We start from the raw sequence: 72,089 nt of genomic DNA, 5'->3' as shown, positions 1-72,089 counted from the left end.
ATATATAAATAACTATAGCTACCAGAGGTGGAAAGAGTACTAAAAAATTGTAATTGAGTAAAAGTATCTTTACTTTGCCTAAATTCTACTCAGAGTAAAAGTAAAATTACCAATCTCAAAATTTACTCAAGTAAAAGTACAAAATTACTTCATCTAAAATGTAATTTGAGTAAAAGTTACTTAGTTACTTTGAGTTATTTAATGCAAAAAAAGGCTGAGTCATGAATCAAATTGAGCAGAAGGTGTTTTAATCAATTTCAAGGCGTATTTCAGTGGACATCTGTGGACAGACTTGCAAAAGATCAGCTGGGCTAAGGAAAATACTTCTTCATAGCACAAGGACAGTCAGAACATTTACCATAAAGTGCAAACAATTTTCAATCCTACTATCCAACAGACAACACCATGATAACTAACTTACCGCCACATTTTTACGTAAATTGGATGTTGATGTTTTAAAAGTCGAAAGCTCCGTTTTGCTGGGCAGGCACATGTTGCACTGCATTATCACATTGTTCCCTTTTGTGCATTTGAAAACAAATAATCCTTCCAAATATGGCCAAGGGTTTTTCTGGCTTTCGTCTCCAGAATATGTTTCCTCTTCAGGCCTTTCCTCATCCATACTCCCTAATTTGTGATTAGCAACTGCCATCTTCCGAAGCGCAGCACTGGATTATGAGACAATACAAAGGGTAAATGCAAGGCAGGGCCACATTTAATTTTTTTCACCATCAGTATTTTTTTATTTATTTTTTTTACTCAGTAACGTGAGGGGGTTTTAAATGTAGCAAAGTAAAACTACTTAGATTAAACTTTACTCGAGTAAAAGTAAAAATTACATATTTCAAAAACTACTCAGAAAAGTACTCAATTACAGTTACTTGAGTAAATGTAATTAATTACTCTCCACCCCTGATGGCTACTAACAGTTATCACCAATTATTAAAAGAAATTAAAAATCTGTTGAAAAGGAGGAGTCAAGTCATCATGTTAAGACTGGACTCACTTGATGAGATGACTGGAGTATGGTGTGCTACAGTATTAATTGGTTGGAAAGGAAACCTGCAGCCTAACGGCCCTTGCTGGAACCAGTCTGAGACCTCTGGGATAAGTTCTATTGCTGTATTCAGTAGAAAAAAATGGGTAATGAAATTCTGTTATTTAACTGAGACCTCAATGACCAGAATATGGACCTAGGTAGCCCTCCTTTTTGCCAATAGAGAAGTCAGTCCTTTCTGTTGGAGATGATGGGCAAATGAAGCTCAATGGGCGCTGGTATTGTATTTGTAGGTGTACAGAGTTAATGTTTATTCAGGACCCCTTCAAGGTTGTAGTTTTCCTCAGACATCTTGAAAAGATCCCGGTATGTGTCTTTGGTCTTCTCCAAGCAAGCTACAGGGAGAGGCTTCACAATGTAATGTGAACAAACTCAAGTGGTCCTCTTCCAACCATTGGTATGTTGCCTGTTAGATTCCAGCTAAGTGGTCCTTAATGAGACGAGTAATTCAGGTAAGTTAGAAAGTGAAAATATGATACCACTTGGTCTCATAAATACAGGTTTAGATTAATCACATGATCACCTACTCCATTACAAGAACCTTTTGAGCCTCTGACATTGACTGGTGATTCACTCCAAGGGTCTTAACCAACCCCTAAATTCCGGGTCAGCTCAAAAGTTTATTAAAACATACATTTTGCAAACCTACCCAAGTGTCTTGACATCCTCTGACATTGAAGTGGAGAAGATTTATTTGAAAAGGGATGACTCAGCTAGTCATCCAGCTAGTCAAGGTTTTGGTCTCCTACAGAGACTATACTTTTTAGTCAACACCTGTCAACCATGTGATGTTTAGCCTGACAATATAAACATAGGTTGTGTTTGATTTCAAAGGCTGCGTCCTTCAAGGACCCGGTCTATCGGGACTGGATCCGTATCCTGGTCCGTGAAAATAAGGAGACCGGAAGAATATTGGCTGTGAATTCACACAGGTCCAACCTTCTCCGGCATTCTATTGGTTACCTTCACTGTTGGAACCTAATGCAAAACAAAACAATGTCAATCAAAGCCTCATAACGTCACCAATTGTGAGATGCTATGATAAAAGTTGACAATGTAGTCAGACTCCATTGATAAGAGAAATCCCTCTTACTAGAAGAAAAGGATTTTTTTTGTTTTAAAAACTGATTCCAAATTCCTTGGACCACTCTGCAGTGCCTAATCATTTTGCCCAATAAGACAGAAAAGAAGTTGCATAAAATAATCGCAGCAAGTTTAAAATAATTACATTTTCTTTTACTGATGGCTTCTTGAAATGGTTGAGCAAATTATTTTGGTGAGGTTTTTCTCAAGGCTGATAGTGGAAAAAGTTTCACACTGTAAGTGACTATCATCCAAAAATTAGTCACGGAGAGGAGAGCAGGGATCTGAATCCATGGAGGACACATAAAGCTTTACTGCATTTAGGGATGTTTACTGTACCCTTTTTCTGTGAAGCATTGTAAAATAGATAGACTTGCAGGGTTAATAGCTTTAAACTAGCAGTCAACAGAAATATTGGCATCCTGCCTTAGCCTCTCTCTGTATCAAACAAACAAACAGAACCCCGAGGCGGATCCAGGTGATATTCATTAGATGATCATTCAGCTCCAGGAACATACCAACACCCACTTACAGCTCCACCCACACACATACATACATACATACATACCTCTAAACATGCACCCTACCCCCAGTGACAACAGAAAAATGCATCCTTGCCTCTACACACACCATACCACCATTCCTGTGCAGCTGTTGCGTCCATGATGGTCGGATTATACTTTAGGTCTCAGTTAAAGGACCTGAATAGAAAAACAAGCATAATATATATGTTATAAATTGTATAGCAAATAAACAAATCTTCGGATTTTTGCAATCCACAAAGCAGAGGAACCCAATACAAAAAGAAAATTTTTATTGCTGTCGGTTTCACAGAGGTGGATAGCAGAACAGTCCAGAGGATAACAGACAGAAGGTGAGAGTTGAGTCAGGTCTGGAAAAGAAAACCAGGAAACAAGATAAAGAGAATCCAAAAGGGGAGAGAGGCAATGATCCAAGGTGCAAAAAATGGTCAAGGATGGGAGATCAAGGGGGAGGAAGACTTTTTACACTCACTGTGGTGTTTTGTTATCTGACAGAGCACCTGTGGCCAAAAGAAGCTTAAACAGCAGGTGAAATGGGTGAGTGGCATAGTGGTGATTTGCAAGCCTAGGAAAGCTGAATATGCTTGATTGTTGGAGACATTGTTGATCATGGAAAGGGGAAAGCAGACAGGTAGGATCATTTCACTGTGGCTGCACTTCATCATATTTAAATAAATTCTTTCTGTAGTATTTTTTTTTATTCTGTTTACTGTTTGCTTAAAACAAAAGTGTGCTGATTTGCAATAAAGTCACTGCAGAATATGAAATATATACATGTTATACACCTTTCATGTTTATCCGACAGTTTTCTTTTGACAAAGTCAAATAATGCAGGGAAGATTTTGAAGTCTGCATACATGTTTTTGTTTTTTGGCTGGAAGTAGAAAGGAAGGTAAGAATCTCTTTTCCTTTAAACCTTTTAACAAGTGAACTGCCTTTAATGTTCAAGTAATACAATACAATTAAAGCAACAAACTTGCAAACATGTTCTGACTTAGTTGTATTTTTTTAACAAATCTATACAAATCAGTCTTTTTTTATACTAGATAAAAAAAAGATTTAGATTTTTTCTTTGTCTGTGTTCATTTTTGTAGGTGTGCTTGTGTGTGCTGCATAATATAAGGCTTATCTTTTACTCACTCACAAAGATATGCAGAAAGAAAAGGTCTATTCTCCACATATGAATAATTTAAATTCTAGGGCATGGACTAATATTTGGTTTGCATTTTCATGAAATCATGATTCTCCCAGCACTCAGAAGTGAGGGCCTGAGGCAAAAAAAATTTAATCTGTACTTTCCTAATTTACCTTATTTCCATAACAGGCTGTAGCATTATTTCCAAGTTGAGTTCATGGGCAGCCATGCTAAAACAGTACAAGACACTCCATCATCCTGTAGTTTTACATCTGACCTCTGAGCATGCTGTAGCTATTTGCTCCCAAACTAGACTTAACTGCTGACCCAAAAAGAATAATTTTCAAATATGGGAATAAATGGCAGAGAAAAGTCAGTAAAGCTTAAGGTAAAAAAAAAAAAAACAGCTCATTTACCTACACATGTAGCTCGATTAATGTGTTTTCTAACATTTTGAAATAAATAGGCATATCATTCAATGCATAAATAACACTGCAAATAAATAAATGTATGCAGTAATTTTAAAGTGAAACATACATGTTTACATCTGTTTTAATTAGCTTTTTGATTATTCACGTAATACTCACCTTGTCTATATGTATCTTTTAATTTTTTTTTTTTTTAAGTTACTTATTAATTAGATGTTAATATTTCTGTGCATGCTTTGATATTTTTTATTATTATTCTTTTGGAGGGGGGGTTCGCCTCATTTATTTCATGCTATTTACTTCTGCCTCTGTTTTGTACATTTCTGTAAGCATTTCTGCCTCATCATGCAAATAAGTAAGGAATGGTCTTAGGGGCCCTAATAGTTGACTAGACTACTAGGAATTGATCGCATTCACGACAAAGATGGCTACCTATCATTAAGGTTATAATCGAGCTGAACTGAGGCATTTAGCAACTTAAAGGTATAGTGAAGGATGTTGTTTTTTCAGGTGGATCATCAAAATAAGTGGTCCTCTTAATTTTTAATATTTCCGGTGACATATTGTAAGGCCATCCTATGTGCTCATCCCCATTTTTACTTACGGTGGTGAGTCTGACATAGTGGAAAAATTACAAATCTTCTTTTGGAAATTAAGTTTGTATGAGCAATACAGACAGCAACTTTTCACCATCTTTGATTTTTCTGAGGACTTTCACAGTCTGTTGCGCTGTGCAGAGTAACGGTCTTATATATGAAAGAGCCAATAAACGTATCTGAAGAATATTTCATTGTTTTGATCCCCAGCTGTTTAGAGTTAGAGAGACTGCATCAACCCCCACAGAGCCAAGAGGCAACCAGTAGGAAGTCTGTCTGTCCGAGTCATGCTGCAGGCAGAGAGCAGAGGGCAACACACTGCTACAAAGTTCTGCGATGAATACTGATACCTCTCCAACCTATGACTGGTAGAGGATCCATTTTCTGTCTCTGGGAATGACTTAGGTGAAGGTCAGAGATGAAAAAATCTTAGATTACATCTTAGACTCTCTTTGGGTTGGATTTGGTTACTCCTAATTGAACTAAAGAACAAAATTGCACCAAGACCTCATCTAATCATGGTCCATTTGATGTACCAAGAGGTTTGGCATTGAGTTCTTTGCCTTCAAGTACATAATAACAACCAGATATATATAATTTTGACATTTAGCAGGAATGTACAGGCAAATTAAAAAAAGACTTACTACAAACTCTTTAAACCAATTTTGAAAAATACAGGCAGCTTTAAAAAAACAAAAAAAACATGACCTTGAGACATGTCACATTTGAAACAGAAGTGCTGCACTTTTATTTATTTTATTTTTTTCAGTTGATGCATGTGTGAAAGAAGATAACTTTGGCCGTTGAAATTATAAAAGTGCCTCTTTGATTCTTTTTGTGATTCGTCACTGATAAACCACACAATATTGCACAGCATGGTTGAAGCAACAACCAACTCAAAGTCAGACTTTCCACTTTCATTTCAACTTAGATTGGGTAAATTTGTTCCATTAAGGAACAGAAAATCACTGAAATGTTTGTTACTAACACATAGAACTAATTTACATGGAAATATTAAGCTGATCATGGATACTTTATATATTTATTCCAAGTTTATATTTTGCCTCTAAACAGAAGCATGCAGAAATCTAAATTAGTCCGAAAGATTAAGTATCCATTTAACAAAAGTTTTTTATTCATTTCAATTTATTTTCTTAAGTGGCTATTTATTCAAATGAAGTAAATCATTGAACATCTCATTAGAGAAATGTGACTCAAGGGACACTGTGTCATGCAGACTTAAATTAAATATCCTTTTTTTAACCACAGAAAACGCTGGGCATTTGTCAGAAGAATTTCTTTATATCGTTTTTGATTTATAAAGTAAGTAAACTTTTGCTGTTTTTTCAGTAGAAACAGGTTTAAATAGTCAATAAAACTTAATCAAATGTCCATCAAAAGAAATTGGTTCTTTATTTTACTGTTTGTTTGTTGTTGTTTTGCTTTCAATCAAGTTTTGACAATATCCGTATGTTTTCAAGTTAAAATAATAGTTCTTTACATCTGTAAGGGTCAAATTTTTTGATGCAATTAGCTTTTTGTTGGCAGTCCTTTTTGTTCTTGGCCAGAGTCATAAAATCAGCACCAAGAAAGCAGCTGGGAGACGTTCGAATTGATAAAGCAACAGTGCCTCTTGCTGGTGGAATTGGCAAAACACATCCCAGCCTCCACATAGATAGTGTAAAAAGGGTTTTTATAAATAAATATATATATATATATATATATATATATATATATATATATATATATATATATATATATATATATATATATATATATATATATATATATATATATATATATATATATATATATACTGTATATATTCGTCAGTATATATACAGTTATCCGATATGTTCAGAGAAGTGTGTTGGATGTGAAACCTGAATTATGTATGTCTGATTGTAGGTAACTCTGCTTTGAATGATCGAATGCTATGATTGATATGAATCATTTTCCAGAACGACTTCTGGAAGCCACAAGAGAATATCTACCTTATAACAATACTATGATTTGGGTTAAAAGAACGTTTTTCACTCCTTGCAATTATGAGGACCAACTATTTCTACAGTAATTATAAAACATATATATTCTAAATCAGGCAATGTCTTTGTTATTCACTTGAGAGGATCAGAGTAAGAGGTGTCCAGGTTGGCTCTCTGAATCCAAAAGGACTTTGTCAAACCTGACGGACAGAGTTTTTTTTCCTCAGAGCCAAAGTAGTTTTTTTTTATTTTTATATTCTTCACATTTTTAGCCCAGATCTCCCTCTGTGAGTGGTATGGCTAAACTAGATTTCAGGAGTGAGGCATTTGGATATTGTGAAGTTCTAGACTTTCAGGCAGATTTGGCTGCCTGCTGAGATTAATGGCATACTGGTCTGAGATCTTTGCAGTAGTCTGTGAGTGAATAGCCAAAGAAAAATTAATGAAATAAAGTTTTTCCTCCCTATTTAACCCTATTTTACAAACTTATCGGCAACCTTTGACTTAGCCAGATATTTTGTCATTTTGTACACACAAGTGTATACCAAAAACAAATTTTGTTTAGTACAGCTCTCTAGATTTTTTCATTTTTTAAAGTGCAGCCTTGATAGGTAAGCAAATGAATAGGTAAACAGCAGTAATAAAAACACTGTGATAAAAAAAAAAAACTGTGGTGAAAAAAAGTGATGTATACATATGACTGTACAGAAACTGTTCTGGAATCTGCTGGACCTGCATCGGATGCTTCCAAGTCTCTTCCCAGAGGGCAGCAGGGAGAACAGTATATGTTAGGGGTAATTTCTAATATTACGGGCTCGGGACACGGAGCACTGGGATGAAATGTCTTTAATGTAGGGAAGAGGAGCCCCAATGATCTTCTCTGCAGTTCTTACCACTCTTCTCACCTTCCTGCAGTCTGAGGAGCTGCAGCCTCCACATCACACAGTGAGAGAGCTGATCAGAACGCTCTCTATAGTGCCTCTGTAGAAGGTGGTGAGGATGGGAGGGGGCAGGTAGGCTCTCCTCATCCTCTGCAAGAAGTACATGCGGTTTTGTGCCCTTCTGATTAGTGAGGTGATGTTTACATTCCAGTTGAGGGTGTCTATGATGTGCACCCCCAGGAATTTGGTGCTGCTGACCACCTCTACAGCTGAGCTGTTGATGACCAATGCAGCGTGGGTAGGTACAGCACCTGCTCCACCTCCTCTCTGTAGTCCTGGTTGTTGTCCTCTCTGATGAGGCCCACCACCGTGGTGTTGTCTGCAAACTTCACGATGTTATAGGTGATGAACCCGCGGACATAGTCATGTGTCATCAGGATGAACAGTAGGGGGCTCAGAATGCAGCCCCGAGGGGAGCCTGTGTTTAGACTGATGACATCAGAGGTGTTCTGTCCAACCCAGACTGACTGAGGTCTGTTTGTGAGGAAGTCTAGCAGCTAATTGTGAAGGTTTGCATTGAAGCCCAGCTGTTCCAGTTTGCCCATCAGATGATGTTGGATGATGGTGTTGAAAGCCAGGAACAGCATCCGCACGTGGGTGTTCTTCTCTTTCAGGTGTGCCAGGCTCAGGTGGAGAGCAGTAGAGATGGCGTCCTCAGTGGAGCGGTTCCGTCAGTAGGCAAACTGGAGCAGGTGGAATGTTGGCGGCAGATTGGAGACGATGTGTTCTTTAACCAGCCTTTTGAATCACTTCATCATGATTGGAGTCAGTCCAATAGGCCGGTTATCATTGAGTGAGGTGACCTCAGGCTTCTTTGGGACCAGAATGATGGTGGCAGACTTGAAGCATGCTGGCACTACAGACTGGTCCAGCGAGGTGTTAAAAATGTCTGTTAGGACACTAGCCAGCTGATCTGCACACTCCTTGTAGACCCATCCTGGTATGTTATCAGGCCCTGGGGCATTCCTGGGGATGACTCTCCACAGAGTTTTCCTCATTTCAGCTACGTCCAGGTTGTTAGGATTATTCAATGATGATTATAAAATTAATGTGTGCGTATGAAACATTTTTGCAAGGGGATGCTCCACTCCTGTCTCATGATTCAGTCAGGAGACCATCCTGCCTTGTCATTCTGATGGAGCATTCTGTCTTCATGAACTGATCAATTGTTCTGTCAGAACAATACTCTTTTTGTAACCATGTGTCATGTTCTGTTAATAAACGCTCTGCAGAGGAGGTCCAGTGGGAGACAGTATGTTCGAGTCTGGGGTTCAACTGTCTCTGATCTGACGGCACTGTTTAAGTTGGCATACGCTGTTCTAAGTGCCTCTCTATCACTAGACTTGAAACCTGAGTTTCATGCTTTTAGCGATTTCCAAACCACTCCATTCATCCGGGGTCGTTGGTTGGCCCGGGTGGTGATGTACTTTTTGATGATGATGTCCTCAATGCATTTGTTTGTGTAGGCTGACACAGTCATGGCATAATCATCAATATTTAATTAGTTGACATTAGGGTTGTCAAAAGTATCGATATTCAAAAAAGTATCGATACTGAAACGTTGTATCCGGATACAACACTCATTTTCAAAAGTATCGATACAGCCATCTAAAGTGCAGAATAGTGGAAAATGCACTTTCTGAACACTGTGTGATTGAATAATTCTGTGCGTTTTTCAGTTTCAGACTTTTTTTGTAAGAGGTGCAGCTGCTGAGAATTATTTTTGTTTAACTGGTTTGGCTAGTGTCATTGTTATGTCTGCAAAATATAGCCAATGAAGGAACACTTAATTTTAATTTTGTAAGTTTTTTATCAAGCTTGCTTTATATTGTGCACAGCATACAACCTCAAACTATTATTCTTATTGGGTTTTTTTTATTTATTTATTCTATTTTTTTAGTAATTAAAATATTTCTGTTGAATTTTAGAGTCTTTGTTTTTATTGTGGTATCGAAAATGCTATCGAGTATCCAATATTTTACTTAGTATCGGTATCGAGTTGAAAAGTTTAGTATTGTGACAACCCTAGTTGACATATGTTGCTGTCACCTTGAAGATGTTCCAGTCAGAGCATTCAAAACAGTCTTGGAGTTTCTCCATGGCGCCCTCAGACCACACTCAGACCTCTTTAACTGTCGGTTTAGCCTTGATCGGCTGGGGCTTATATGCAGGGATAAACATGACCAAGAGATGAACTGAGGTGGGGGCTACTCTGAATGCATTTTTGACGTTAGAGAAAACCAGGTCTAAAATATTTTCACCCCGAGTTGCAAAGTCCACATATTGGTGAGAAAGAGTCTTCAAGTTAGCCTGGTTAAAATCCCCAGCAATGAAGGAAACACCCTCTTTGTATGCAGATTGGAGCTCAGAGATAGCCTGGTATAGAGTCTTCATGGCCTCTTTTGTGTTAGCAGTGGTCAGAAATTCAATGTCTGAACAGCAAAAGCTGGTGACCGATCTAGCATTCTTGCACCAGCAGTTGTTGATGTACACATAAAGCCCACCATCTCGAGTCTTACCACTTAGTTCTTTGTTTCTATCGGTGCAGTATAGCGTTAGCCCCTCCAGGTTAATAGCATTGTCAGGTATTGCTGGATGCAGCCAAGACTCCATCAGGTCTAATAAGTAAAACAACTGGTTTGACTAAAAATCATCATCATTTTGAACTCTCTTATTACATATTAGCCTAATTATCCTTACCTTTTTCCAGTAGATTGTATGGGGCTTTTCAACCCTCAGCTGATCTGCTGTCTGCATCTCCTGAACCAATGTTTTATTAATGGAAGCAACATGTGGGCAAAGAGGAAGGTTAGAAGAACTTATCCCGACCCTTCTTTCCAAGCAAGTGCTGCCAGGCTGATGGTGGAGACGCTTCATTTGGCAAAGCTGCTCGTTGAAAATATGGACGCTCTGTTGCTAGAGATGCTGCCTGGAGACAGAGCTGGAACAGGTCACGTCAGAAACACTCCACCACATTGTGAGCATCAAAATTAACGTTTGCCAAAGGAGCAGCAGTTTTCATTTATGGTTAGGCTTCTCTTTTCCCAAATATGTCCTACTTCTTCCAGGGACCTGAACTCTGGTCACCAGAATAACCTCCAATCTTCTCCTGCTACCTTGACTTCAGTAATCTCTCGTTTCAGCCAGTATGTACCAGAGCAAGGCAACAATTTCCCCCCAGCTGATGATTTTATTTTTTCTCCACCAATGTAGTCAAATTAATTCTTCTAATACTAATTTAACAACTACTGCTCTATGTTATATTTATATTAATAAATATTTGTCTTAATTAAATTTAAGCTGCAATAGTTATATCACATTAAACTTTTAATAAAACAGTGTCTCTTTCAGTCATTTACATTTACAAGTAATCGCTTTGATGCCAACATAGACTGACACTGAGGTGCACAGACATGAAGATGCTGACATCTTCATGAATTGGAGAAGCAGCATTTAGTTCCTATGCTCCACTTATCTGGAAAAAAACTTCCAGAAAACTGTAAAAGTGCAGAAAAACCTGAGTTCCTTTAAATCAAGACTAAAAGCACATTTGTTTAGGTTCGCCTTTGACTGTTCTAGTTAAACAGTTCAACTGAAACCTCATTAGTTCAACTTTTTTATTTTCTTTAGTCCAACTGTTTTTAATGTTTGTTTTTTTTGTTTCTGCATTTTTTATTTTATTTAATTTTATTTATGTATTTATTTTTTCCTACTTGCATAAATTCTGTTTTATTTTCTTATATTTTAATTATGTAAAGCACTTTGCATTGTCTTTGTACTGAATTGTGCTATACAAATAAATTTGCCTTACCTTGCCTTGCCTTGCCTTGCCTTGCCTTGCCAGTTAGTTCACACTGTACCTGTGGTGTCTACCCTCTACTAATAAACATCTCAGCAACGATTTGAGTAAGGAGGAGTGGTGTTTTACAAAGCGAGCTCATAGAGACTCAATCATGTTTTTAATACTGGTTATAAACATCTGAAAATAGATAATCTAGTTACTACATAAAGCTATTATTTATTTAGGTTATATTTTCATTGAATAATGTTTTTTGTTTGACAAATTTAAACCTGGCATTTTAAACAACCCTGTAACAACCGAACTGACAGCATTCAGCCTGTTATCTCCTAAAATGGTAAAAGGTAGATCTAACATAGGTGTGCCTGTACTTAAGTGTGTAAATCTATATGGTGGCCAGCAGAGGACACCATAATCTTTTTTCTTTTTTTTATGAGACAGTTTTCATGAATTAAAGGCATTAAAAATATATATAACTATTTGTTAATCTTCCTTACTTGTAATGACTCCTTTATTAAAACAAACTAATAACAATATATCCATATATTCAGATGTGATTACCTTGTTCCAGAAATTAAGAATGTTCTTTTTACCACATTTTTGAGTATGAGATCTTAGTTATATTTGTGATGTTAAGCTTATTTTCGCTAAAACTTATTCTCATGAAAAATATTGTCACATAATCCTAACCTGGTTAAATCATATTATTTAATTCACTATTTTTCTAAGGAGTTTAGACTCTGTTGATACTTTTATGGACTTTGTTTTTCCAAGCTTTTAGAAAATGTATCTATGGCTACATTGTATTTTGTTTTCTCTATTAAACATGATTGATATACTTAGGATTACCCTCTTTGTGAAATTTGTAACAAGTCCTCTTACAGCAGTTCTCTATCTCATTCTGGTGTTTCAAAAACATGGTGGATGATGAATATATATTTTCTCCAGGAAGTCCATGTCTTTCTTAAGGTATCCTCCTAGATGTGTGATGTGCCTAGAGGACCTCCAAAGGGAGGAACCCATTAGACATTACGCCCGATGACTTCAGCTGACTCCTTTCAATGCAGAGGAGTAGTGATTCTACTCCAATTTCCCCCTGAGATGATAAAGTTAATTTGTAAGGAGAAAGTGTGGCACTAACAGGGTATTTGTTCATGATGCTTATCTTCTGACTATGTGTGATGGTTGGCGGATCAAATCATGGTCACAGCTTTAAGGAGAAGCTTTCTTTCGAAACTGAAAAAAATACAAGAATCTTTCTGTTGCTGGACATTAACCCCTAATCTATCTGTGGGTGATGTTTTCTTTAAGAATGAACTTTTTTGAGGGTAGCATCGTACATAATTTCATGTTTTGTTTTTTTCCTGTAAGATAATCTGTCAAGTACCTCTGTTTAAATGGAAATAAAAGTACATGCATCTTATTGCTCTCTTTAAGCTCCACAAAAAGAAAAATTCATCACATCTGGTTAACTGTTGGACAGCATCCCGATCTATAATTCTGCAGTAAATGTTTTTAAAAGCATATTTTCTCATCAACACTTCAGTTTAAAGGGGTGGGATAGATCCCATGAATTATTCAGGAAATGATTGTGATTATATTAGAGCTGTAACTCTCAAAGGTAGTTCACCAAATCCCCAATAACAGCTGGAGATAGGCACCACTCATCCAATGGACAAGTAGTATTGATATAAGTATCAACATTGGATGGATGGGAAGCATTACAAGTGAAGAGATTACATTATTCAGGGTTTGCTGACTACAGCACAAAGTGGGTCTTAAGAGTTATATGATAGAGAAAAAGAGCTTGGTAAAGTAGCTTTAAACCCTTCCAACTATGCAAGAGGTAATATCACTTAAACATAAGCAAATTGTTGTGAATTGTTATCATCGTTATCAGATTTCTCTGCCTGTCATTCTGAATGTAAAATGCTCAGTTGTGATGTAAAATCAAATCACCTGCCAAGCAAAATGCAATGATCCTTCAATAAATATATGTAACCAGAAGCACCAAACTTCCCACTTCATTTCTACATGGAATGTTTTCTGCCTGCTTTACCTGAAAGAACTTGGAAGCAGTTTTGGTTTTTTTACCATTTGACAGAACATACATTTTCAACTGTTGAAAATATGTTTTTGTTGCCCTGTGAGAAACATTAATGACTCAGCTTTGTCACATTTTAATTATCATACTTTGAGCATACATTTGTGGGAAGACAGAGAGAGCAGAGTGGAAAAAAGCAGAAATTCAAATGTATTGTTCTATTAATAACAAACCAAAAAGCCTATTCTACATAGAGTGCAGTCGATTAAATTAAATTGAACCTTATTGATCTCACAATGGAGAAATTAACTCTCTGCATATAACCCATTGCCTTGGGGATCATTGGGCTGCCACTGTGCTGCGCCCAGGGTTTAAGGGTCTTGTTCAGAGAGCCAGAGTGGCATTCTGTGGGACCGCATTTCAAACTCACAACCTCAGGATTCCAAGCCATAAGCCCTTACCACTAGGCTACCACTAGGATTGGATTATTTTAAACTGAGCATTGTGATCTGCTAATTATTCTGATTTTGTTTTTTGTTTTTCTTTTTTTGCATCTCTCAAGCTGCTCATTTTAGTGAGAAATATAAATACCGGTATAGACCTTGTGAAGTGGTCTTTATATGTTATAAATTGTGACTTCAAAGAATAAGAAGACAGTTTAACCCACAATATTTATCACAGAAAAAGGGCCAACATATGTTTGGACTTTGTGACGAATAACCCAAACATTTTTTCAATGTTTGGGCATAATAATGAGATTTTTGAATGATTTGAAGATCAATTTTAAGGATTTTCTTTTTGAATTTTTACCACTATTGCATCTACCTACCTTTCGTGTGAATTTAAACAGTCTTGATGCAATGTTCTCTTGTACTCTGGTTCATCATAAAGAGCTACTCTTCGGTTTAGTTATCTCTTGTAAGTGAAGGGCAGCACTTAAAGTCTGGCGGTATCTAGATGAAAAGAAACGTAACAGACATATTGTGTAAGATAATGTCTGTAATATAGCAGCAAATATGCTTTCAGAGCGTAGGTTTTGGGATTTGATTTACCTTTTTATCTTACGGAAAGCTGCACAAAAAGACGGAGCAATAAATCCTAGTCATTAGTGTCTCATGGTGTGCCATTTGAAGAAGACAAGAACAAACCACATGTCTATTTTAGGAATACTTGAAGTGCTTTACTGTATAATAAATATTGTACTACTTAACTAGTAAAGGTAAGGAAAAGCAAAAAATGGGATGTCACTAAAAGTTCAAGACAGTGAATTTTTTCTCAATGTTAATGGAAGTTTGTTCTGTTAAAATGTTTGTTTGTTCCTCTGGCATTCTAAAGATAGTAATAAAAGTTTAAAGCTGTCATGATTTTAGCACTGATGCTTGGTCTGATTACTAATTTCACACACCCGCTTAGCTCCGCCCAGTTCTCATTACCCACTTATCTGCTTTAGTCACCACATCACCAGCCTTCAGACAAGTCATCAGTGCCAGGTTATTTCGAGCAATTGGTGAGACTTATTCAAGCATTCAACTTATCTGATTACCTGATCCTAACCTGTTCCGCCTCCTGACCTCTTGCCTGCCTGTTCCTGTTCAAACCGTTTGCCTGACCTGTCTTCTGACTCCTGCCTGATCTCTGCCTGTTTAATTTTAGAAAAAATTTTATTTAGAAAAATATTTTCTAAATTACATTTTTGTAGCAGAAACTGAATTTTAGAAAGTAAAAATTAACAAAATTATACTAGTAAGAATTTTTATATATCTAGAAATATTTACACATTTTATTTGGCTATTCTGACATTTATCAGCTTGAATGAAAATGTATTTATGGTATAATTTTTTTATAGTTAAAATAACACAAATGCTGACCAGATATATTAGGAATATGGGGATCTGAAATTAATTTATAGACATCTAGAATGTATTCCAGATGTGGAAACTGACATTTAAGGCCTGCCATAGTTGAAAATATTACAGGATTATTTCTTGAATGGTAGTAGATCAATGATCTATTTAGATGAAATCTTCTGGCAGCAGATGAGGATGAAAAATAAAAAAGTTGTTCTATTATATGGAACCTGTTGATCATCTCATGCTTCCCTCCTCATGTTGATTCAGTCTTCTTTTACACAGTACAGTGGGTGCTTGCAGCTGCGCTTTGAATATTATCATCCCAATAAATGGCCGTTATAAGCAGCTATCAGTCCCATAGAATGGCTTCAAATTGTGCCAGTTGGCTCATTCGGTTATAATCATGAATCTTAATCCTAACCCTAAATTAATTCTTTTTCCCCCGTGGAAATTAATTGAATCTATTTAAATGTAATCTGAAAATAATTCCAGTAGTTCTTCATGTACTGTAAATATAATTGAATAAAAATAAAATGATCAACAACTCGCTCACGTCAAACAAACCAAAAACAAGTAATAGATATTTAATTCTCTGTGAAAAAGAGCTGAACATTCTTTAATTAGATCCTTGTCAAAAAAAACATGCAATGTTTGTTTTTAAAACGGACCTAGTGAATTATATATATATATATATATATATATATATATATATATATATATATATATATATATATATATATATATATATATATATATATATATATATATATATATATATATATATATATATATATATATATATATATATATATATATATAATGTAATGAGAGCGGAGACAGAGGAAACTCCGAGTTTACTGAGGAAAACCTGCTACCGACCAGGTTAGCTCTGGGGAGAATGTTACTACAGTGACTGAAAGACAGGTTAAATAAACTCCCTTTGTAAAACCGGAAAAGTCAGTTTCCCTGTTTTCAGGTTTATTTATTCATTTATAATTATAATTTTTTTTTAACAGTGTCCTGTCTGGCAATGTGGCAATAAGAATCATTGTCTTGATGCCAAAAAGAGCCCAACAGATTTTACTTTCACAAGTGGAGCAGTAGGGCTATTGTCATAGTGTCCCGCTTGTTTCATGCATATAAATTGCTTTATTATAATTATGAAGGGAGTATTAGAGATTATATGGACACTGCAATGTAAGTAGAACAGGAAAGGAAAAACAGGAAAAAAGGAGAAACGATTAAAGAAAGAGGAGGTGAAAGGGAGACAATGATCATGTGTATTTTTTTCTTATGCATTTACAGGCAGGGAAGTCTGATTGAGATACATCAGCCACAGAAAAATAGTCACCAGTTCACACTAGAGCAGCGTTTGAGCTCCACATTAGTGCTTGCATAGCAGAGTTAACATAAACTGACCACTGCACTGAACTGCTGGGTTTGTTTGACCAAGAGAGTTCAGACAGAGAGGGGTGATGTAGGCACGATGAAACAGCTGTGTTTGCTTAAACAAGGCAGAGATGTGTGTTGGTTTTCTTCTCTGTGGTCTTCAAAGAGTTCCACAATACAGAATCTGGGTCAGAATCCAGACATTATGATTACTTGTTAGAGCAGAGAGTATAAGGATGGACAGATCTAATGAGACAAAACAGAAACCCAAACTTTCAGGGTTTTACTTTTACAGATAAGCATAATGAAAAAAGCTAAGCTTGCATAACTAATAAAGTAATTAACTGGAGCAAGGGCTGGATCCTTTACAACACGTGTTTTAGGGTGCATATCTTTTGCATTAGTTACCTCCTATGAATTTATTCCAGAAATGTTTGGTTTTCATTTTGAAGATCATTTTGTAGATTTCCTCAATAAAACAAAAGACAGGGTGATAGTTTAAGTGTCCCAGTCTGAGCCCCTCCAGAACACTGAGTGGGAAAACAGGCAGCAAGCCAAACCGGTTGCTGTTGTTTTTTCATCAAAATCACACAGAGGATCACTGAACCCGTAGAGACAACAGAAAACAGCATCAACAATATTTTCTATATCAAAATTAAGCAAAATTTGTTATAGGGCTGTAATATTTTGGTTCTTCTTCAAACCTCTGTGTGAGTTAAGACTTTAGTTAAACCTTTTTAATATTGTCCTTAAACAAACATGCACAGGGGACTTCTGACTGCCAGACCCCTTTTAACATGATACCAATATTAAATGACTACCAAGAGCTCTTTGATATGAATCAAGAACAATGAAAGAAAATACTGCATTTTGTAAAAAAAAATAAAAATAGAAATTCACTTCAGTTTAAACATCCAAATAAACAGAACAGAAAGAAAAAGAAAGAAAGAAGAGGTTTCACAAAAACCCTGCTGTAATAAAGAAGTGTCCATTCACCATATGTGCAATATCTTACTCAATATATTACTATTACTGTAAAACAAAATAACTTTGTTAGATTTATCAGAGCCTACGTTGCAGATGGTAAAGCTGCTTTCTGAAGAGCATCTGTCTTGTATATAAGCTGATTGCAAACTTGGCCTACATTGGGGGAAATAAAAACTTTTCCACCAGCTTGACTCTTTGTCAATTAGACATTTTTCCATGAGAGACCAAAAGCTACAGGGAGGATCCCAGGGCTTTAGTCGTAGACATTAGTCTTCCTCCATGTCACATGGTTCAACTGAATGCATGTGTTGAAATTATTTTGTTTGAGGCTTACAACGTTGAACTTTCACATTAAAATCATAAAAGTTGTTTTCTTATGTTTCTGGTCAAATTACCAAATTACAAGTAATGAAATTGGTCAAAAAGAGTGTATGTATTCATATACAAAAAATATGTCACAGTAGATCAAAAACAAAGTTTGTCTCCTTTACAAATTTCATATTATGTGTGCAAAAACCATACATTTTGGGCAAATCATATACTGTACTATGGCATAAAATAAATATTTAGTTAAAAAAGAATGTTAAAATCCTTGGCATGCTACAACTAAATGCATGAATAAAGGCTAATACATGTTTGCAAGAACCTGTTTCCTCTGCAATTTGGGTTATGTACAGTTTAATCTTGGTTCTTTTCGCAGTGCATTGAACAATTGTTCATTTTAGTTACTCGAATATTAAAATAGTGTGTTATATCCCCTTTTAGTAACTCTGCTTTTGAGTTCATGTACTAGTGATCACTGTTTCCACCTGTGTCTCGTCAGTTTTACTGTGTTTACATAATCTTGTCTCTCCCTCTCTTTTTCCACCTACAAACCTCAACTTTTAGTTTCTTCTCTGGTGATGTTATTTTGGCTGTTTCAAAAGGTTTTGAGTGCACTAAACTTTTTCTAATATTTGCCTTGGTTCTGTAGCACATTCAGTTCCCCTAAATTTATAGAAGTGATTCTAATACATCACTCACTTGGTTCCCAATTTTGATTTTTTTTTTTTTTTTTTTTTTTTTATGATCTTCCCAAGCACTATTCTCACAACTCATGACTAAACCCTGCCAGTAACAGATAAACTGCTTGAGAAACTGCATGCATAAGGGAATGTAAGAGGAGCAATATAGAAATAATGAATATAGAAAGGTGTGCCTTTCCTAATCCAGTCTCCTTGATTTTCAACAGCTAGACTCAATTAAAGTGGGGGTTTTTTTTCTTTTGTTTTTTTTAAAGGATATGAATAATAAGGGGAATGTGTTTTCTCAGTTTTCTTTTTGTAATATCTTTGCAACAATATCAAGTAAGTATTTTCACATTCTCATAATGGGATGTGGTATGTAGAATTTTAAGAAAACAGTTTAATACCAAAAGATTTTAATACCATTGGGAATGAAGATGTGGCATAGCTAAATACTTTACAGATGTGCTGTATATTGCCATGTTATATAAGAAACTGAGAGCAGGTTATAGACTGTACCATGTCAAAGCATATTTGCACAGAAAAACCCACAAAAGCCGAATAGCTGTCTGTGTAAAACAAAGCTTATGGTCTTCATCCCGCAAGATCAAACAGCTGAGGAGAAATTGACGGGCAGGAAGAACAGCCAGGCACAAAGAAACAGACATAAGTATATTTGTTTTTGACAATTAAAAATAAATAATTTATTTGATCAAATATATATTTTTTTCTGATAAAAGACATTTTAAGATTCTGTAATTTAGCAGTTGTGCAATCATAATAAAAATGCATCTCACTTGGGGAGTGTGGTTAGAGCAGTGCACTTGTGCTATGAGAAGGTTGCAAATACCCGGTTCCATCCATACAGCCTGCACTCTGGGTTTCTGAGCAAGACCCTTAACCCCACACTGCTCCTGGGGCGCCGTACAGTGGCAGCCCACTACTCCCCAAGGGGATCGATTAAATGCAGAGGGGCATTTCTCCAGTGTGAGATCAATAAACTTCAATTATTTTTATTATTAAAACTTTAATTTCTATATAATTGTTTCCATTTATGAACTTATACTTATTCAAATTATCTTTTGTGTGATGTGCAAGTCGTGGCATGTCTACTTTTCTTCAAAGTGCAAATATTCTTCATTGGACATTTTTTTTTTCTTTGTTTTATATTTTTTGTAAAAGTTCATAGTGCAACAATTGCAATATTTTTTTCAAAGAGAAAGTTTACATAAAGATGATTGAGGTAGTCTTTTAAAGTTGTTAAAGATTGGCTCTGTGTATGCACCTTGACACTCTGTCTCTCCGGTTCATATCCCTGAAAAGAGATCACTCGGGACAAACTCTTTAGATAACACCTTATGACTTACCGTAGATGTATTAAATAACCAGGAGACATGACAACAGATTTTGATAGAAATTAAAATCTTAGTGAGATCAGAGAAGTTGCTTAGAGTTTACAGATGGCAGCTGCTCACCTTTGGACTCACCTGAGGTGAGCCCAGAGGTGAGTTAAAAAGGCATTTCATAAATCTCCAGTCTTCCACATCATCTTATTTTACATCATACACATTAGCAGATGATTAGACATCCATGGCTCCAGCCTTATCAAAATATCACACTTCGTTTTTAGCTGAAGGGAACCGCTCTCATTCCATTTACAAATCTTTGCCACATAAAGAATGAAGATTATAACTGTATATCTAGACAGAGGAATTGTCTTAATTAGATTAAAACATCAGTTCTGACACACAACAGGCAGCCACTACCAAGGTGTAATAAACTCACATATCTTCAATCATAATTATCCTAACAAAGTTTATAAGCCTGTCCATCAATATATTGAGTAACCATCCATCCCTCCATCTATCTTCTCCCACTTAGTCCCCATCAGGGTCGTGGTGGGGCCTGTGCCTCTCTCCAACAGTATATGGGTGAGAGTCAGAGTACAACCTGTACAGGTCACTGGTCAGTCTATCGCAGGGCAACTCAGAGACACACAACCACACACACACACACACACACACACATAAGGATAATGTAGAGAAGCCAGTCATGTTTTGGAGGAAGCCGGAGAACCCAAGCATGCACAGGGAGAGTAGGCAAACTCCATGCCGAAAGAATCGATTTAGAACTTTCCCACTGCAGCACAGTGCAGCACATACTGATTCAATATTATTTAAAAATGTTTACAAGATGGAGAAGAGATTACAAACAGTTATGACTTTCTGTTTAGACTAAAATCTATTTGCCTTCTTTAATATTGTAGCATTAATGGGTTGCTATAGCAATAACTATCCAGAGATGACTTCAGTTTAGCGGTAGCTTCCGTGCCCCGTACACCGCACGACTCCGGAAGGCTTCCTCTTTTATTGAACACACCCACTTTCTGTACAACCAGGAAAGGTCATTAATGGACATATCTTCCAGACTCATGGTGGGACAAAGAATACTTCAAATTATAACAGCAACTAATGATACAACAGACACAAGAACAGTAACAAATAAACATGTAACTTAATAACCTGGAAAGAGTGAAATAACATTAACTGGCAGCTTCTAAAACTGAACATGCTGCCCAGTGCATGCTGGGAAAACTAGCCTCTGCTGCCCCAACACACTACATAGCCCCCACCTAGGTGGTTAGCTGTCCCCAGCAACCCACGTGTCCACAACAAAGTCTCTGAGGTGTTGGGGAAGTCGGCGTTGCCGACCTGGCCTAACAGTTTCTTTGCTAGTTCCAGGTGGTGGAGTAAGGACATGGGACTGGTCCTGAGCCCCTGACCCTCCCATCGGCTTTGACAAAGGGTGATAAGGTGCTAGTCGGTCCCTATGGAGCACCACCACCCGACTTCGCTTGATCAGTCGTACTCGGTAGACAACGTCCGACAGTCTCTCGAGCACAGTGCAGGGGCCAATCCATTGACTCATCAGCTTGGGGGACAATCCCTTTTTGCGTTCTGGGCTGTAAACCCAGACCTGTGCACCAGGTGCAAAGTCCTCCCCTTTACAGCGAGAATCGTAAGCCCGCTTCTGTCGAGACCCAGCAGCTGACAGGGCCTCCCTTGTCAGTTCATGCACCAAGCGAAGCCGTTCCTTCAAGTTGATGAGGTAATCCAAGCCTGGCCCTCCCCCAACCTCTGGTTCTGGGGGCGCGCCAAACACTAAATCCACAGGAGTGCGGAGCTCATGTCCAAACATAAGAGCCGCGGGGGTGCACTTAGTGGACTCCTGGACCGCCGTTCGATACGCCCACAACACCAAGGGCAAGTGCAGGTCCCAGTCTCGCTGCTGGCAACTGGTCAGGATAGCAAGCTGGGTGGCCAAGGTGCGGTTGAAGCGTTCCACCAACCCGTCACTTTGTGGGTGTAATGGTGTAGTGCGAGTCTTCTTGATGCCCAACCGTTGGCAAACTGCTTTAAACACTTCAGCCTCAAAGTTCCGTCCTTGGTCACTGTGTAACTCCTCTGGCACCCCGAACCGGCAGAACATCTCATTGACCAGGCACTCAGCAGTGGTGGCAGCACTCTGGTACGGAACAGCATATGCCTCAGGCCACTTTGTGAAGTAGTCCATGACCACAATTACGTAGCGGTTCCCTTTGTCGGTGGTGGGAAAGGAACCAAGGATGTCGACCCCCACACGCTCCATTGGAGCTCCCACTTGGTACTGCTGCATGGGGGCATGTGAGCACCGAGTTGGACCCTTCCGGGCAGTGCAGGAGTCACACTGATGAACATACAGTTCTACATCCTGCCGACACCCTGGCCAGTAAAAGCGGGCCCGGAGCCGGTGCAAGGTCTTAGCAACCCCAAAGTGGCCTGCCCCCACCGAGCCATGGACCAGTCGGAGGACCTTGGGGCGAAGCTGGCATGGCACCAGGAGCTGGAAGATGTCACGGGCACCCCTGGGGGCTTGCCAATGGCGGTAGAAAAGACCATCCTTAATGGTAAGGCTATGCCACTGGCCGTAGAGAGACTTTGTCTCAGGATCTAATGCAGAGACTGCTGCCCATGTTGGTCGTTGACCAGCCCCTACCCAGTCCAGGACTCGGGAGAGTACTGGGTCTCGGCTCTGGGCATCTTGGAGCTGCTGCGGGTCTATTGTTGCCAAGCAGTCGTCTGTTATAGTTTGCAAGGAGACTGGAGGGCTAGCATTGTTGTTACTCACAGAGGTGGTCTGCAAAGCTGCCACCCTCGGGGTCGCTGTTTCTCGGTTCTCGACGCGTTGACAATGCTGACATTCACCCTTCTCACAGGGACGCCGTGACAAAGCATCTGCGTTGGCATGAAGGCGACCCGCCCGATGACAGATCTCAAAGTTGTAGTCCTGTAATGCCTCCAACCACCTTGCCATCTGCCCTTCAGGTTCTTTGAAGTTAAGGAGCCAGGTGAGGGAAGCATGGTCAGTGCGCAGGAGAAACTTCTGCCCATACAGGTAGGTCCGAAAGTGGTGAAGGCCTTGGACGACAGCCAGCAGCTCTCGACGGGTGACACAATAGGTCCTCTCCGGTCGGCTGAGAGAGCGGCTGTAGTAGGCAATGACTTGTTCTCCATGCTCTCCTTCCTGGGACAGCACTGCGCCAAGTCCAACCCTGCTGGCATCAGTGTCCACGATGAATGGCCGTTCAGGATCTGGGTAAGCCAGCACAGGGGCGGTAACAAGTGCTGACCGGAGCTGCACAAAAGCAATTGCACAGTCCTTGTCCCACTGGAATGCCTGACCCTTCTGAGTCAGCCTATGCAGAGGGCTAGCGATGGTGGCAAAGTTCTTGACAAACCGCCGATAATAGGAGGCCAGGCCCAAGAAGCTACGCAGCTCACCAATGTTATGAGGCACAGGCCAGTCCCTCACTGCAGTCACCTTCGCTGGGTCTGTGGACACCCCTGCTTTGCTGACAATGTGACCCAAGAAAGATGTCTCTTGCCGAAACAGGCGACACTTTCTGGGGTGAAGACGCAGACCTGCCTGGCGGATGGCTTGGAAGACGTCCCTCAGGTTGGACAAGGCACCCTCAAAGTCTGGAGCATGGGCGAAGAGGTCATCCAGATAAACAACACAGCGGCTTGGGGGAATATTGGACAGGACCCTCTCCATCAGGCGCTCAAAAGTGGCCGGAGCATTGCAGAGGCCAAAAGGCATGACCTTGAACTGCCACAGGCCTTGACCAATTGAGAAGGCGGTCTTGGGACGTGCCTCAGGTGCCAATTCCACCTGCCAGTAGCCACTGCGGAGGTCGAGAGAGCTGAACCAGCAGTACCCTCCTATGTGGTCAAGCGCGTCGTCAATCCGTGGCAGAGGGTATGAGTCTTTGCGAGTGACTCGGTTAAGGAGGCGATAATCAACACAGAACCGCCAGGTGCCATCCTTTTTCTTCACTAAAACAACTGGGGCCGCCCAGGGACTATTGGATGGTTCGATGATGCCTGCCTCCAGCATCTCTTTGATTTTCAGTCCTGCTGCAGCCCGCTTAGCAAAGGGCATACGACGTGGTCGGAGGCGGATTGGGTGCGCCTCACCTGTGTCGATGTCGTGCTGTACCAGGCTGGTGTGGGTACAGTCCTCATCTCTGGCTGCGAAGATGTCAACAAACAGTTCTAGCAGTTCCTGCAGCTGGAGCCGTTGCTCTTCATCCAACCCCTCGCAGCTCCTTTGGTACAAGTCTTCTAGAGCCTGTTTAGTTTCAATTGATGTACTTTTATGTGGCTGCAATGGTGTGGCGCCTCCTTCAGTTGGTAGCAGGGTACAGGACCCTCCACCTGGTGGTGGCGATGGTGCAGCTCGGGTTGATGATGATGATGTAGACTCATTGGATGAGGCAGATGTTGGTGGAGTCCTGGCTGGGGGTTGTGTTGAAGAACCTCTGACTTGTGACGATGTAGAAGAGGCAAGTCTGAGTCCTTCTTTACCAGTGGTGTGAAGTCCTACTGCCTTGGTACCCAGATAGAGTGTGGCCCTGGGTATGTCAACAGTGGCTTCCCACTTACTTAGGAGGTCAAGTCCAATGATGCAGGGATCTTGTATGTTGGCTAGCCAGAACTGGTGATTGGCGCTGTGGCTTGCAACACTCACATGAAGGGATCTTTTACCCCGCATCTTGGCACGTTCGCCGGTGACTGTGGTGATGTGCAGCTTTGTGTGTCTCCACCCTTTTGGTCTTTGGCCCCCAGTGTCCGGTAAGGTTCCTGGGCGAACCAATGAAATGGTTGACCCCGTGTCCACCAGAGCACTGACTGGTGTGCCATTAAGGCGGCAGTTCAGATAGAGTCCATGTGTCTTTCCCAGGCGGCCAAGTCGCAGTGGTGAATCAATGGTAGGGGAGGTGCTGGTGATGGGTAGCAGTTTCCCCGCTGTGCTACCCCACTCTAGTTTGACAATGGCTGGGGCGCTGGAGTTCGAGGAGTTGGTGCTGGACAGTAGCGTGCAATGTGGCCAGGTTCTCCACAACGGTAACATCCCTCCACCCGGTCAGCTGTTCTCCTGGATTCCCGTCGCCGTCGTGGTAGAGGTGCTTTGTTGACCTGGCATATTACCTCCTCATCATCACTCCCCTCCAGATCAGTCTGGCGTGCCTGATGCCTTATTGTAGATTGGCGGCTGTCCGTTTTCAGTACATGCTCAACCCTCTCTGCTTCAGTTAGAGCCACTGTCAGAGTCTTTGGTGCACACAGGCATAGGTACTCACGTAGTCGTTCAGGTCGGAGTCCTCGAAGAAATGCTTGGAGAGCAAGCTCTTCCTGGGTTGCAGCATCAAAGGTTGGATATCCATGTCGTGTGTAGAGACTGAGATCTGCAGCAAAGGCACCCAAACTTTCTCCCTCCCTGCGCTGACGACTGAACAGCTTGTCTCTAGCATCGTCTGCATAGATGTGCTGACCAAAACGATGTTTCAGGGCTCTTTCGATGGCCGGCCAGTTGGATCGCTCCTCGGGCTGCAGGTCTGTGAAGATCTGAAGTGCTTTACCTTCAAGGGCCAGGGCAACGTGGACAGCTGTTTCCTCTGCTGACCATGCATTCAGCTGGGCAGCTAGCTGTACCTGGATGAGGTAAGTCTCTGGTGGGTCTTCCCCATTGTAGCGTGGTAGCTTCATCGCTCCACGTCGTGGACCTTCTGTTGACACCGACACCGCAGGGTTCCCCAGTGTGGTAGGTAGGTGAGTGTCATGTCCAGCTGCAGTTGCTGGTGGTGCCATTCCGGGTTGAAACCGTGCAGCAGTCATGCTTTGCTGGGTCCTTTGATGATTACGCACAATCGGCCAGGTAACACTGGCCCCATCTGGAACGTCAGCTGTATACACTCCACAATGCCTTTTCACTGCTAGTGAAACAGCACTCCTCTTTGGCCGTGTTCCTTCCATGTCTTTTATCTGCTGAATGAGCTCATCAATCTCTCTCACAGTGGCAGCCATCTTGAATCCCACTTCTGACACCAATGTAGCATTAATGGGTTGCTATAGCAATAACTATCCAGAGATGACTTCAGTTTAGCGGTAGCTTCCGTGCCCCGTACACCGCACGACTCCGGAAGGCTTCCTCTTTTATTGAACACACCCACTTTCTGTACAACCAGGAAAGGTCATTAATGGACATATCTTCCAGACTCATGGTGGGACAAAGAATACTTCAAATTATAACAGCAACTAATGATACAACAGACACAAGAACAGTAACAAATAAACATGTAACTTAATAACCTGGAAAGAGTGAAATAACATTAACTGGCAGCTTCTAAAACTGAACATGCTGCCCAGTGCATGCTGGGAAAACTAGCCTCTGCTGCCCCAACACACTACAATATAATTATAAATGGGTTTTGAACAATGTTTATTTTTAATTCATAATGCCCATCAATACTTACGTTTATGTGCATTTAGACATCGGCAATTGGTAATTTAAAGTAAAGATCTTGAGAATTTAGAAACAGGATTTTTTTTCTTCAAAACTTGTAGTGATTTTTATTGAAATCTTTCAATTCAGAAAAAATATTGCTCCATGTTACTACTTCATAGAAACGTCATTCTGTCTTTCTAGACTACTGGTAGTCTGACACAATTATTGTTTCGGCCTTTTCTTTTAAAAGGAAATTTTGGCTTTAGTGTTTATTTTTTAAGAATCTTTAATGTCATCTTGACACATATCAAAATGTTGTACAGACCTGTTTAGGATGCTCACATAATGTTCAGACAGAGTTAAAAAAAATGTGTAGAAAATATAAACAACCTTTATAGGAAAAACATAGAATATTAAACACTCTTGGAAAAAACATTAGAGGGAAAAAAATAAGAAGACTTACAAACACTTGAAGAAGATATATAGCAGCCTTTGAGGAAAAAAAGTACATAGAAATGTATTTTGAAGATTGTACATAAACTGCAGCTACTGTATGGCTAGTCCAGTCCATGGGCCTGACGCCTATCTGTCGGTAGTTATGTTTGGTTTTATAGATGATTGTAGGGAGTGGGGCTTGAACTGGGAACCTCAGGATTTCAGGCTCTATGCCCTAACCACTAGGTCGCCACTCCCGATCAAGATTATGATGAGATTATTTCAAACTAATAATCTCTGGTCACACTGTTGTGCACTTACCTTATTTTTCATATCAATAGACATGGTTTTAATTTAATAATACTCCAAGACCACCTTTTTAACTCTCCAATACTCTAGAATTTGATTATTTAAGCCTCAGCCTGTCTGCCACTTTTGTTTTTGGATATGTCAGAACATTTGAGATTAATATTGCCATCTTCACAACTGGTAATCCCTGATGACGCATATTTTGTATGCATAATTCAATATAATGTATAAATCATGTAATATCAAAAATTGCCTTTCGCTTTTTCCTTAAAATATTGTTGCTTGACCACAGAAAGGCTCACCTAACAGAGATATTACCTAAAAAGTCAAAGTTCTCTATGAAAGTTTTTCAGTGAATTGGACTGCAGCACAGGGAGACACACTGGGAGACATATGGTGAAGGAAATATTGGATAACACCCCTTTACTTAAAGCATTAGGGAGACTTATATCTCACTTAATACAGCTCATAGGTTCCAGGAAAGCACCCTGACTAATGTTGCATATTTAGGTCCATCTGAGCATGAATTGCGTCAGCAGGCCTGTTATGATGTCTAACTGTTTGTCAGCAGTTTTATCTCCAGTTATGCCCTACAACAGGAAAATACCCGACTGAGTCAATGAGACGTTTGCTCAGACGTCAAACTGCCACCACCACTCACAAAAATAAGAATTATGGTTTGTGGACAGACAGTTTTATTTTTAGTTTTGTTTTGCTAATCCCATATTTAAGTGGAGACTAAACTTAGTTCAAAGATAGTTTTTATTACAAACACAACCATCCCTTCTCTCTTTACTATTATTGTCTGGGAACTGTTTCTGGTTTGTCTTTTAAATCCAAATAATGATTCAAAGGACCATCCAGACAAGAAACAGGTCATGTCAAATAATCTCCAGATATAGCAAAGGAAACATTACTATAGAATGAAAAAATATAATTTGCAGGATTAGAATAAAAAGGTTATATACAAGCCTAAAAATTATTCCAGAGCTCAAATCAGAAAATTGTAAAAGTTCCTGAAAAATAACTTAAAAAAAAATTGGCTTCTTGTGTTTTTAATAAGTCCTACAATTTCTAAACAAATTCATGAAAGAATTTCTATTTATTTTGCTGAATCTGCCAAATGTTTTAAGGGAAGATGACACACATCATAACTGTCTGGGAAGCAAACCTTTCCCAGAACCCTTTCTGTCCCCCTGTGTGAGATGCAGCGCAGAGGGAGTTTCAAACCCACCATCACCAGCTTAAACTCAGGCTGTGACCCTCTGTTTAACATTTTGCTTGGCAGGAGTAGTCTGCCAGCATAAGAGCAGATCATATCAAAGGCATGGGAAAAGTGGTCTCGGCACATCAGCTGCTCCAGTTGGCAACGCAACGATCGTAATTGATGTTACTCACATATTACAGCTGAGAAATATTACACTAATTATCAACATGGAAGGAAATTCACTGTCATCAGTAAAATGTTAGACAAACAAAGCAAATATTTGCATACATATTGAAGAACAAAGTAAAAGATACATGGTTCCATATCAACTTCTTATGTAGGTCATCTCTATGGTATATTGAAAATAGAACATAATAAAAAAAAAAGTAAAACCCCCAGTATTACTCCCTGAATAACAGGACATGTCTTTATCAATGTTATAGAATATATCAATTGCTGAAAATAATCCTAGTTTAGTTAAGTCATGACTGGATCAGGTGAAGGCAGCTGCGCGGAACTGCTTCCAGTTGATGGTAAAGCCACATATTCAGAAAATAATCTCTAGGCGGAGAAAACCCTAGAGAATGGGAAAATGCCAATTTCAACAAAAGTGGCTGGAAAATGAAGAATTTGGGACATGTCTGCAGCCTGTCGATGGTAAAGATGATGAAGGATTTTGCCATGTTTTATTTATTTATGTACATACAGTATATGAGAGTCATTGGTACTTGTTGATGGCAATAAAATTATTTCTCAGAGCATTAAAAGAGCATTAAAAGAGCATTAAATAACAGTTACTCATTCCTGTATATACCCTGAGTTACCTACCACCCACAATATGATTTTTTTTTTAATTGAACTGATTGTAGGTGTGGTTTCTCTTACAAACCTGCATGCAGAAAAGTCTGTATAAATTGCATAGAGAAGGATGCATTATGTGCTTTAATGATGTGTCAAAACATTTAGACTGTGAAAAATAAAAAATGTAGAGAATTATAGTCTATCGTTTGATGATATTTATTGGAGAACTCCCTAAAAAAATGCATTTTCTTGCATCTGGACAGTAATTACAGGGCATCTTCACAGTAAGTGGTGTCTCCGAGAGTAGTTTTTCTTTTGTACTGTCTACAACGAATTATTAATTTTAGAAGTGGGGGGGTGATGGGGGTGTTTCACCCCTTGCACTTATACTTTTAGTCAAAATCATTAGATCAAGAGGCTCAGTGTGAGCGGCCATCGGCTGAGGCCGACTGGAGTTTAAGGAGTCAGAGATATAAAAAAAAAACGGTAAAAGGCGTCCGCCAGGAAATACAGCCAGGCAGACGAGCTCTGAGTCAACTCCAATGTCAGAGGATGAAAAGAGCACATCCAGCCAGTCACAGTCAGAGAAACAGGACTACACTGGAAAAACAGGCTGATCTCCAACATCTATAAACAAAGGTGTTGATGGCAGCAGCACAGCTGATATTTCTCTCCAGGATGGGGTCACAGCCAAACAGGAACAGATGGGGCAATGCTACTATTCTGCTCTCCTTGTGTGTGTCTAACACAATTCAGCAGTAAGCCTAACTCCAGTTGAATGAATATGTGAGTCAGGATGTAGCTTCCTTAGCTCCGCTTTATTTCTCTGAATCACGTACACGTTATAACATGGAGTAAAACTGTAAAACAGAAATAAAATACCTACTTTTAGTTTACTATCATTAGAAAACATTGTACAGTACTTAGAATTCTGTTAACTTTAAAGTAAACTAACATAAACCCATAGGCATCATGCAGCAGTCAAACTTCACATTTACTGTAAACATTCTCCACAAATAAGACTGTTAACAAATTCTACTATTGAATATTAAATCAAAACTTACAGACGGTGATGTCGATGGCATAAACAGAAGGCAGATTGCAGTAGATGACATTTCTAACATGTGACTGACTGAAAACTAAACAAGATTGCTCACTTCCTGTTTGCTGCCCAAGCTCACCTTCAAAATAAGAGGCTTAACAGTTTGAGAGTAAATTAACAACAAATCCCTGTCTTACAAGAAATTAAAGGGCAGAACACTCCCCGCCTGGCATTTGTTAAGATGCCACATATCAATACTTCAGGCAAAACTTTTAAACCTATCAGTCCTTATTTTTATTTTTTTAGAAGCATAACAACTTCTGTAACAGGCCTAAGAAACTTTTTGGCAGTCCCATCCTTGACAACTTTGACCTCAATCCTGCGTATCTTTCCATCACTGCCTGGGAAGGTGTCTGTGATGAGAGCCATGGGCCAATCGTTGCGGGATGTCCGATCATCCTTCAGCAAAACTACATCACCCTTTTCGATGTTAGGACTTGACTCTTGCCATTTGTGGCGAAGTTGTAGTGTGTGCAGGTATTCGCGCTTCCAACGAGTCCAGAATTCATCAGCCAATCTTTGAACTTGGCGCCACTGTTGCTTATACAGGTCTTTCTCTGTGAATATCCCTGGAGGAGATAAAACACTCTGCTTTTGAGTGAGAAGCATTGTTGGGGTAAGTATCTGTGGAACATCTGGATCTGAGGAAACTGAAACTAGAGGTCTTGAGTTGATGATGGCTGTTACTTCTGCCATCAGGGTGCACAAGACTTCATGAGACAAGCTTGAGGCAGGAGTACGCATCAGCATTGAGTCTAAGATTCTCTTTGCGATTCCAACCATCCGTTCCCACACACCACCCATGTGAGAAGAGTGAGGTGGGTTGAAATACCACGTGCATCCTTGATTGTTTGTGTACCTCTGAACTTCTGATGCTTTCACCACTTTATGGAACTCCAGCTCTCTGCAAGCACCAATAAAATTTGTCCCACAGTCTGAGTGTGGAAGGACCACGTATTGCAAAGAATCTTCTTAAGGCGTTGATGAAAGAAGAGGTGTCTAAAGACTCAATGACTTCTATGTGGACTGCACGTGTGCTCATGCAAGTAAAGAGTACAGCCCAGCGCTTACTCTGAGCCAAACCTCCTCTTGTGCGCCTCGCTGTGACAATCCAAGGACCGAAAACATCCAGACCTGTGTAGGTAAAAGGTGGGGAAGTGCTCAGTCTTTCTTGAGGGAGATCGGACATCTTTTGCTTCTCTCTTTTTCCTCTGTGCTTTCGGCAGATGACACATGCATGAAGAACAGCACTTATGCAGCGCTTGCCACCAACAAGCCATATTCCAGCTGCTCGAATTGCACCTTCAGTGAATGTCCGACCTTGATGCTCAACCTGCTCATGATAGTGTCTGATAAGCAATGTGGACACATGGTGTTTTCCTAAAAGAATAAGTGGATGCTTTTCTCTGTCGCTTAAATCAGCAAGTGTAAGCCTGCCTCCAATCCTTAGCAGGCCTTCGGAATCCACGGTCGGATTTAGCTTAGACAGTGGGCTTCTTTTGGAGATATCATTTCCCTTCAAGAGAACATCCAACTCTTCAGAGAAGGAGTCTCGTTGTACAGCCAAAATAATTGCTGTTGTGGCTTTCGACAACTCTTCAGTGTCAAAAGGTTTTGGACACCAGTGCCAACCATTGCATGCTGTGGTCTTTGTGTCCTTCTTAAAGGAGGGAGCTGCATGAATGAGTGTTGCAATTGCTCTTTGTAAGGACTTCCATGAAGAAAATTTTGCAAACCTCTCAGGGTTTAGTTGGTTGACCTTTTGACTTGTGACACAGCTTGTTACTTGTTGTCGGATTTCTACATCAGAATCTGGATTGATGAGCTCAAATGTCTCCTGCCGCTCACTGGTTGTCTCCGATTTGCATAAGAATGCTGGACCTGTGAACCAACTAGTTGCAGTGAGCTTTGGAGCTTGGACTGACCTAGAAGCATGGTCAGCTGGGTTATGCTCTGTAGGCACATACTTCCATTGGTTTGGTTCTGTAGACTGCCGGATTCGCTGAACCCTGTTGTGGACATACACATAAAAGCGTTTTGACTGATTATGAATATAGCCCAGCACCACTTTACTGTCACAGTAGAACGTGACAGCATCAACTTGAATGTTGATCTCTTGAACAATGAGTTCAGCCATTTCTACGGCTAGCACTGCTGCACAGAGTTCTAATCTGGGTATGGTTAGTTCAGTTGGTGGTGCAAGTCTAGCTTTTCCAAAGACGAACCCCACATGTATCTGGCCATTTTCATCTGTAGTCTTCAGGTATACTACTGCACCAATGGCTTTGGTTGAGGCGTCTGAGAAAACACATAACACCTTTCGTCTGGCATTGGAGCATGAAGTAATGGTATAAGCTCGAGGGATGTAAAGATGTTGCAATTCCTGTAGCGAATCTCTCCACGCCTCCCAAACCTCAGATTTGTCTTGAGGGAGTGGGCTGTCCCAGTCAGTTCTGTCCAGCGTGAGCTCCCTTAGCAACAATTTGCCCTGAATGGTCACAGGAGCAACAAAGCCAAGAGGATCAAAGAGACTATTTATTGTTGAAAGGACACCACGTCTTGTAAATGGCTTGTAATTGATGGAGACTTGGAAGGTGAACATATCTTTTTTGATGTCCCAACTCAATCCGAGGCTTCGCTGTGTGGGTACTGCATCTCCATCCAAGTAAAGCTCTTTAATGTCCTTAGCATGATCTCCGGCTGGAAAAGCTCTTAAGACTTCAACACTGTTGGATGTGATCTTGTGAAGTCTCAAGTTTGACTCTGAAAGAGATGCTTGGGTTTTCTGTACCAAAGAAATGGCCTCTTTTTCTGTAGGTGTGGAAACAAGACCATCATCTACATAGAACTCCTGTTCTACGAAGTGCCTTGTGTCTGACCCATACTGCTGTTCTCCTTTCATTGCTGCTCTTCTGAGACAGTACGTTGCCACAGCTGGAGAAGGGCGGTTGCCAAATACATGAACCCTCATTCTGTACTCGATGATGTCCTTGCTGGGGTTATTATCTCGGTACCAGAGGAAACGTAAGTAGTCTCGATGATCTTCTCTTACAACAAAACAATGAAACATCTGTTCGATGTCGGCCATGACTGCCACTTGCTCTCTTCTGAAACGAATCAGAACTCCCAAAAGACTATTATTCAAGTCTGATCCGCTGAGTAGCACATTGTTTAGGGAGATACCATTGTACTGAGCACTTGAATCAAAGACAACCCTGATTTTGTCAGGTTTTCTCGGATGATAGACCCCAAACATCGGCAAGTACCAACATTCTTTGCCTTTAGGTAATAGGGATGCTGGCTCCGCATGATTGTTGTCAAATATCTTTTGCATAAAGGCAATAAACTGGCTTTTCATTTTTGGCTTGCGCTCTAATGTGCGCCGTAGAGAAGAAAGGCGGTTCATTGCTTGCTCACGATTGTTGGGCAAAGGCGGCCTGGGGGACTTGAATGGAAGTGGAGCCACCCAACTGTTATACTGATCCTGGAAAACCTCATTGTCCATTATTTGCAGAAACTGTTTGTCTTCCATGGATAAGGCGGGTTTATTATCATCTGCTGTTCTCTTAAAGACTGTAAGGCCAAGTGAGTCGTTGTCCACCACAGCGGAATGGTAACAATGAGATAGTTCCTTGATTGTGCTAAAGTTGACTGTTTGCTTGAGATGGACATGGTTTTCACAGGGTCTAAACAATGAGGGTCTTCCATCTTCTAGTATGTTTGTCTTATAGTTGTGAACAATGGGCTTATGGACCTTTCCCAAGCACACGTCACCCACTAACACCCAGCCAAGGTCAAGCTTTTGTGCAAAAGTAGCATCACCGGGACTATTAATCTGCTGTCTCACCTTGTGAACCCGAAGAATGTCTCTGCCCAGCAGGAGAAGAATCTGTGCATCATTGTCTAGTGGTGGAATTTCACTGACGAGGCTCCTTAGGTGTGGATGATGAAAGGCAGCCTCTGGTGTTGGTATTTCATCACGATTGTCTGGTAAATCGTCGCACTCGATCAGTGTTGGGAGTGGAAAGCTGATTCCATCATTTACTGCCTCAATTTGGAAGCCATTTGCTCTCCTGCCAGAGGTCGATGCTAAGCCAGCACAAGTCTTCAGGGTGTAGGGATATGAGCCTGCTTCAATTTTAAATAAGTTGAAAAACTCTGTCCTAGCCAGAGATTTGTTGCTCTGGTCATCGATCATAGCGTACATTTTGATAGCTAGTTGTGGTTGCCCTTTTGGGTAGACCTTGACAAGACATATCTTTGAACAGGATGTTGTCTTAAGGCGGTCGCCACAAACTTTGGTGCACAGAGGACTTACAACTGATCCTGGTTTACTTTCCTCCTTTTCATACTCCCCCGCCGTCATCGGCCACAGGACTTGAACTTTTGGTGGACCATTGCGGTGGACCAGGGTGGAGGGCTGTGATGTGCTTCTCACTGTCACATTCATCACATCTCAGTATAACTTTGCAGTCACGGGCGAGATGAGTGGTGGATGAGCAGCATTTAAAACAGATTCCTTGATCCTTCAAGTAAGCCTTGCGTTCGTCTATGGTTTTTAGCCTAAAACCACGGCACTTCTTTAAGGGGTGAGGTTTGTTATGGATGGGGCAAAGCTTGGCCACTTCATCTTTTAGCAGTGCTTCATTTTGTTTAACTCCAGAGGAGACTCTGGTCTTGTGCACTGAGACTGGTGTTCTGATTTTTATGTGACGTGAGTTTGGATTTTCTATTGTGGAGCTGTTTCCGAAAAAGGCAAAGCTGGGATCGTTTCTTGTTTTGGCTTGGTAGCAGATGAAGGATGTGAAAAAGGAAAAGGGGGGGTAACCAACCTTATGATCCTCTTTATACTTTGATCCTTGAGTGATCCATTTTTCTTGCAGGTTGTATGGCAACTTTTCCAGGATCGGTTTGATGCCACGAGCAGTGTCCAAGTATGCCAAGCCGGGTAAATAGCCATCCTCCTTTGCTGAGAGTAGCTCCATTAATAGATCCCCAAGCTCTCTTAACTTGCGGTTATCTTTGTTTGTGATTTTAGGAAAGCTGTCCAACTTCTTGAAGAGAGCACTTTCTATGACTTCTGGAGCACCGTAATATTCATCCAGCCTGTCCCAGGTCATTTTTAGTGCAATGATTGGGTTGTCAATATGTACTGCTCTTAGGCGTTTGACATATTCAGAAGACTCCTTACCAAGCCACTTTGAGATTAAGTCTAACTGTTCACTGGCAGTGAGATCCAAATCCTTTATGGTGTTAAAGAAGGCAGATTTCCATGCTCTGTATGACTCTGGGCAATCATCAAAGTGTGATAAACCAGTGCTCACAAGCTCTTTGCGTGCCAAATACTTTGCCATGTTCATCATTACTGAAGACTCAGGTTGGTTTGTGTGAGAGGTGTCAGAATACTGTGGAAAGGTTAACTTGGTATTTGGATGAAGTGCATTACAGTTTGATTCTTGTAGCGGTACCTCATTTTGAGCTTGAAAGTAGTCCTCTCTAGCTAGCTGAGCTTGTGTGGTTGAGATGTGAGTGGTCCGATATGTGGTAGGTGCCTCTGAACTTGGTTGGGGCTGGAATGATAAGGGCCAGCAGTCTTTCACAACATAATCATCTTCATTAATGTACTTGGTAGGTGGTTGCGAAGTACTGTCAATGGGATACTCTGATATCTGGGATGAATTGACAGATTTAGGGCAGTGGTTAAGCTGCCTAGTTTGGTTTTTGATGTAATCACTTACACGCTCATGTGATTTCTGCACCATATCCGGGAGGCTTTTCCAACTATTTTGATCTTCTGCCTCTACTTCTGCTGCTGCTTCCAAAACTTCAGCTTGAGCGATAGCAGCTGCAGCTTCTTTTTCAAGATTCAGTGCTTCAAGACTGGCTTCTAGTCTTGCTTTGTCAACTTTAATGCTGATCTCTCTCTGGGCGAACAAAACACGTGCACGAGCTGCTTCTGCTTTGGCCCTAGCGCGTGCTGCTGCAGCACTGACTGATGATGCACTTGAGCGTTTTGAACTTGAACCAGTACTTTTACTGCTTTTAACTGATGCTCCATCTACAGGAGGCTTCACGTCTTTCAGTCTTGCACCTGCAGTGTGTGCTTCATCCATATCTGTTAATGTAGCCGCTTTAATCCTGTTCAGCCAGCTGCAATCGTCTTTTTACTATTCTGCTCTCCTTGTGTGTGTCTAACACAATTCAGCAGTAAGCCTAACTCCAGTTGAATGAATATGTGAGTCAGGATGTAGCTTCCTTAGCTCCGCTTTATTTCTCTGAATCACGTACACGTTATAACATGGAGTAAAACTGTAAAACAGAAATAAAATACCTACTTTTAGTTTACTATCATTAGAAAACATTGTACAGTACTTAGAATTCTGTTAACTTTAAAGTAAACTAACATAAACCCATAGGCATCATGCAGCAGTCAAACTTCACATTTACTGTAAACATTCTCCACAAATAAGACTGTTAACAAATTCTACTATTGAATATTAAATCAAAACTTACAGACGGTGATGTCGATGGCATAAACAGAAGGCAGATTGCAGTAGATGACTTTTCTAACATGTGACTGACTGAAAACTAAACAAGATTGCTCACTTCCTGTTTGCTGCCCAAGCTCACCTTCAAAATAAGAGGCTTAACAGTTTGAGAGTAAATTAACAACAAATCCCTGTCTTACAAGAAATTAAAGGGCAGAACAGCTACTATGAGAAAAAGCAGAGAGAGCAGAACGTTAGAGATTGAACTGAAAGAATCTGCAGAGTGGAAGAATAGAGATAGAATGAAGCAAAATTATGAAATAGGGGTCCCTATGTCCTCCAGAAGTCTAAGCGTATAGCTGCATAACTATAGAGATAGCTTAGGATAACCTGAGCCACTCTAACTATAAGCTTTATCAAGTTTTAAGCCTAGTCTTAAAAGTAGACAGGGTGTCTGCCTCACAGACTAAAACTGGTAGTTGGTTCCACAGGAGAGGAGCCTGATAACTAAAAGATCTGCCTCCCGTTCTATTTTTAGAAATTCTAGGAACCACTAGTAAACCTGCAGACTGAGAGCGAAGTGCTCTGTCAGAAACATAAGGAGCAATCATATGGAGTTTGGCAATTTAAGGCTTTATATGTGAGAAGGAGGATTTTAAATTCTATTTTTGATTTAACAACTACAGTTTTCGGACTTTCTGATAGTAAAGAATTACAATAGTCCAGCCTTGAAGTAACAAATGCATGGACTAGTTTCTCAGCATCACCCCTGGACAGGATATTTCAAATTTCTTGCAATATTCCACAGATGAAAGAAGAAAATTCTAGAAACCTCTTTGATATGGGATTTAAATGACAGGTCCTGATCAAAAATAACACCAATTAGCTTAATCCCATCCAAATGAAGTGGCTGTCTAATCAGCTTATTTTTCAAGGACTATAACTTCTGTTTTGTCTGCTGTCAGAAGCAGAAAGTTAAGTGTCATCCAGGTTTTTATCTTTAAGACATGCCTGTAATCTATGTAATGGGTTAGCTTCATCTGGATTTATGGATAGATATAGCTGATAAAAGTTTTAATCTTTTTCTTTGTCACTAAAATTATTTTTTAAAGAACTTTTGCTGGCAAATGAAATTGTTCGCGTTGACAAACACTGTAGAATCATCTTTAACAAAAAAAAAAATGTTTGCATCTGGAGAGAGGGGCAAGACAATCTTTTGGACATTTCTACATTTCATGTTTTCGGGAACTGAAACAATGACCTTGACTGCTTCCAGCAGTTGGCGCGATCCAGTTACAAGAGGCTAGTCTCCCATGTTTTTGTCCCCAAGTCATTCTATGGGCTATTCCATAGGTCCTGATAGTTTTGTTAATTTTATATTAAAAGAGAATGTTCTGCAGAGAAGATTCCATTAATTGCGCCTACCTTTGAGACGCAAAGTAAATTCACCGTGCTCACCCAAAGTCTCTATGGTGAAAGCAAATAACACACACAACATCCCTATTTAAAAAGGCAGCCTGTGAAAACTTTGCACACAATCTTAGATCACCTTTAACACCCCAGCAAATTACACATGCCTTTTTTTTAGGTTTTGCATAAGCTATTCAATACTGATTATTTGGGATCTCATTAGATCAGGGCCTACCTGAGAAAAAAAAAAAAAAAAACTGTCTTCTGACTCATAGGATCTGCTTCTTTTAAAGCTTCTTCTGATTTCACACTTACAGAGCCCCACCTTCCAAGCATACCCTTCATGGAGGAGGCGAGAGGGACAAAAACATACAAACCTGCAAAGCTTAACAGATGTGACTCTGATTTGTTCACCATCTTGTCATGTTTACTTATACGCTAATGAAGTTTACTTATAAATTGCTTAACCACATTAGAACATCTGATGAGTTTATGAGAATTGCACGTATATCTAGATCATTGTGCAATTATATAATGCATGAAAATGGCCAATAGGGTCAAATCAAACTAAAATAACTAGATTTAGGAGGTTTCTGTTGATCTAAATAATCAGTTTAAGATAATTAGAAACCAGGTTAATGTAAATAACATAATACCTGGTCAAATTATTATTGAAAATTAGGAACACTGACATATTACTTTAGATTATTTATCTTTTTCTTTTAGATTAATTTCAAGGACCAGCATAGCTAGCAGAACTGTCCACAGCAAATGCTACATAAGGCTGAAGTTAGCACCTGGTTTGTACTATCATATTCAGCAATATGTGAACAGCCCTCATGTTAACCCAAATCTACCAGTTAGAGGCCATCATGTCTACACCTGCTGTAAAGTTTATGCCTTCCCCATAATTCCAGTCAATGCAAACAGTAATTATAAGGATAAAAAAAATGGTCACTCCAGATGAACAAAGCAGAACCTAGTGTTTTGGGGGTGTTTGTTTACTACTCTTGATTTGTATTCCTTTCACTGCAGTTCACTTCTTGCAAAACAATTGCAGAGCATGCAGAAGTCAAACCAGGCCAGTAAGATTTTTTTGTGAAACTATAATGGCTTTGGGATCACAAATCAAATTCCATTTAGAGGGAACAAGCTAACAACAAACCCTGTACTTTTTAATCTGTGTAGTTTTTTCTTAATATTAAATTCTATATTTCCAATTTATTTTTTTCATTTTCTAATTGTTCAGTTATTATTTAAATAAATTATATATCTGTCTTATAACTTTAATAAACTGTGCTCTGTGGCTCTGGTATTATTTCTGTGGAACTATTGTAGCCCTTACACAAGCCCTGTGAAGGTAGGGCTTATTTAAACAGAGAATACCACAGGCACTCATGTTTTGTTTACTTCAACTAAACTTTCTGCTTCTCTAACTGTTCCACTGGGAACAAAGTGCCAACAAACTCTCATGCTACTTTTTAGACTTGTGTTCAGTACACAGGGCAGGAAAGGCACAAAATGTCATGTTGGGTGGAGGTTTTGAGGACCCAAATGCAGAGAGGAGTAGGCACGGATGAGTTTGTATGGTTTAATGAAAGTCCAAGGGAAACAGAGGTCAAAATACAAAATACAAAAATACTGAAAACCAAACATAACCAATAAACGTCAGGAAAAATACTTGAGGGATGCAAGAGACTAGGAAGCAACTAACATCTTCAACACACAAGAAACCAGCACTGAATGAAGGCTCTGGTGCTCTTTTAAGCCCAGCACTATGATTATAAAGATTACTTTCATCTGTGTAGGCTACCCAAGTTCTCCACAAAGATCCTATATAGTAGGGATGCACAACTCGCACTAACCCACACACAGGAACCCTCACACAAAAGAGGCAGTAAACCATTACTAGCATGTGATTTTGTGACAACTTCACCTTGTGATGAAAGAAAGCCAAACTGGGCTATAAGTGAGGCCTTTGTTATAAAATCTTTAATACGAAAGCGAGTTTATGTAACAGTTCAACATTTGAAGAACCTATAATCAAATAAATACTAGGCTAATGATACGTTTTATGCAGGAGTTCTCTGTCAAACTTCAAGGAATCACAAAATTAATTGGAAAAGTTTAAATCATAGTATAGTAAGTGAAAAATATTTAGAGATGTTTGAATGCTTCAGTGGAGTCAACGAAAAGTAATAGAGTCCCCAGTATTAAGGTTATGACATTTTAGGGTAGACGGCTAATGCTTATTATTGTATTCCAGGGTAATGTGGACTTACAGTATACTATAAAGTAAACTTTGAAATATACATCTCATTAGAGCAGTGCTTCGATTTTTTTGTTGGTATTTTAGTAAATACTGAAAAGATCTAAAATGTATTTTAACCATAAGATCTGATAAAACATTAAAGAGCCTTCATTTCAAAGTGTAAAGCAATGACTGCTCTAACTATCAAGCATTCAAACAGGTTCCAATTCCATGGCACCTTTCGGCAGCTCGCTTAACAATTCTCTTAACGATTCCAGGCAGCACCAGAGCCTAGCGCTGGGAAGCACGACTTGCGTCATGTTTTTTCCGCACACAGCATTCGGTAAGCAAGTACGACATGACCAGGCGTAAGTGTAGAAAAGCAAAACAAAAGCAGTCAAAGCAATCGAAACTTTGGCTTCATTTTAACGAAGAGAGATGGCAACAAGGCGCTTTGCAATCATAGTGCAAAGTGACAATTACATCCATGGGAGGAAATACATCCAACATGCATCTCTTTGGGGTTATTAAACATGCTACGAAGTTGCCCCACAGTTCAGGAAGCGAGAGAAAAGTGATGTTCATTTATTTAAATCAGGGGGAGATGAGTTTATTTCCCGATATTGTACCAATGCTTTTTCATTAAACAGATGCCTTCTCCATTAGATTTAGATGACTTTCACAAGACGGGTAGCCTGGCTGGCTCAGAGGCTGGCGGCTCCCATTCACTGCCTTCTGTGAGGCAGGCAGAAATAGAATGTCCAGGGCAAAGGTAGACGAATGTCACCGTGCACTTAACAAGTTCATCGTTTCACAGAATCAATAAAAGAATCGATAAGAGAATTGGTAAGGAATTGAATCGTTTCACAGGATCGATAAGGGAATCAGAATCGTGAAAATCTTATCAATTTCCAACCTTACTCAAACAGCTGTGAGGGATTTACATGCAACTTTAACAAACTAAGTTAAAGTTGGAACAAAATTTGAGATGTTGAATAAACTCAAACCTAAAGGACATTGTCTCCCTTTTCCAAAACATTTCACACCAAAAAATGGCATGTCAGGCCTAAGTATGATAAGCCTTTACACCTAGCTTCGACTAGCAGGTTTGCAACCTGAGTGAATAGTTTTCTGCAAAATACTTTACCTAATGTGTGTAAAGCTGCACACATTAGATTTGCATGACTGTAACCAAGTTGGTAAAGCTCACATAGAGTGGTTGGGACATTATAATGAAAGAAGGAAAGAAAGATCAAGATGATAAAGGTTCATTGTAGCCACAATTGTAGCAATAGTTTTGAGTGATACTGCAATTCCACCTTTTAGTAATTTTGTGCATTCAGTTTTTCTAAAATGTAACATTTACTTGTCAATATTTGACTTCAAATTGGTCAATATCTTTCAAATATTAAGTTATTTGACTTATGATCGACATTTATGTTAGCCTCCATGGAGTGTAATGTTTAAACCAACAATGGATCACAAGAAATGCAGACTCATCTTATTGTTTCTTAACATCATGAAAAGTCCAAATATTCATTTAACAGGGATAAAAGAATGTCATCTTATCCAAGAGGACTGTTTTATTCAGCAGTATAGTGATTTGATCAAATAAATTGCAAGCATTCATCTTGTGCACTGTGAAATTTCCTTTCATAAACGTAAAGTGAGTTCTAGCAGTGGATAAAAAAACTTTCTGTGGGTCCGCACAGAGGTGTGGATGCAGCTTTTATATGAGACATATGAATTTACACTAGGAGAATACACTCACCGGCCAATTTATTAGGTACCCCATGCTAGTAACGGGTTGGACCCCCTTTTGCCTTCAGAACTGCCTCAATTCTTCGTGGCATAGATTCAACAAGGTGCTGGAAGCATTCCTCAGGGAGTTTGGTCCATATTGACATGATGGCATCACACAGTTGCTGCAGATTTGTTGGCTGCACATCCATGATGCGAATCTCCCGTTCCACCACATCCCAAAGATGCTCTATTGGATTGAGATCTGGTGACTGTGGAGGCCATTTGAGTACAGTGAACTCATTGTCATGTTCAAGAAACCAGTCTGAGATGATTCCAGCTTTATGACATGGCGCATTATCCTGCTGAAAGTAGCCATCAGAAGTTGGGTACATTGTGGTCATAAAGGGATGGACATGGTCAGCAGCAATAATCAGGAAGGCTGTGGCGTTGCAACGATGCTCAATCGGTACCAAGGGGCCCAAAGAGTGCCAAGATAATATTCCCCACACCATGACACCACCACCACCAGCCTGAACCGTTGATACAAGGCAGGATGGATCCATGCTTTCATGTTGTAGACGCCAAATTCTGACCCTACCATCCGAATGTGGCAGCAGAAATCCAGACTCATCAGACCAGGCAACGTTTTTCCAGTCTTCTATTGTCCAATTTCGATGAGCTTGTGCAAATTGTAGCCTCAGTTTCCTGTTCTTAGCTGAAAGGAGTGGCACCCGGTGTGGTCTTCTGCTGCTGTAGCCCATCTGCCTCAAAGTTCGACGTACTGTGTGTTCAGAGATGCTCTTCTGCCCACCTTGGTTGTAACGGGTGGTTATTTGAGTCACTGTTGCCCTTCTATCAGCTCGAACCAGTCTAGCCATTCTCCTCTGACCTCTGGCATCAACAAGGCATTTCCGCCCACAGAACTGCCGCTCACTGGATGTTTTTTTCTTTTTCGGACCATTCTCTGTAAACCCTAGAGATTGTTGTTGTGAAAATCCCAGTAGATCAGCAGTTTTTGAAATACTCAGACCAGCCCTTCTGGCACCAACAATCATGCCACGTTCAAAGTCACTAAAATCACCTTTCTTCCCCATACTGATGCTCGGTTTGAACTGCAGGAGATTGTCTTGACCATGTCTACATGCCTAAATGCACTGAGTTGTTGCCATGTGATTGGCTGCTTAGAAATTAAGTGTTAACGAGCAGTTGGACAGGTGTACCTAATAAAGTGGCTGGTGAGTGTATATTGCAGTACTACTTAATTGAGTAATGGAGCCTAGGCGGAAGTTCAACTGAAGAAACGAATTGCTTTACTTCCACCTGCGACACAGCCAATCAGCTTTGAACCACACCTCCATGAAAGCCAATCGGCATCCAAAGTTCAGCTTAGAAGGCCTCCAATACACACCTGTCTGCTCCTGTGCGCAGGCGGCGGATGCGCTGTGTGACTTCATTCAGATGACACCGTTTCAACCCACCAGCATCCCCTGCTCCCCCATCGTAGCTATAGCTTCATCAGAGTGTCATTACTCCCAGACTCTTACTGCATTCCCTGTCTCATCTTAACCGGTCCGAGAGAAGACCGCCATGTTTAGCCTGGTTCTGCCAGAGGTTTCTTCCCAATGGGGAGTTTTTACTCTCCACTGTCGCTCCATGCCTGCTCATCATGGACAGGTTCTCTCAACCTGTGTTATTCAACTTGACTTCCATCTTCCAGGTCGCTGAGTGAAGCTCTAGTATCAGCTCACGCAATCCACTGGATCTCCCCATAAAGCTCAGCATACCGTCTCGCTAACCAGCAGTCTACAGACTGACCAACTTCATCTATCTCCACTCCACCACCAGTTTCAGGCCTGGGGGGGAGTAGCCCTATACTTTGCTCCTGTTCATTCATGTCTATCAAAATTAAGCGCTACGTTTCCTGCCCAGGTCTGAGCCCAAAGACAAAGTAATGGTATCAATAAACTTCTCCTAAATGTCTTTTCTCTTTCTGTGAGTTTTTCAGATTGAAAACACTATGGTCAGAGATGTCCCTTTATGTCATCAGCCAGAATAAACACCCATTTAGAAAAGGGAACAAAACCAATTATATGCTGTACTGTAGAGGCCATAAAACATGGAGATAAGCATATATCAATGGGAAATATTGTCTCATGGGGCATCATCATAAAAATGTCTGAATGCCTTGATTTAATTATGAGTGTCATGTTGGTTTATAGTTTTTTTCTACCCAAATGCAGAATGACTGAACCACTCAGTTTTAAAATTTTATTTACAAAAGCAACAATAATCTGGAAGCAGAGAACTGCAGGAAGTTAGTTGAACCTTCTGGTTGGTGTGAGGGGAGAAAGCATGCATATCAGGAAGGGGATTGGTTGATGATGACTGATGACTGATTGATTTGCTTTCTTAAAATATGAAGGGGAGGTAGCATGGATCTGTAGGAGTTTGATTCAGCTGGCTTTGCAGACTGAAACCCAGAAGTCCAGGACAATGTGAGTGAGATCAGAGAGCGTTACTATTTGCAAGAGACGTCGTGCTGGAGAGCAGGAAGGTGATGAAGACTGAGAGCTGCTGCACACAAGTAAGACCTTTAGCATGAAGATTTGAGATGAACTGAGATTGACAGGCTGACTGGAACAATAATAGTCCACATTAAACGAGATTCACAAGAAGAGAGATTTCAACAAGTAATATATTCCTGGTTTAGGGTTTTGACTAGAATACCATCAGGGGTAATCATCCAGCAAAGAGAGATGATCCTTCACCCCCTTAGATACATGCTAGTAAATGGCGTAATGGCACAACAATAAGCAACATAATCTGGGTGGGCCCTAAATGAAGTACAACACGTGATAAAGGTTCAGGATTCGGTGACAGTTCCATAAATCCAAAAACCCAAGTTCCAAAAAACTAATTTCAGATGACAAAACTCCCCCCAACCGCTGTCTGCTTTGCTAATGGTGTCGTGTTTAAATGACTCACCATCATGTTGAAATCTGGCATGTGTTGCGGTATAAATACGGTCCGGTGCGGTCAGTCACTTCAGTATCAGGTGGGTTTAAGAAGCATTTTTCGCACAACTACATTTTAAAGAGACGTCCTAGTCAACATTTGCGTACTGGACTCCCCAGGTGTCAGTGATGGGGCTCCTAAGAGGTCATGGGCTCGTAAGCAATTGCTGTCTCTGCTTACTGATATTTACGCCATTGATGCTAGTCATCTTGACTGAGAAATGTTCTTAGCTGTTTCTCACACCAGAAAAATGGCAAAACCCCAGAGACTCTAACAAAGTGTCTCTTTTTAAAATCAGTTTAATGGCTTTGCAGTATTTCTAACTTCTCAAAGCTGTCATAGAGACATTTATCTTCTTGTGCTTTATGTGAGCAATAAAGTCTTTGACTTTTTAACTGTTAAAAAAGTAACAAAGTTCTCCACCAGATGCTGGGCCCTCATCGAAACCTTTTTTGTGGCAGTCTATGATCAGAAATCAGATTTAGCCCTGAGTTTTTTTTTTTCAGGTTTTTTCTCTTTTTACCAAACAAACGTTGTTTAGACAACCCCACAGTTTTGCCTGGAGGCATGTTCAGGAAAGGCCTGAAGAGCTTTTTCAGATGAACCAGTTCACTGGCTTGTTAACTCGATAACTCGATGAGTAAATCCCCCAGTCTTATTGCAGCAACTCGTTTCAGCCATGCACATTGAAGGTGTTATGGATGCTGGAGCTTGATGGGTAAGTATGGGTATTTAAAAAAATGGCTGATCTGGTGGAATTTTCTATGCAAAAAAAACATAACTGTAATGGTTAATCATATGAACAATAACATTTTAGAAAAATGTGTCCTGTTCTGATAGGTCCCCATATAAATGGCAATATTCAGAATTTGGACAAAACAATATCAAACTTTTATTTACTTTTGGTAAAGATTTCAGTTTAAGTTTCTTCTTTCAATTGTTAAACCTTATTTTGATTAAAAATAAATAAATAAATAAATATCCCCTGATGATAACATGAGTCCATGCAGTTGTTATTTTTAGGTTTTGCTGTTATAATTCTTTGTATTAGATAAGAGTGAAAATGCTCCAATGAGAGCTATGATGAGAATTTGCAGAAGAGTTTGTGATGACAGATCATTATTTTTCTCAACAGAACACATGGCTCTCAGACTGCTGGGTCCGTTCTGATTCCTAGAACATCTAAAAATAGAATAGCAAACAGAGCTCTTGTCCATAAAGACTTGTTCTTTTTGGAATCCATGCACATTAGAACTTTATGAGACAATCATCTTCTCTACGGTTAAGACGAGACCCAAAAAGTACCCTCTTCTAATTTGAAATGGCTGGCATAGTGGACCACAAACTGACCCTTATATTTTGTTCCATCGGTTTTGTCTGGATAAAATCAGTTATATTTTATCCGCTATTGTAACTCACAGCATACATAAATCATCATTAAACTACCCTTAATAAAAATATAACTTATAAATTGACTATTGTTAATATTCTCTTCAGAAAAATATGTTAATTATAAGCTGCTATCCTTTACTTTGTATTTATTGATTTTACAGCGTTTGGTTGAGTAGTAAACATTTCAAAACACCAGCAACATTTTCCCTGCAACAGGCTGATGGATTTCATTGTTTAAAACTCTACAATGCCCCTATATGAACTTCCCTATTTGTTTCTGCTAAAATCATGTGCTGCACTATGGTTTTACCTTCTTTTTTTTTTACTTTTTTATCCAAATCATAATGTCTTATGAGTGATCCAGAACCTAGCGTAAGTCTTGTTCACAAACTAAAGACAAACACCACAAGACTCTTCCACAATAACAACAGAAAAAAAGCACAGAGGACTATTTGGACTTGATTTATTTAGACTTCATGCAAATCGATTTCAGCCACAAAACTGTGTTTTGGAACACAGCATGATAAAACAACTACAAATCTCCATTTATTTCCTGTCTTATTTTGACTTTCATTTGTAATAAGATGGGAAAAAAATATGCACGAAAATCATGCTTTTTTTCTCCATGGTCTCAAACCTATTAAAACTCATTAGATCAAATCTTTAACTATAGTATAGATTTTACCTTACATTAATCATCCAGGATAAAAAGATTATTCATTACAAAAAAAAAAGAAAAAAAAACTGGGAAATGTTTTAACATCAAAATCTTAATTTAGTCAAAAAATCAGACAATTAGTTATTTTTGTTATTGGATGTAACAATAACACATATATGACAGGAATAATTACTCAGTAAATGACAAAACCATGTCTAACTGATCTGAGATTGTGCAGGGAGCATTAGTTTGTATCCATCGATCTTCTCCTGCTTCCATCAGGGTCGCTGTGGGCCCAGTGCCTATCTCTGGCTATGGGCGAGATGTGGGGTACACCCTGGACAGGTTGCCAGTGGCGTACCCTGATTTAGGGAGCCAGAGTAGGAATTTCCTAAATTTGCCAGGTTCTGTTCAGTGAGTCATCAGGGTTGTTTCTTTCAAAGCTGCTAAACTCTTCTGAGGTTTCCACATTAAGGACCTCTACACTGAAACATTTGTTAAAATAGACATATTTTTTATTCTTCTACATTTTTTTAAATTCAGAAAATGTGATCAACCTATTATGATTCTGTTCTTGTAAATAAAAAGTACTGACAGGTAGAGTGTACATTTTTAATGTTTCAAACATGAAAGCCTCTTAAGAATAATTAGGAGAAGATTTGGGATTTTTACACATTGATCACAATTTTGGCAGTAAACATTTACTGAAATTTCACATCGGTAAGAAACACTCAAATAAGAGATAACGTCTCTAGGCATAGCACTCCAGGGTGAAAATATGACTGATGTACTTTGAACATTTAAGGATGCTCTCGGTGTGAGAGGAGATATTGTTTTAACAATAAGTAAGTCAACATTAAAAGTGTGTGAAATAGAATAGAATAGAATAGAATAGAAAAAAATCCCTTTATTTTCCCACAATGTGGAAATTCTGGTGTTTACAGCAGCAAAAAGATTAAAGAAAAAGGGTCACATCAATATGGACCTTAGAAAAGTGCACCTGGAGAATAAATAACCAATATACGGCTATTGATGTTTTTACAGTAATGTATATGTGAAAATAGCAGCAACATCAGAGATGTGCAAAATGACAGCAGCATGTTATTTAATTGACTAAGGTAGAAACTGTGCAAAATCAGCATTAATGTAACAACTTATTGAGATTGTTGGGAACTGTTAGACTAAAGGTGTTCATAATGAGATTCTTGGGGAAAGTTTTAAATTCATTCATTTGACATTTTAATGATGACCAACTTGTTTATTTTCATGTCTTTCTGCCTCACATGGTGATTTATAAAATTAAAGATAATGACTTCATCTTAACTGAATTTTAATGGTCATCTGTAAAACTGAGCTGTACAGGTGCTGGTCATAAAATTAGAATATCATGAAAAAGTAGATTGATTTCAGTAATTCCATTTAAAAAGTGAAACTTGTATATTATATTCATACATTACATACAAACTCATATATTTCAGATGTTTATTTTGTTTAATTTTGATGATTACAAATGACAACAAATGAAAATCTCAAATTCATCATATCAGAAAATTAGAATATTACTGAAGACCAATAAAAACAAAGGATTTATAGAAATGTTGGCCAACTGAAAAGTATGAACATGAAAAGTATGAGCATGTACAGCACTCAGTATTTAGTTGGGCCTCCTTTGGCCTGTATTACTGCAGCAATGCGGCGTGGCATGGAGTCGATCAGTCTGTGGCACTGCTCAGGTGTTATGATAGCCCAGGTTGCTCTAATAGTGGCTTTTAGCTCTTCTGAACTGTTGGGTCTGGTGTATTGCATCTTCTTCTTCACAATACCCCATAGATTTTCTATGGGGTTAAGGTCAGGAGAGTTTGCTGGCCAATTAAGAACAGGGATACCATGGTCCTTCAACCAGGTACTGGTAGCTTTGGCACTGTGTGCAGGTGCCAAGTCCTGTTGGAAAATGAAATCTGCATCTCCAAAAAGTTGGTCAGCTGCAGGAAGCATGAAGTGCTCTAAAACTTCCTGGTATGTGGCTGCGTTGACCCTGGACCTCAGAAAACACAATGGACCAACACCAGCAGATGACATGGCACCCCAAACCATCACTGACTGTGGAAACTTTACACTGGACTTCAAGCAACGTGGATGAAGTGCCTCTCTTCTTTTCCTCCAGACTCTGGGACCTTGATTTCCAAAGGAAATGCAAAATTTACTTTCATCAGAGAACATGACTTTGGACCACTCACCAGCAGTCCAGTCCTGTTTCTCTTTAGACGCTTCTGACGCTGTCTGTGGTTCAAGAGTGGCTTGACACAAGGAATGCGACAGCAGAAACCCATGTCTTTCATACGTCTGTGTGTGGTGGTTCTTGAAGCACTCACTCCAGCTGCAGTCCACTCTTTGTGAATCTCCCCCACATTTTTGAAGGGCTTTGTTTCACAATCCTCTCCAGGGTGCGGTTATCTCTCTTGCTTGTACACTTTTTTCGACCACATCTTTTCCTTCCCTTCGCCTCTCTATTAATGTGCTTGGACACTGAGCTCTGTGAACAGCCAGCCTCTTTAGCGATGACCTTTTGTGTCTTGCCCTCCTTGTGCAAGGTGTCGATGGTCATCGTTTGGACAACTGTCAAGTCAGCAGTCTTCCCCATGATTGTGTAGCCTATAGAACTAGACTGAAAGACCATTTAAAGGCTTTTGCAGGTGGTTTGAGTTAATTAGCTGATTAGAGTGTGGCACCAGGGGCCATCAATTTTGAACCTTTTCACAATATTCTAATTTTCTGATATGATGAATTTGAGATTTTCATTTGTTGTCATTTGTAATCATCAAAATTAAACAAAATAAACATCTGAAATATATGAGTTTGTATGTAATGTATGAATATAATATACAAGTTTCACTTTTTAAATGGAATTACTGAAATCAATCTACTTTTTCATGATATTCTAATTTTATGACCAGCACCTGTACTGCTTACATTCCAAAAACATCTATTTTTGCTAAATGCGATCAAAGCGCATGGAAGAAATACATTGAAGATTTAGTAGAAATGTACATAAGAAAATAACTAAGCTGAGTTTTTTGAATAGATTATGTAAAGAAAATGTTTTTTTTTTAAAAAGGCTTTCCCTCTAAGCCTTATATTTTGCAGCTGTTTCCACAGTTAAAACATTCTGTTTGAGATACGATGAACCTAAAACTTGGAAAAACTTTATATTTTTTATCAAGTCTTTTGGGGATTAACATAGGGAATACAAATCTTTATCTTCTTTGACAATGGGAGTAGAACAGTCATCCCACATCTGTTTATCAGCAACATGTTGAGATTCCTGTCCAACCAGGACTTAACTGAAACCAAACATCTGCCTCTGTCAAAAGAGGTTTAGGGGTTTTTAGCACCCAATACAACTCATACTGTGTAAACTGCAAATGAAGCAACAGCATGCACCACATATGGGGACTTTTAATCTCACTTAAAATATAAAAAAAATGTATCCTATCCTGTGTTTTTTTTTCTTTATTGTCTCCACACCTACATGACCGAAAGCTTTGCTGGCAGATTGTGTATTGTATGCGGTTTTTGAAAAGTGATCGCTACAGCTTGTTGATCCCTTCTCTTGGACCTATGTGTGCCCACAAGAAGCTGAGCCATAACATGAATGTGGTCGGAGATAGCCCTCCAAAGACAACAAGCGAATCTTGGGTGGTCTTCATCTCAATTTCTTTCAGAATTCATGTTACACAGATTTGAGCCAAATGCTCTGGTCAAAGTACTTATAGATAAAATGGACCGTTCATTGAAGATGGTTTTATCTTTAGCTGTAAGTGCAAAATACACCAACAGCACAGTATTTTAAATGTATGGATACTAGGGTTGTCACGATACTAAACTTTTCAACTCGATACCGATACTAAGGAAAATATCCGATACTCGATACCATTTTCGATACCACAAGGATTATTCAATCACACAGTGTTCTGAAAGTGCATTGTCTTCTATTCTGCACTTTAGATGAATGACTGTTTAGGTGCCACTGGTGGCACTGTATTGATACTTTTAAAAACGAGTATTGTATCCGGATACAATGTTTCAGTATCGATACTTTTTTGAGTATCGATACTTTTGAAAACCCTAATGGATACAGTTGCTGTTTGCATCTTTTTTGGTAAGTTTGAGTCACTTCTGATGTAGGCGGAACTGAATAACCTACATGATATACTATTCTTTGGAAGTACAGGAAAAGGAGAGACAGGTTTTCACTACTTCAAATTCTGTTTTGGATTTGTTTGGTTGCGATGGTATAAATAAGTTTCTAATATATTTGTTTATGTACATATTTTAAAAGATAAATCACAATCTAGGGGGAAAAAAAACATTAGGAAATGTTATTTTTTCTTAAGGTTCTTCTAAACTAATGTAATCCTTGATGCTTGAGATAAATGAAATTAGTATTTCGGTTTTAAAAATGTCTCTTAACAAGTCATTAATACAGTAAAGACACATCATCCAGTAAACATTTGTAAAACATACTTTATGTTCAGGTTGTGCAAAAAAAAAAAAAAAACTAGGATATACACCACATATGTTTAAAAGTACAGCAAAAACAAAATATCATTATTTACAGTTGCCATATTTTACATAGCTCTTTTTTACAACCCCTGTCCCCCCATCCCCCCCCCCCCCCCCCCCCCCCCCCCCCAAAAAAAGAAGAACACTGCAAAGCAAAGCAAAAAGGCTGAGGTAGAGTATAGAGATAACAATACATACGATGCTTAAAGAAACATGGTTGTATTTTAATCTGAATATGACTATGTCTTTAATCCTTAGAAATAACCAAAACAAGACGGGCAATAGAGTTTAAAGGTGCTTAACCACTGTGCTTTAGGACCTTAGCGGAACATAACAGGGCTACAAGATATAATTAAGAAATATCTTTTTTTTTTATGTTACAATAAAACAATGATCAAATCATCATAGTAACTAAAATGAGTTTCTTCCCTAATTGTGCTGCATAACACTAGTTTTCCAAAAGTGCACAAACTGAAGTTCAATATTGAAACTTTTAATATACTTTCACCATTAACATAAAACATCTCTGTACCTGATCCATGCAACACATTCAATTGTCTTTGGTGGGGGCAGGGACAATGTTACATTCTCCTATATACAACGGGGCCAAAAAGGCATAAAGGGCAGTAAGCAAGCACTAGACAGGAATGAGATAGTAGATCTCATCTTTTAAAATGTCTCCTCCATCCTTTGGAAACTTTTCATCTGCAACTGTGTTCCTAAACATACACTGTCTTTAAACTTTAAATTAATTTCACACTTGGATGTGACTTAACAGTAATAATCGAGAATTTTAAGAGTTGAAGTTGAGACTTAGATCAAATGGGCACTGAAAATTGTTAAAACTAATGTAGGATATATTCTGTACAGAAGGATTAAATACAGTGTAATCGGTATACATTCCTGTGTATGAAAACTTTTTTCTTTAATATAAACATAATTATTTCTGTTTAACCAAATTATTTCAGCACCAGCTGTTTAATTCAAAATATGTATAAAATCTTTTATATTCACAAATTATGCTTCCCTATGAAAATACGAGTAAAAACAAGGAACTTCAAAATATTCCCAAATGAACACATTTTTGCTTAAGATTTAAGTAATACATGGTGGGACAAAGCGCCTTTATATATTTTATGAATTACTGCTCAAGGGTGATGGTATCCAACTTGAGGATTTCTGCTTTTCCAGGCCTGCAGAGCAAATTCTGTTGATCCTCAGACCTTTGAAGTGACCTTCACGGCAAAGAGTCTGAAAGAACCTCCATTCACGTTGCTCTTGCTAAAAATAAAGAAAAAAGTTACCTTTAGTTTAGAGATCTGAAATTATCATGAAATATTTCACTTCCAAATGAAGTGAGTGGTTCACACCTTTGTTAAATGTATACTGAAATACATTTGTGGCATGTGGGAACTCGGCTGTGTTGCACATAAAAAGTCATACCTACTGCGGTTTTCCTTATTTTGTCACTTTACATCCACAAACTTCAATGTGTTTTATGCATAATATAATTTCTATAGAAAAAAAAATTAAGTTGTAACATGATGAAATGTAAAAAAACTGAAATGATATCACTTATCTTATTTTAAAGTGATTGATACAAAGATCAGCTCATATGAATAGATATTTAGAACTGAATAGATGTCTAAATAAGGCTATGAATGAGATAAAGAAACAGCAATGATGTCTATTAATCTTTTTCTTCAACAGGTTTTTGATAAACCTGGTAAGAATCATCAGATGTAACCCAAATCTTTACCCTCGTGGTTCAAATTATTTCGGCAGCGAAATCCATCAGGGACCAAATCAGCAGTTCATGCTTTGGGCTGAAACCTCAATGAAACTGCTGTTTTCAGAATGACTCACTGCACCAGTATTTCTGAGTGTTCAACACAAGGTTTTTAATTAGTTAATTAGCAGAAAGACCTTGAAGCTGTTCCATGATCAATGACCACTATAGAATAGTATGACCGGGGTCCCATAACAGATAATTTTTTATAAGGGAGAGCTAGCAGATTGGCTGACAGCATCTCCATTTGAGGTAATTGGATAGGCTGTAATTACATTAAAAGCAGCAGAGAGCAATCCAAACTGCCCACGCTGCCATGATGTTGGCACATGGCATTAACTCTACCTCAGGCACTTACTGACCTCCTGTCCCAATGCCCTGAGCGCGGCCTTCACTGCACTGCATTAGGTTTCAAACACTCAGACTTGGATTGTTATTAGCCATTCAGCACTTTACTCAGCCAATTGAAATGTATTGGTAAAGAAAGCAGAGGGCCAGTGTGTGGCCTACCCACACACCAAACCACATCATTACTCTTACATCCCCATATGCCAGTTGGCCAGACCACGAGGGGTTTCTTGCTTGAGCTTAGTCTACTCAAGTAAACCAAAGACATAAGAGCCCTTTGGGAAACATGGCGTGTACGCAAAGAACCCCTCTATACTTGCTATTATAGTGGACATCAATCAGCTTTCTTTGGCATAGTCTATTGTCTTGTCCCCGTACAGTCCTACTGACCAAAAGGGAAATTTAGCTGAGAAGGATTTTATCTTATATCAACAAATTAAACAAACACCCATGTATGATATTTGTATTTATTAACTTATTCCAAGTTCAACTTCATTTATTATGAAGTTGATTTTCTTTGTCTCTATAGTTATGCTGCTTTAGGCTTAGGCTTTTGGAAGACATAAGGAACACTTTTCATCATTTTCCTTCATTCTATTTCTATTTTCCCATTCTACAGTATTTGTTAGTTCAACCTCTAACTTTATGATTTCTAATACATTTTTTAATACTTAAGAGAAAATACTGATTTTCTGTCTGTTTTCTAGAAAAAGTTGCAGGATAGAGCAGTTGCACTACCTCGCAACAAGAGAGTCCTGGGTTCAAACCCCAGCTATGGGCCTTTGTGTATAGCTTGGCTGCCTCTCAAATTTGAAAAACATACATGTTAAAAAATTAGATTTTTTTTTTAAAGCATCAATGTTAGAACATTTTATTTTAAAAACACCGATGTTAGAAAAACTTGTACTGATAATTACCCTTTAGTGTGAGTCTGAGCTTCAATTATCGTGTGTATTAGCACAAACCCTACTGTGATCCTTCAAGAAATGAGCAAGTCAAAGAAATGGATCGACAGATGGATGTTTGTAATCAAAGCGGGAGAGCAATTTTAAAAGTAAGGATTTTAGAATTTTTTCAGGAGAACAAATTTTAGGAGAGTTGCTTCCTCAAAGAAATGAGCTTTCATGTTAATATTCACTATGCATTTTCTCAGCAAATGACAGCTGATAGTTTCTTAGCTGCTAAACTATTGATTGTAAACAGGATGCAACATTTATTTTATCTTTGTTTCTTTTATAAATAACCCGTATTGTGTAAACAGGGACATTACCTTTCAGACTGGATTCCATTTTTCTGGACTCCAGTGTAACTCTTTCTTCTTTCCAGTGGCAGAACATCAACAAAACCACCGTCTGCTTTGATTACTCCTGCATGAATGGCTGCTTTACAAATGCTGGAGCTCTGTGAAGAATGGAAAGAATAAGAAAAACATTTACAAACGTTTTTCTCCACATCAAACAAGCACATAGGAGGAGAGTGTAGAAGTCTGGTTTCAGCATAACAAACCATAAGTTCTTATCAGCAGAGTATAATCAATCAATTCCAATCTAAACACAGATCATACTGTACACTCTAGCAATGATTCCAACCAGAGCGCTTATATTCCACGTTTAACCAACATTTAGCCTTCTAATCATTCTTAAAACATATCTGAGTGTTCTGGTTTTGCAAAATATAATTTAACATGAAGTTTAAGCATGATTTTTGACAACTTTGAAAACAGTCATTAGAACTCACGTCTGCATAGATGTTGTTTCCAATCACTGGTGACCAGTAAGAAGGCTCAGTGTTACAGCTTGCTGGACAGAGGATTCTAAAAATCACAGTATTGGATAAAAGGTAAATTCACACTATAAAGTCCAAAAAATAATCATTTTTTTTCATACATATATATATATATACATACACACATATTTGTTTTATTAAGAAGGTAGTTAACATTTTTGAAATCTTTTCAATAAAGTGATAAAAAAAATATGCAGGTCACCTTGGACAGTGGGAGTTTGGTTGTCTAAAAGGGCAGATTTCAGCTACTGTGGTGTAACAATCAGCTTTATATTCTATCCAAACAGAAAGAGAAGATAAACACTTAAATTCAAAATTAATTTACAATATATTATGCAGTATCTACTAACTTCTTTTTCAAATCTTAATCAAATAAAGCATTTACTCACCTTCCACTTTGAACACCACAAAGGAGTTTCCAGGTTTATATTTGCTGAAAAATGGAGAGATGCATTACATTTTCTCTTTTGAGTGATATGGTACAAAAGTAAAGATACAAAACTGTAATTAGTAAGATAAAACAATGCTGTGCAATATATAGTCTTTCTAATTGTTATGTTGTTATGTTATGTTTGTCTCCATTGAGCTATCATGGCAAAGGTTGCTGGGATCCTCTTATTATACTGGTGTGATTAAAGGAATGGGGCCATAATTTAGGGTCTAAATGAACTCCTTTTTTTTTTTTTTTGCTTTAGGTGACTGAAAATTCCAAATAGTATGACACATGTAAAGACACATTTAAAATTTTAAAAAGCAATGATAAAGTGTAGATGTAGCTACCTGAGAGACTCAACTCCATTTTTTGTGGATCTGACAAAGAACGGTAACCTGTCCCTCCTTGTGATGTCGACCAGCCCTCCATTGTTGTCGATGACCCCGGCATGGATAGCAGCTCGGCAAATACTTGATTGCTGTGACAAGAAGTGTACTTTAAGAATGACTAAATGTTATAAACTGTGGCTAGATGTCTGGTGTTTCCTTTTTGATAGACTCACCACATCATAGGAAACAGTCCCCCAAACCTTCCCTTTCCTATTTAAGCAGTTTGCAGGGCAATAATGTCTGCAGACAAAGAAAATTAACAAGTCTTAAAGAGGAAGTGTGGGATACACCAATAAATATGCATTTTTCCACAAAAAATTCTCATAATGTCCTGACCTGTTGCAGGTTGCTCCTTTACACTTATCCCGTAGTCTAGTCTCACATTTAATGTTGTGAGCTGCAAGAATGAAACAATAAATTGAAATTTAATACCAAACACACATATTATTTTCATGTATTCATTGTTTCATAATTCCTGTGTCTACCAAGATAAGGGTTGTCGGGTTTCTTTGGAGATGATGTCCTTGGAGTGGAAGGTTTATTTGCAGGTTTCCTGGGAGGCCTGGGGGTCGGTTTGGGGGTGGTCCGAGGTGGCAGTGGTACTTGAGGCTTTTCCACCTCGTTCATGTCCTCTGTCTCTGAACGCTGAGAATCTGGTTTATGAAGACATTAAGTGGAGGCATTTATTGAAGATAAAATAGAAGTCATTCTAGATTGGTTTTAAACCGGTTGATGTTTCTCCTCACGTGCATTGTTAATAATTGGAAAACATCTATCTGTATTTCTCCAAAATCATTCTCATTTGTCACTTTGGATGGAAGAAACATTACTTATAAAGAATAAGCGCTCTCCATTGAAAATACCTTAGTTAAGTTTTTCTCCTTTTAAATCTAGATTAAATCTGTATGGAACTACTTAACTCTAATATGCAGGTCATGTTTACTACCTGAGCCAACCATCTGAGAAAAGTCGCACAATTGTTTCCTATGGTTGGATCATCTTAATGATTTAACTTTAATTTAGCTGAGCTACATCCTCATCTCTCTTAAACTGCTTGACACTCGCTGAAAAATAAGGGGTCCTATCTGTTTTGTCCGTTTTTTTGATTTGAAACACCGGGTGTAATTACTACATATTGCTCCTTTAATTGTACAACTGGAAAACTTTTTTGAGATTTTTCTGTAAAATATGTAAAAATCTCGAGACTATTATTTTGCTGGTTTCTTTGTAAAATAACTTGATGGTTAGTATAACTAAGCATATATTTTGAGGTGTTGCAACAGATTTTCAATAAAATAAAGATCTTGGCATTAGCTGCATCACAACCGTAAATATGAATGATGGAGGTTGTCAAATGTCTGATGTCTGGTTTGACGAAATAGGCAGCAAGGAGTTGGCTTTGAAAACGTCATAGTTCTGATGCTCTTCAAAGTAAAAACTTTCATGTGTCTATGGAATTGACAGCCCTAAAGCTCCACCAATATATAGGCACCCCCTAGTGTTCAGAAGCTCTGCTTCACCTTGGTTAATCCCAACAGCATAGCAGTGATGCTGTAATTATAGACCAATATCCAATCTTCCTTTCTTATCTGAAACTCTATAGAAAATAGTTCCTAAAAAGTGTGTGACCACCTTAACCATAATAATCTTTCTAAAGATTTTAAGTCAGGTTTTATAGCTCAGCATAGCACTGAACAGGCACTATTGATTATATGGAATTTAATTGAATTATGAGCTTATTAAATAGCTGAAAGCTATTTTTGTTTGTTTTTTTACTATACAGTTCTATCACTCTACTGGTGATTTGATTAGCTTTCAACCGTTCTGTTTGGACATCACGTTCCGGCTCTGGAACCGATAAACTCTCCCATCCAACCAACCAAGCAGAGGAACAAATCACTTTTTTTCAGTAGTTGGAAGGGCGGTATGAAGGTAAAAAGATAAATTAATGAATTAATCAAAGCTATGCTTTAAAACCCAGAGTACATAGAAGAAAAACTCAGTCCAGCACTAGTCATGGATAGGCATTTGACCCAGGTCAGTGTAGAGACCCAAGAGAAGGCATAACCCTTCAGTGTCTACTTTAAGCTTGTGACATAGCAGAACATCATCGATGTAGCTCATGTGACCATTGTTTTCTTTCTCATTAACAATACAGAAGTTGGTCTCACCTTTGTAGCACAGGTTGTTTCTACATCCTCCTCCATAGCTTGGAGGGCATTGGGAACAAGGGCGACCATGTTGATACGGGGCTTCTCCAATCCAGTTTCCCCTGCACAGACAGGGGAATTAATTACTCCAGAAATCTTAAGTAACGATCAATCCAGTACTTAAAAAGCAAATTATTCTACCACTCCAACTTAAACTTAGAGATATTTAATGCCCAACAACACCATAATATAATTTCTTTAACATTTGTTTAACATGCACAGAGAAAGTTTAGAGGCCGTTGATAAACAGTGGGTTGTAGAGGAATACTGATCTTACTTTGGGGAATAGTTGCACACAAGGTAAACAGCATTCTCCCATGTTTCTCCCCACACATTCATTCTTGGACACACGTGTACAGCACAGCCCACTCGGTTCGTGGTTGCCCAGACCAGCTGAAATAAGAAAAAATAAAAAAATGGCCAAAGTTAGCACTGGTAATTTCTGAATGAAGAGACTATATATTTCTTGACTGGCATTTTGTCACAGTAATTAATTCCAGAGGAAACACTTAAATTGACCATTTAATTAACTGGGCAACTAAAAGCTGCTGGGGGATCTAATTCTGCATTGAATGATGTTTTGCTGTTAAAAAAAAAAGGTTATTTGTAATAATTTAAATACATTTTCAAATGGTCCATTTCGGTGTAAATTTCAAAAGATTCAGAGGATGTATGAAACGTGCAGCTGCAAAGGTGTCAGAAATAAATCATGTCCCATTTAAAGGGAAATGAAAAGCTGCATATTCCAGAACCTCTCCAAACACCTCCCTCCCAAAACACATCCTCCCCCCTCCTTAGGAATGTTCATCTTTTTTTCTTGTATTCTTAGAGGCCTCTGGAAGCAGTGAGTCAGCACACAGACTGACATGGATCTTTAAGTAGCCACAATGCAATCCAAGGGTAGTATTTTAGTGTAACAGCCTGGATGACAGACACTTCAACAAACAGAAAACAAACAGTAAGGTGATGGCCTGTCAGCAGCATCTTCAAAGGAACCCAGGTCAGGCAGTGCAGGATGTCTGCTGGGTCTGGAAATGACTGCCAGATGAAAATGATCAGGTTTCAGGGTGAAAACAGAGGAGATTGTGGACGTTTCCGTAAAATTAACCCAATAGCTATGAAACTGACTGTAGGCCAGCGCTTCTATCTATTGTTTCTGTTTTTTATTCATTTAGTTATTTTCTCCTTTAGGGCTCCTAATTTCGCACCACTTTTGAATCAGCAAAAGCTCATTAAGTTAAGCTTGCAGCTTATAAACTAAAACTGAGACGGCAAATCAGAGGCAAATCTAAGCTTTAAGTTTTTGGTCACAGAGGCCACTGACTGATATGTGATGTATGTGTAAGGGTCTGCCACTCTCCTACCTGGGTATAGTGGGTACACATGGGCCCAGAGCAGCGCTCAGGACACCACGGGTTGCACTCATAAGGGTAAGGATAGGTGTAGTCCTTGACTTCGTCGTACCAGGCCTGTACATGGAAGGCAGGTGAGCGGTATCTGTAGGAGAAATGTGCATGCAAACACACACACACTTAGACAAACAGTAGGCTTAGTCACAGCTGGTCCCGTTACCGGGGTCAAAAAGGAAATATCAGAGGGAGCTGCCAGGTGCTCTGGCTCCAAACTTGAAAAACACAGCATAAATCTCTATTCCTTGCCGCCCATTAGTTTAAAAATATGAGTCCAGATTTAACCTGGTGCAAAGAGCTGCAGGCTGGATCCACATAACAAGAGGATATCAAATGAGGATGAAAGGAATAAGCAGTGAAAAAGATTGAACTTAAATGTGGGGCCATCCACTAACTATATTGTTAAGTGCTTGTTTTAAACATCCCCTTTGCAGGGTTGGAAAGTACTGATTAAGGTGAGAAGAAGAAAGAACAAATAATACTCAACGTCAGGGTTTGTTGGAAAAAAATAATAAAAAGGGGAAATGGGAAATAATCAGAGCAGATTCCTGGAAAGGCACCTGCTGGGTTATCCACATGCTGTTATAGACAGAGCCCAGCCATGTTTGTCCACTCAGAGACACACTTCCTTGCCACTGCTTTGGTCTTTTCGAAAATTTGGATTTATGTGGGTACAAATTCAACCAAAGCTGATGCTTTTTTTTTTTTCACAAAGATGTCAAAACATCTTTATTTCAGATCACTGCCATGTTAGAGTATTCTGTGCTACTGGGGATTTTAGCAGATGTTTACCTCAGTTGTTTTGATGCACCCCCACACTCCGCCACTAGTCTCCACACACCCAATCATTTCACCTAAATAAATATGTACAAGCTTGCTTAATCTTTCATCCTATGCTCATCTGAAATATATTTAAAGCTTAAGGTTCTGTAAACAAATATGCCAAAACTAGTAGATATGGGGATGAAATACTCTGAAGAAATTTAGTTATTAACATGCTACATTATTGCTTTTGCATAGGTGCAGTTTTGCATATAGTTTTATGCTTTTGATGGTCAATTCACCTTTTAATATTCTAAATGTCTGCAGTTTTGATACTGCGGTAACCACATTTTTCAGATATGAGATATAAGTTGTCTGCAACATACTATACTTAACATCCACATCTAATTTTTTACCAGCTTAAGGAGGTTCTAAATCAATTTATCTATTGTTGACTAAAATAAAATGTTGCCCTGAGGCCAGTATACATAACAGTCCCTTGATTTATTTTGGGAGTTATTTTAGTTTGATCAGCAATGCTAATTTATATTATTTAATGGAGATAAGAAATAGGAGGAAATATGAAGTACTCTTAATTTTATTTTAAAATGTTTTTGATTACACCAGTGATTTTATACTTTTATAATCATATATTTCCAAAGTCAATAAAAAAACCTGAGAACCAAGAAAAATAATCTTATGTAAAATGGTTTTAGAAAATGTTTTTTATAGATTTCTTTTTGGCTTGAAATGAATGTGATAAAGGGCAATATAGTGACAAATGTATAAGTAAAGGTACTACAGAATGGTGAAGCAGAAAGCAATGTACAAGTACTTCTTTTTATTTCTGAGTTATTGACTACAGGATATAAGTGTTGAGCTTGGATAAGAAAAGGGCTTTTGCAATACTGCGCAAGTTTTACTTATGCTCTGGAGAAAAAGCGGGATTCTCTACAATCTGTTAAGGAAAACTGTCAGTGGTTTATACAGCACATCTTGCCAAAAAACATAACTTCGGCTGAAGTTTTGCTCAAAATGAATTACAAAGCAAAGTTGGCAGAATCAAGTTCTGCCATTGAAGAGAATCACATAAATCTGCATCAATATAACATTCTGGAGAAAAACAAGATCATTTGAAAAACTTCACTTTCCACTATGACGCTAAGCAAAAATAAATTAAAATGTCTAAACAATGGCTAACAGAGGATAGCATATGTTATGTGGTTTTCTGACCAAATTTCTGACCTGAAATAAATCAGTCTGGGAGACAGCTAAAGAACAGGTCTTAGCATAAAACCTTACAGCCTTATCACTTGCTCACCATTACTAAAAGGTAATGGTCAAAACATCAGTAGTAACTTTTAAAAATGCTGCCTTTTTTATTACTTTGCAGGAAAAATAAGGACTTTGTAGTTAATTAATGAAAAATATGTCTAATTTTTAATAAAGGACAACTTTTTTTGCACTTTTTCTACCATGAAGTACTAAAATACATAGAATTCAATATTTGTATGATCCTTAACAAGATTATGCGTATTTATAAAAATAAATCTTGACTCAAAAAAGCTGAATTTCTTTTGATGAACACCCATTAAATATCCTTGTGACCCATCACTTAGACTATTACTGACAAAAACAGAATAGATGACATCAGAAATAAAATGCAAGGTCATGCTTTAACACAAATAAAGTTATAACAACTTTCTGTCTTTTAGGCAATGATGTAAACGTCAAGAATGTATTTAATAATCAATATTATTCTATATAAACTTTTTTTCCTTTATGATTTTTTAGGACATTGTAATTCTAACCTTTAAAACCAAACAGTTTTTTTTCCTATTATATCTAAAAAAAACTATATTTGCTCTTGACCTTATTTGTAGCTGTTGCTACGATGTAGCTTGCCACCATCAGCATGTTGATGTGTTTGTGAATGAGTGAACATCAGCATGTAGTGTAAAATACTTTGAAGTTCCACAGTTAGATAAAGCTCTATATAGTTATAGGCAATTTACAATAGAACAGTGATCATAAAAATATTGTTTAATTAACTAATATAAAGTAAGGGCTTTGCTATGAATAAATGTATATCAAATATTAGGACAAAATTATGTTGGAGCATTGCCGACGACTCAAGAAAGATAGCTTAAACCCAAGATAATTAAGCTGAAAATAATTTTAAAGTTATGTACACATTTTTATGCATATATTATATATTCGTATACATTTCATCCCCTGCATAAACAGCTGTTTAAAAATATTAGAAACCTGTATTTAATATGTAATTAATGCAAAAGAAATTTAACATAAACGTTTGACTGCAGCGATAAGTAGTTGAGCTATGAGTGTGACTGAACCTTACCTCCCATAGTGAACTGCAAGGTTTTGTCCAATAGACATGATGAGGTCTTGAGGTCCATGGTCCCACTGACACACCTCAGCCCAATGAGTAGCTGAGCGTTCCAGCTCATCATCCCAAACCTGCATACATGAGATAAGAAACAATGAAAACTGTTTTACAAATACAGAGAATTTGCATCTATATAGTTTATTAAGGGCTTCTGATGCTGTAGCTCCTTTCTTCCTAAATAAAGTATCAATGTTAACCTGTAATGTTGATATTGAAGTTTAGCTGGTGGAATATAGCGCCAAAGATTCACAGCAATAACAGGTGCTTTATCCACAGCGGGATGCTCTGCATTGGTGGAAACGGGAGGAGAGAAATAAAAAAACACCTGACTCCAACAGTGAGAAGCAGGAAGGGTTCCCAACAGCCTGGCCCCTTGGAGTATATGCCCTCAGTAAGTTTCCAGCCTTTTGGTGGTCCCTAGAGCATGCACACACAGACACCACTGTAGCCCCCAAAACATTCATTCACCAATCCAAACACATGCTGCTTGTTCCCTTGAATATGAGAGAGCAGAGTGGGTCTACAGACGCTTGCCTCCACACCATAACCACAGTCCAAAGACACACAGGTTCCTGCTGCTTCTTCCAACCTCATGGAGCACATGCTTCTGAGTAATCCTCTGTATGTAGCAACAAAAATCTCTCCCCTTTTCCTCCAGAAATGTTCCATGAACTTCACCGTCAGCCTGACTTTTCTGTGTTCTTCAAAGCACAGCCATTTGTTGGTAGAGTCAGCATAAAAGTACTCCCTGTAAAAGACTGGCACAGCAGGCTGGCAGTAGGTCAACCTTTATGACTGCATGTTTCCAGCAGAGAAAAAAAAGATTTTTTTTTTTTTTTTTGCACCACCTCCACCTTTTTGGGCAAATTAAAGCTCTTAAACACAAATTACAAGCCTTGTTTCAGTGTTTGCCTCTGCTGACATCATGTTAATTTACAGAAGATTAAACTTAAAGACTTCTGGTCTTTTAATTTTATTGGAGTTAAAGTGACAGATCTCACCATGTACTCCATGTTTGAGGCAGTAGGGTAAACGCTGCCCCTCAGTTTGTTGTGCAGCTGCAGGATTTCCTCCCGGTCCGACCAGAGGATGGCTCGTCTGGTTCTGTTGCCAGCTATAGAGCTGATACCGTTCTGGTTTGCTTCCTGCTCGTAGCGGCTGAGAAGCTGCCGCAGTTCCTTGGAATCCGGCAGGACAACAGGAGATGAGTCTGTGACAAAGTTCATCAGTAGGGAGATGAAGAGGAGGCAAGATGAGGCATTGTGGGTCATCCTGACACTTAAGCTTCCTGGGATAAACCTTCAGCTTTCAGCAGCTTTTTCTGTGAATGGTGCTCCTCAAGAGTCCAAATAATCTGTAGAGTCAACACATAAGCAGGACAGATTTCAACAAGCACTCATACATTTTCAGACAAACTCTGCTACCTCTAGCTACTACGGAAATTAACTTGGGTGGAAAACCTCCCTTCTGACCCAATATTTTCTCCCATGTGTGGATGCAGCCAGTGCTGTTTCCACAGTAGTGCTACACTCAAAGGAAACACACTGTATATCAGGGCTAACACTTTTCTTTGAATCCTCTTTTCGAGTCAAGTGGATTTTTTTTCCAAATTTCTAAACAAAAACTTAAAATACTGTTCTACATAATTATTATAACTGTAAAGAAGACCAATAGAAAGTCTGTTGGGTTTTTTTATACAGATATGTCTGCTGAAAAGTATGACCATGTGGTTTGCAGTGAATCCAGTCAATACTTGGCTGGGGTTCATTTTCCACGAGTTATTGCATCAGCAGTGTTTATCCTGCTTTTCTGCTTAGCTCTTAAGGACACCCAGGTGACTTTAACAGTAGATTTAGACTAGTTCTTATTGTAGGTACGTGCTCTCATCATCTTGAAAATGAGAGTTAGTAGTTTTTAGGTGTGTCTGCTCCCAAATCAAGCTCATACTGTGCTCATCAAATCAGGAACTAATACTTTTTGAGAAAGTGGGCAGGTAGCAACTGCTGCAGTTATTCAGGCTACTTCATCTACTTTTTTTAACCATACTTTCTCCTTCCACTTAACTTTCTGTTTATGTGCCTGGATACAGCTCTCTTTGACCTAACGGCTTTGTTTCAGTTTTTTCTTTTTAATAAACAATTGGGGCTTTCCACCTAACACAGAAATTTTCTTATAAACTAAATTTTGCATTTTAATTTTCTGTAAGCTATAATAATTCCCAATGGAAGAGAGATAAACAGAATCACTCTGTGTGTAATTATTCATAGTTTATTAGGTCCACATATTTATTTCTACCTCTGAAACAACTTATACATAATGTTCAAATCTAATGAAGATTCTCCTATCTTCTAGGTAAAGTTGTGTTTACCTAGAAGAGGTAGGAGTGAAACAGTTTTTTTTCTAAAAACTGATGATGCCTTAATTATAGTTGGCTTTTGTATAAAATTTATTAGTTTAATATTTTATATATTGAAATTAATGTGTGCTTTCTTTATTACATAGTAGCCGCATCCATAGATGATTGCCTGAATAAATGTACAGTACAAGCAATACTGAGATGTAACATGAACAGATGTCATGATGGATTACAGCTTCCTTTGCAGTCAGCGTCAACATCCCATCATCTCCCAAACAGTGGCATAAAATAAAGAATAAACAGTTCTTCTATGGTTAAAATGGTAATGATGGATTTTTGGCCTCACTGTATATAGAGAGGTACCCTACTGTGCAATCTGTTGAGAGCAGCATGATTTTATGTTGACTACCTTTAAATTTAAGTGAACTGTAAACTGGGCACCAAACTTTTTATCCTATGTGAATCTGAAACGGGATTATCTTCGAAGGCAGCAGCCAGCTTAGAGGATTTACCAACATTAAAAACTAAGGACAACATCACAAAGCTTTGTACAGAGGGAGAAGCAATAAGACAGGGATCAGAAAGAAACAAAATAAATTAATAAATCAAGCTTCAGCTTGCACTGGTTGCTCGTATCCTTGAATCCCTTCACCCTCTTCCCTCTGGCTAAAAAGGCAGCTTGAGGTCTGGCGCCGGCTCTGTGTCAACATGCTGTGCCAGCTCCGGGCACTGCAAGCCAACCGGCAGCCCAGGAACCACACCCTTCTTCCTCAGCTGTCTTCCCAATGCAGCCTTACCAGATTCTCTAGTCTGGGCCCTTCTCATGGCTTTCACGAATTTTATACAACAGTGACAGACAGAGAAGACTCAGAGAAATATGAACATCAATTTTATGGGCACCACTTCTGGGCTGCAATCTAATCCATTATAAATGATTTCCTGCCTTTCCAGTTGGTCCAGGTGAGAATTTTAATATAGCTAAAATTCTATTTGTACATTTTCAACCTTTCATTTATTTTCATTTATTTTTCCAAAAATCTCTTAGCTCTTTTTTCTGTTTTCACACTAGCAAAGTTTTTGGTAGCACTTAATATGGTTCCTCTAATATGGCTAATAAATTGTTTAGTATTATTGTTTATTTTGCATAAACTGAAAGCAAGACAAAACTAACCAGTTTCATGCCCAATAGTATATATTTTATTTTGAATTGCTTGTAGAGAAAGTGTTTGCAGATTATTTGATAACACATATATAATCTATTAGCCATATATAAGTGTAGATTATATAAGTTTACTAATAGCAGCTACTGTTAGGGTTTTTTCATAATGGTAACTAATAAAAGTACTTACTGGGTTTATTTTCCATATAATTCCCTCCAGGAGATTAAAGGAAGGACCATTAATGCCTAACAGCTCTATTTGCACGTACACTATAAAAGTTCTTGTTTCCAAACTAAGGACATCACTCATTTAATGGCATGAATGATGCTGAATGTGTGATGTGTGCCCTTAAACCCGACCATATCTTAAAGATAAATGTGCGTAAAGTCTCATTTGGCTCACCTCAGGCTCTCTGCAGCTTCTGGAAGATTTCGGCAGAGCTTCAAGTGCGCGCAGGGAGTTGAATTGTTTCCTTATTAGAGGAGCGGGCAGTTGCTTCTTGGCGATTTCCGTAAGGCTCATAGGGAGCTTTGTTGCCCCCGTGAAACGGAGCGCCTTATATAGCCAGAGAAGGAGACCCCTGATGAGCAAATAAAACTGTGCCTGTCCTGCGCATTCCCCCTCACCAGCCTCCCCCTTGTTCTTGGCACAGAGCGCGTCCTGCGTTCACTAGTGTCTGGGGAAAGAAAAAAAAAGAAAGAAAGAACCCAAGAAGCAGTTACGGAGCATGCGGTCTGACAAATCAGCAGCAGGCAGTTAAATTCCCATCACTGGATGACAAGATGTTGTAATGTTAAGATCCTCGTTTCTAACTGCAAGTGAAGTAGGCTAACCTACAGTACATTCCAGGTAGTGATGAAAAACGGTAGGATTCACTGCGCACCTAAAGCCTGATATTATCCAGAGTTCAGACAGAGCATGAAATAAAAAAAAAGCGCAAGGGATTTAAACACATTAAGAGAGCTGCATTAAGTGAAATTTCTATTCAATTAGAGTCCATTAAAATTCCATGTCTTATTAAGTCAATATATATTCATAATTTAGGAATTTTACATCTTTTTGACTTAATTTAAATTGAAATTAGTTTCCAGTATATAAAATCTGAATTAGAATTTAAGAACTGTTAAATAAGCTGTAAAAATTGAGTATGTTTTTAATTTGTTTTGAAAAAAAAAACATTTAGCAGATGAAAACTGGGATCCTATCTCAACACCACTGAAGCCTTATTATCACCTTATTGTTTTTAAATAGTTAATAAAACAGAATTTGTAAAGAAAAAAAATGAAATGGTTCCAAAGGAGTTATCAATAACTATGTCTGTTCCTGCGCAGGTCATCATTAGAATTTCTTTGGGTGTTATGTCTTCAGTACAGGGTCCATAACAGGAGCCAGGGCATGATCTACAGGGGCACTGGTCCCCATTGGCCCCTGTCTGGAACCGCCCATGGATCTATTAATGCATCATCAAACTCGATCTTACGGTCACGCTGTAAATTAATATGAGACATAATTCAAAGTCATGCCTGAACTTTTTACGTCAATCAGAAGCAACCATTGCAAGACAGTAACTTCAATCAGATGAGATCAAGTGAAAATATTAAGAAAAGTTATCAGTTTCACAATCAAAATATAAAGCTATGTATTTCAAATAAATATGCTCCTTAGTGTTAATTTTGATCAAGTGTATTTTATTATTCCATATACACTGCAAAAAAACTTAGGGAACATTTAAATTACACAATATAACTCAAATTAAGTCCAACTTCTATGAGATCAATCTGTCCACTTAGGAAGCAACACTGATTGACAATCAATTTCACATGCTGTTGTGCCAATGGAATTGACAACAGGTGGAAATTATTGCCAATTAGCAAGACACACTCAGTAAAGGAGTGATTCTGCTGGTAGGGATCGCAGACCACTTCTCAGTACCTATGCTTTCTGGCTTATAGTTTGGTCACTTTTCAATTAAATTCAGTTTATTTTACAGTGCCAATTCTCAACACGTCATTCTCAAAGCACTTCACCAGATCATACAGTCAAAATGATTCAAAGTTTTCTGTCTAGGGAAAACCAGTTGATTGCATCGACTCATTAACTTGAATGCAATCTCTCACACTAAGCATGCTTGTTGCGACAGTGGAGAGGAAAAAATCCCTTTTAACAGGACGAAAACAACTCTAAAAGGCGGCCCCGTCGAGGAAACACACACCCAGGCAGACAAACTCTGAGCCAACTCCCATGTCAGAGGATGAAGAGAGCACATCCAGTTAGTCACAGTAAGAGAAATAGGACTACACTGAAAAACAGGCCATGCTCAAACATCTATAAACAAAAGTGATGATGGCAGCAGCACAGCTGATATTTCTCTCCAGGATGGTGTCACAGCCAAACAGGAACAGACCAGAGGAAGCAACTATGATGAGAAAAAGCAGTGAGAGCATAGAGTTAGAATTAACAAATACTGCAGTGGGAGAACAGAGATAGAATGAGGCAGAATGATGAAAAATGGTCCCTATGTCCTCCAGAAGTCTAAGCCTATAGCAGCATAACTATAGAGATAGCTCAGGATAACACTCTAACTATAAGCTTTATCAAAAAGGAGAGTTTTAAGCCTACCCTTAAAAGTAGACAGGGTGTCTGCCTCATGCAGTAAAACTGGCGGTTCCACAGGAAAGAGCCTGATAACTAAAAGATCTGCCTCCCATTCTATTTTTAGGACATTCTAGGAACCACTAGTAAACCTGCAGATTGAGAGCAAAGTGCTCTGTTAGGAACATAAGGAACAATCAGATCAGCCACAAAACTGACTCCACGAGGATGGTATGAGGTGTCGGATGTCTACAGATGGGGGTAGTGCTCACAGCCAAACACTGTGCAGTACGCTTGCCATTTGCCAGAGAACAACAGAATTTGCAAATATATGCCACTGGCACAGTGTGCTCTTCACAGATGCAAGCACGACTGTCCAGGAGTTGGGGGATACTTTAGTCCAGGTTTGGAGGAGATCCACCAGGGGATCATCCTCCACCTCATCAGAAGCATGCCCAGGTGCTGTAGGGTGGTTATACAGGCACATGAAGGCCCTACAGAATGCTGAGCCTCATTTTGACCATTTTAAGGACATTACATCAAAGTTGCATCAGCCTGTAGTGTTTTTCCACTTTAATTTTGTATGTGATTCCAAACCCAGGCCTCCCTAGATTAATAAATTTGATTTCCATTCATGATTTTTTTTCTTTTGTTTTGTCAGTACATTCAACTTTGTACAGAACAAAGTAGTCAGTGAGAATATTTTATTCATTCAGATCTAGGATATGTTATTTAAGCGCTCCCTTTAATTATTTTTTTTTGCAGTATACAAAAAGCTGATGATTATGTGTTTTGAATAAATCACTATATTATACAAATTGACATGGATAATGTAAGGTTTGTTTAATAGGTTTCTGTGAGTGTAGACATGGGTATGGGCTCAGTTTTATACCCAAACTATGTGCTCTCCTTTATCCTTTTGGGCATGAAAACTGGTTTAGAGTTTATCTGCATGACTGTTTCTTTCCCAGACAGACCAACCAATGGAGCTTTCTTTTCTGTCTTCCTCATTCCCTAGTCAACTTCAGCAGAAGGCCGCTCACACTGATTTTGTTTCTGATTTTGATTCTGAATTTTGACGATTGGGGTTAAATAGTTTTATACTTTTTACAGAAAACAGGAGTCATTTTCTGAAAAACATCAATTTTTTCCCACGTATTCTGTAAGGGTTGCAGTGGGCAGGTACCTATCTCCAGCAGTCCGTGGACAGCTCACACAAAGACATACAACCATGTACACACGTTCACACTTAAGGACAATCTAGAGAAGCCAAGTAACCTAACAATCATATTTTGGAGTGTGGGAGGAAGCCAGAGTACCAGGAGAGAATCCAAGCATGCACAGGGAGAACATGCAAACTCCACGCAGAAATCGAACCCGGACCTTCTTGCTGGAAGGCTACAGTGCCTCAAACTGCACAACGTTAGCCTTCTAAAAAAAATAAACTTGCACTGTGCAGTAAATGCTCTCATCAATCATTGCATCACTGTAGGTGATCAGCCTGTGGCTCAGTTAATGTAGCCCATCTTGTTTCATCTCGCTTGCAACATTTGTTATGATGTCACTCACTTTCCTCTTAACCATACTCCTTTGTATCTCTGTGGGATCCGGTCATAATAATGTTCAGGCAAATATAGCAGTGACACATGACATGGTCGTTAAACAAGATGGACTTAGCATGAGAAATACAACAGCTGTCCTGGATATTGTCTGGAAATGCACTTTGCTTTACTGTGTTCTCCATCCTGCTTTTATCTCTGTTACTTCAACTTTTTTTTGCTACTTTCCTCTCTTCCACTTAACCGTACAGTATTCTACAGAGGAGAAACCAATGGCCAAATAAAAAACCTTCGCCTCAATTGTTTACAGCCTTATTTAAAAAAAAGAACACACTATATGTGCTGTTTTAAATTTTTTCTAGTATGTTATTGTAGCAATATTACTAATTGGTTGGCTGTATTAAATCCTATTTGTAACCAGAGCCTGTTAAAGTACCAAAAACAAGGTAGGCTACTCAAGAGAAGAACTATTTCAATATATTTTCACTAAAGTAAACTGTTGCCATCGTGTAAAGTTGCAAATCATATAGAGTTATAAGCAAATTATCACTTTGATAGAATGAAATGGAAAACATATACAAATAATTTTTACACAATAATAAATTCAGGTAAAAGAAACACAACCTCAAATAAAATATATTCACTTTAAAACTTATGAAACCAATAGTTGATTTAAAATAGGGTATGGGTCTTCTGGCACCAGTATACAGTATATCCATTTATTGTATGATCACTTAAACCCCTGATCACACAGAAGGCTTAGCAAATAGCAAATTATATAAAGAAAAAATTACCTATTAATTACCCAATTAAAAAGGTCTCACCTAAACTAAAAGCGTGATCTCT

General features: G+C 38.8%; 2 protein-coding genes across 2 annotated transcripts; both read right to left on the bottom strand.

The window, feature by feature from the left end:
• Positions 1–34,867: 34,867 nt before the first annotated feature.
• On the bottom strand, positions 34,868–37,083 carry LOC119795453. Its single transcript, XM_038303474.1, has 2 exons — positions 37,035–37,083; positions 34,868–36,830 (listed from the first exon to the last, which is right to left on the bottom strand). Exon 2 carries the CDS (start codon positions 36,632–36,634, stop codon positions 34,868–34,870), a length of 1,767 nt encoding a protein of 588 aa, XP_038159402.1. The 5' UTR covers positions 36,635–36,830; positions 37,035–37,083.
• A 15,216-nt stretch (positions 37,084–52,299) lies between these two features.
• On the bottom strand, positions 52,300–67,760 carry crispld2 (cysteine-rich secretory protein LCCL domain containing 2). Its single transcript, XM_038303466.1, has 15 exons — positions 67,495–67,760; positions 64,578–64,930; positions 63,529–63,647; positions 60,360–60,492; positions 59,273–59,388; positions 58,957–59,057; positions 57,271–57,438; positions 57,122–57,182; positions 56,959–57,025; positions 56,744–56,874; positions 56,353–56,396; positions 56,166–56,238; positions 55,916–55,991; positions 55,449–55,579; positions 52,300–53,322 (listed from the first exon to the last, which is right to left on the bottom strand). Exons 2-15 carry the CDS (start codon positions 64,845–64,847, stop codon positions 53,259–53,261), a joined length of 1,554 nt encoding a protein of 517 aa, XP_038159394.1. The 5' UTR covers positions 64,848–64,930; positions 67,495–67,760; the 3' UTR covers positions 52,300–53,258.
• Positions 67,761–72,089: the final 4,329 nt, after the last annotated feature.

The sequence above is a fragment of the Cyprinodon tularosa genome, unplaced genomic scaffold, assembly GCF_016077235.1.
Source record: "Cyprinodon tularosa strain WSP-4 unplaced genomic scaffold, ASM1607723v1 ctg510, whole genome shotgun sequence".
Classification (NCBI taxonomy): Eukaryota; Metazoa; Chordata; class Actinopteri; order Cyprinodontiformes; family Cyprinodontidae; genus Cyprinodon; species Cyprinodon tularosa.
The sequence above is the reverse complement of the archived record's forward strand: the minus strand, read 5'-3'. Positions and strand labels throughout refer to the sequence as shown.

Bases quoted from the DNA above. Each gene is read 5' to 3' on its own strand.
- LOC119795453 (XM_038303474.1), bottom strand. From the start codon at position 36,634: ATGGATGAAGCACACACTGCAGGTGCAAGACTGAAAGACGTGAAGCCT.
- crispld2 (XM_038303466.1), bottom strand. From the start codon at position 64,847: ATGACCCACAATGCCTCATCTTGCCTCCTCTTCATCTCCCTACTGATG. The intron at 63,648-64,577 runs GTGAGATCTGTC...TCATGTATGCAG, and splicing joins CCTCAAACATGGAGTACATG to GTTTGGGATGATGAGCTGGA. The intron at 56,875-56,958 runs GTGAGTCTATCA...TTCTTGTCACAG, and splicing joins GGACTGTTTCCTATGATGTG to CAATCAAGTATTTGCCGAGC.